This window comes from Chanodichthys erythropterus, chromosome 13, assembly GCF_024489055.1.
Source record: "Chanodichthys erythropterus isolate Z2021 chromosome 13, ASM2448905v1, whole genome shotgun sequence".
In the NCBI taxonomy this organism is placed as follows: domain Eukaryota; kingdom Metazoa; phylum Chordata; class Actinopteri; order Cypriniformes; family Xenocyprididae; genus Chanodichthys; species Chanodichthys erythropterus.
This window is the reverse complement of record NC_090233.1, coordinates 26,537,842-26,592,902: the sequence shown is the minus strand read 5'-3', so window position 1 is coordinate 26,592,902 and position 55,061 is coordinate 26,537,842. Positions and strand designations below refer to the sequence as shown.

Sequence of the window (55,061 nt, the reverse complement as noted above, 5' to 3'; positions counted from 1 at the left end):
ATTGATACCGAAGGATATAAATAAATGGCCTTGAGTGACTGATAAAATTAAACTGGCTGTCAATGATCAATATTGAAATTATCAAATGAAATGGGGGAAAATATATTTTTTGGTGGTCTAACAAAATTAATCTTTTGTTATAAAAAGTTCTGTCATGCTGTCTGAACTGTGCAGCACATTGTTGCTTAGGTCAGCCATTGAAGTTTGCAAAATGATTAGGCTTATATTTTGTGACAGTATCTTTTGTTTGTTTGTTTTGTATTGTTTAAAGGGGGAGGGGAGGGGGTGGGTGGGCATCTTTTAAATGGTGTCATTCTTTCAAATTTGTTTGCACTGCTGCATTCAGCCTTTAAAACTTTAAATTAGGGATGCTTTAATCAGGACTTTTGCAGCCAGTACCGAATATCTTTTTATCACGATCTCCTGATATGTAAGCTCTCTGTTGACTGTCACTGTTAACCTTTAAAATTTGAAGAAAACATATTTGATCATGTTTGAAGGTTCTTATGTTACAACCCCAGAAAAAAAGTGATTACATTTATTGATTTATTCATGCTTGATCTGTTTTACTGAACATATGTTACATGTGTAAACATGTGTAAAATTTATAATTACATAGAAGTAACAAGTAATAAGATCCTGGTTGATGAGTGATAATCTTCCTGCGCTGTTTCAGCTGTGCGCTCAAATTTTATGGCGCATGATCAATTTTATGATTTATCAAAACCTGTCAATCTGAGCAATCAATCCAATCCAAGTGCTCTCCAGCTGTAAAACAGTATCTGATTGGTCTCGAAACGTTGTCCCATTCCCTGCCCACCATACCCGAGATCCAGTGTCCATTGGTTGAAATTTTAAATGAAAACATTGTGTCATGATCGCAACACGATCAGATCCCGGAAGTCCTTTAGCTTTAGGATTTTCTTTTTTCACATTTTTTTTTTGGGTGGGGTAGGAGATACAGCTACCCCTAATTATGGCTGTTAATGACACAAATGTGGATGCTGTCCAATTTGGCACGGGTACCCCTGAACACCTCCCTAGTCTCAGTGGAAGTGATAAGCAAAACCTTCAACTTCCTGTTTTCCGTTCCTTTTATGTGAAAGACATGGCTGTGGTTTGTAAAAGAAAATTAGGTTTTCTGGGACAAACACTAGTTTGTGCCAAGATTGATGATTCATCGAAACCATCTTAAGCTGTTTTTCACAAGGCAAAAAGTGGACACACAGACTAGAGTCTCTAACACACAAGCGCTCAGATTTGAGAATCACAGTACAGAACATTCTGGCTGAACAGCCATTGGAGGTGTCATAGTGTATGTTGGATCACAAGTAAATGCCCATAGCAGAGTGAAATGGAACAGATATGATTGCGGTAGCGAATGAAGATATGGTGGAGAATGTGGGCAACATTTAGCAGGTGGTACATTTAGGAAAACACAAAAGAAACCTGCTATTTTATAGTGCACCAGGTGGAAGTTGTTCTGCGTGACCAACCATTTCAAAAAGTTATTGCACACATCTCTTCGGTAAACTGCACAATTTGTGGCATGGTTTCTGCCCGTAACTCTGTCGCATGAATTATGTGCTGATATTGTGTTCAAATCCCATATTCTACACATTGTGAATGGGCAATTTGTGACTAGCTGTTAGTTGACTTAAGTTGGGCTTGTTAAGGGCTTATGAGAGATTTGTCAAGGTTTACCTGAAACAGAAAGTCGCATGGTCTGAATAGATCAGTCAGCAGTTCTTCGCTGTCACTGTCATCCTCTGTTCTTTATTTTATCTCATGTCTCCAGAACCCCAGGGTTTTGTCTGATCCAGCCTTTGTGGTTCAACAAGCTAGTCCAGTTTCTTTTCTCTTACAGTGCACTTATGCTGTCTCTAGCTTTCTTTACAAATCTTGTTTTGACTTGTTTTGCTCAGTGGGAAGCTAGGTTTGCTTATAGCCAGTGTTGACACTGATTGGACACATTTTGACTCCCTGTGTGGTGTTCTTAAATACCTATAGTTGGTCATAGAATCCTTGTGTGCCTAACGTGTTTGTGCATATTATATATGTTGACCTCTGTAATATAATATTATATATTTATAATATTGTGATAAAACATTTGATCTAAATTACAGTTGATTTAATTGAGTCATTTTGCTTATTTAATTGATAATACACATGTTATGTTAAGTTAATTTTGTTTTTAAGGAGTACCTTGTTTGGTTTTCTGACAGACCAGAAGTAAATGATCACACTTACATTCCCTTGTAGTGATGGCGAGATTCTGGTCCTCTTTGTTTAGAAGTCACACCTAGCTTCTTTGTGGTCAAAAGTGACCAAAGCATTGAAATGTAACTCTTTTTTCCCCCCTTTTTTTCAGGAAAAATAATGTAATATGTTTTTGCTCATTAATATTTTTGATTATTATTTAAAATTTTGAGAGGATTTTATGATACTATGCAATATTTATAAAAATTTTATTAGCTATTTTTCAATTTTTTGAAGGTAGGTTAGTGCCATCTGGTGGGAGTAAAAAAAAAAGAAAAACTTGGGTAATGCCATAGTGTAACCACTAGATTCCTTTATAGTTGTCTATAAAGTGACTTATAAATTCTCTTATGGTTTTTAGACATAAATACTTTTTTATTATTAAGTTGTGGATTTGGATTTATACTACTACTGGATATTTATTTATACTACTTTTTGTTGTTGTTGTTGTTGTTGTTTTTTGTTGATTTGAAGTGTCAGTTTTTGCATTAATTTTACTATAGTCAAACCTGCACACAAAGGAGGACTTTTTGTTACACATTAACAATTGTCCATTTTGCACTCTTGACATTTTAGAGTGTCACCCCTTCATTGCTGTGCACCTTTTTTCTGCACAGTGGCTGAATTGTAGTTTGTACCACCAAGATTCTCTGAGTTTTCTTTTCTTTTTCTTTTTTCTCTTATTTCCCATCCGTTTCCTATGTTGATAATTTTTGACCACGAAGGAGCCGTGTGTGACTTTTTTTTTTTTTTTCACATGGATAAAGTGTCATCCCATTCCAATGAAGCAAAAAATAAATAAATTTCAAAACAAAATCTTTTGGTAATTTTTGACCGAAGAGGACCAGAGGGTTAAACTTGCACATAAAAATACTTACAGAGCTAATGGCTAAAATAGTTTACCAATGTTTTCCACTTAAATAAAGGTTCTAATTACTTCTAGGTGCCAAGAGTTTTTATTTATTTTTTTTTTATTTTTTTATACATTGTCTACACCCCTGTTCTGGAATATTTTAGATCTGATGGTTGAAATGGAATTACTTTGACCTGATTTTACTGATATCAAATTTCCTCTCTTCTCTTATACAGGGTCATGATGTTTGAAGACAAAGCTAACGGGACCAGCGGTAAACCTGATGGACCCCCACCCAAACGTGACATCACCAGCCTACCATAGAGCAGTGTGGAGATGGATTTGATTGGCGTCCCTGCATTCGCAAATCCCTCCCATTTACCATTAGGTGCTAGGTTTCTATAGCCTTACCTAGAATCTTTTTGCCAAGATCCAGGGAAATCTTAGTTCATAGATGGACAAAAAAAAGTGAAAGATGTCTATATATTTGCTGTGAAGAAGTCGAAGCGCAAAGTAGCTTTTTATAAGTAAACAAATGTATATATTTATATGAAAAGGGTGTTTTTGAATAGTGTTTACAAGCACAAATCCTGTGGGTGAAGTACTAGTGAAGTTTAGTGTGTAACACTGAAAGTGTACGAAGTAATAGTGTGTATGGGATGACAATTTTAGCTTGCAAGATAGATTTTAAGAATTAAGATTGAGAATTAAGATTCTTTTGTCTTCCCCCAAAATGTGTGCTTGTTTTTTTGTTTTTTTCCATTTCAATATGTTCATGTTTTGCCAGTTCAGTCGTACCTGCATTTTGGTAACTCTGCTCAACTTGTCCTATAGTGTGACACTGTAGATGTGTGTGAGGCTCTTTTAAGATTCAGATAGTGCTCGGCCATGTAACTGCTTTCCAAGGCACAGGGAGTGAGAACGCTGGAATTTGAGTGAGGGAGAAAGCAAAAAGGGAAGACCGTTCATTCCTTAAACTTTGTTTGCTCATTCTACTCATCCCTTTTTCGCTCTCCACAGTCTTCAAACTCTGTTTCTTGTCATCCTGTTTGTGCGCGTCCAATGACTGTAATCTGTAACATTGTACCGTATAAGCACATTATCAGTTAAGTACACACATATTGTGCAGACATGCTTTGAATCACACTTTTAGGCAAGCTTTTATAAATTCTCCTGCTTAAATTGAGAATGAGGTTGTGGTGTGAGGAAGGATGTGTCACTGATCGCAGCTTTTTAGATCTGTAGGAGGGTTGGTTTTAGTCACTATAGCCGGTTAGTTTGAAACCACTCTTTCCAAGTGCCTCACTCAGTTTGATGTAGCAGAGGTTTTGAGTGAAGATTGAGTGAAGCATCTTTGAAATGGATTTTGTTTGTGTGTTTGCGTGTGCGTGTGCTTGGAATTTATATTCTGATGAGTAGTTTTTTTTTTTTTTTTTTTTTTTTTTTTTTTGAGACATTCCAAGAATGTCGTTGTGTGGTGTAGTCCTTGGAAATGTTGTCATGTTTTTAACCCAAGCAAAATGTGTTGTGCAGCTCTGATGCAAATATTCCAGTAGTGCTTTTGTCCTTTATTTTATTTTCCACTGGCCTCAAGTTTTCTTTGTATAAAATGTGCTATGTAAGGCAAGCAAAATGATTTCAAGAGTTTTTTTGTTTTTGTTTTCTTTTAATTAAGATGAAGACATAAGAGATCAGTCAACAATAGCAGGTGTGGCTTTCACTTCCATTTCAGATTTTATCTGCAAACAAAGCAACTCTTTATTTGTCTCTGTCACATCATATTTTATAGGGTTTTTTCTGTGCCTCTGTTATAAATTTATCTCAATGACGTTTTCATTTTCCTCAAATCAGTGAAGTGTGAATTGATGGCTGCACTGTATTGCTATTTATTAGAAATGCTTTTTTTATGAGATATTAATAGTTTTCTGTCAGCATATTAATTAGCAGGGGCATTTGTAAACTTTTTTTTTTTTTTGCAAACCAAAGGAAGTAAATATCCTACTGTTACACCTGAACTAATAGTGGAGCTCTTTTCTGTGTGTGTGTGTGTGTGTGTGTGTGTGTGTGTGTGTGTGTGTGTGTGTGTGTGTGTGTGTGTGTGTGTGTGTGTGTGTGTGTGTGTGTGTGTGTGTGTGTGTGTGTGTGTGTGTGTGTGTGTGTGTGTGTGTGTGTGTGTGTGTGTGTGTGTGTGTGTGTGTGTGTGTGTGTGTGCTTTTGTTTATATTACATTGTGGGGACCAAATGTCCCCATGATGTAATATAAACCTGAGTTCACCTACATCGTGGGGACCAGCCAGCGGTCCCCACAATGTAAATGGGTTTATAAATCATATAGAATGAGTTTTTGTGAAAAAGTAAAAGTTTGCACAGTTTCCTGTGAGGGTTAGGTTTAGGGGTAGGGGCAGGGTAGGGGGATAGAATGTACAGTTTGTTCAGTGTAAAATGCATTGAAGTCTATGGAAAGTCCCCACAATTCACAAAAACAAACATGTGTGTGTGTGTGTGTGTGTGTGTGTGTGTGTGTGTGTGTGTGTGTGTGTGTGTGTGTGTGTGTGTGTGTGTGCGTGCATGCGTGTGTAAAAATTGTTCCCCAAAGTTGTAAAAAATATGACAAAATCTCCTTTTGTAGTCATTAAGGGATGTCTTAAATTGTGGAAAAGAAGGTTTGCTCTTAACTTTCATAATAGTAAAGTTGCAGGTTTTTTTGCAAATTGCAATTTGCAAGTCTCTTTTGAATGTGTGTGTGCACTCAAACCAGCAACAGATAAAGGAATAAGTGATCATCTCAATCAGACTTTACTGTTTAATGATAATGGAAATGAAACGACGTATCAAACTTATGTGTCAGAGGATTTAAAGCGTTTAAGGTTTCTTCTCGTCTTGTAAGCATATGTTACCACTTCAAAAAATAAAATAAAATAGTGGGAAACAAATAAAATATGTAGATATGAATCTATTATATACCAAATATAATGCTGAAAATAATGCTGTAAGAACCATTTGTTAAATATGGTCTGAAAAGTCTAAAGAGGTTTGTAAATTTGAGTCTGGAAAAGTTGTGGACAAGTTTTGAAAGGGAAAATGTGTAGAAACCCTGATAAAGTAATTTACAAAAAAATAAATAAATAAAATACTGACCCGAAGCTGTAGTTCATGTTGCTATTTAGATAAGTAAACTAAGCAAAGTGAAAGTGTTTACAGTTTGCTTTTCCTCTATTATATGTATCAGTAATAACTAAGTCCAGCACAAACGCTAGTCATAACAATATGGTTTCAGTAGTCTCTTGGTCATGTACGGAGGTTTCTTGCAGCTATTTTGTAGCAAAGGCCTGTCCAAACCTGCTCCTGGAGGGCCACTGTCCTGCAGTTTGGCTCACCCTGACTTAGATGTATGAACAGACCATGAAACCATGATTGATAACCCACATATATTCACACAAACACAAGTCATGCACATATAAATAACTTGGCCTGTGAAACAAGCGTGTGATTTCAACTGTTCAAAGATATGCTGTCTTTGTGGGTATGGTAATGGTCATAGGGAGATATATTAGTTCTAGTGGGTGTGGGTGTGTGTGTGTAGGGGGGTGTTAAGTCATGTTTGTAAACAAATTAAGTGTGAAAATGGAAAACCGTTGAAATTTCAGAACTATAATAAGGGAAATGAAACACACAATTTTTCTCTGGGGGAGAAACTAAACTACTTCACTTAAATGTTTTTATTAACATTTTGAAAAACAGAAGTTATTTTAAGGCTTTTCCAGAATAATGATAAGAGGACCTTTTGAGATGAGTAAACTCAGTGTTCCAGCTCACTTCCTCATTAGACTTCTGTTTTACAGATCTGCACAGAAGTGACCTTGTTGTTAACCACAATCCAGTTCTTTATACAGCTTATCTGTACATGTGAAACAAAGTTTAAAAACGAAGTCATTTACACCTCCTCCACACAGTTGAACAGCATGTCCATATGAACGAGTATCGGACTGTGTTGCCCCATACTGGAATAAAATGGTAATGCACAGCTAAAAAGATATTTTTAAGATCTAAAATGCTGCTGTGACTGCAATAAAAAAAATATTATAATAGTAATTAGTATTATTATGTTACACTTATTGTATTCCGATTAGTGACAATGTAGACATCAGGTACATGATGAAGCGAATCCAAGCGAGATTCATTGATCTCCTTAAGATCGCATGTACTAATTGTCGCAATCACCTTTCTGTATTAGTCTTATTTCTCGTACATACACATAAAGAATAAAGTCATACCTAACCTTTTCTATATTTTCAAAACTGTTACTGTAACTTTAATGTGTATTGACCGGGTTGACCCCGGAACAGCTTACCGTTCATTCATGTTTCTAACGGACTTATTTACAGATGCACCAACACGTGTGCGTCCAATAACTGTCACCGACTGGAATTAATCTGTAAAGAGATTTTGACAACTAACGTTACCAGGGTTCTACATGCTGTCAGTGGAAAACATAAAAGACACAATTTTGTTCTTTAACTTTTTTTTTTTTTTTTATCATTTTATCGTGTCGTCAGTGAGGTCCGACCCATCCGTCCAAGCGCTAGAATGACTTACATATCCAGTCGGTTCTCAACGTGACTTTGATAAAGCACAACAGTAATGTTTCATACTGTACAACCGAAGCTTTAATTCTTCAATCAAACATTCCTCCTCAAAATGCATTTAAGTGTAACATTACCCATCCTCCGAGGGGTAAGTTTGTGCTGTTGTTTCTGTATTGAACGCATTAGATGTTAAGGCATTTGTCATTGACAGTAATGTATCACGATAAAAATACTTTCCACTAAAATACCATGGTTATTGTTTTTTTTTTTTTAAGAAAAGAAACCTTTAAGGACATCTCATATATTTATATTATTGTTTTACAATGTTAACAGCAACTATGGTTGCCTATGTGTTGTATAACATGAATAGAATTCACTGAACGTGGCTTCATTCATTCCCTTCAGAGCATCAGACACCTGATGAAAAGATCCTCACAGACATGCAGATGGAGAGTGAAAATGAATAGAAATTATAGCTTTTTTCAAGGTAAAGGACAGTAATGAGTAATTACAGAGTTCTGCATATTTTGTAGATTTAGACTAGTGTCTCACAACTTATTTTTCTTTCTGCAGATGAGGTGAAATCACTTAGAGCTGTGGTCAGCCCTGACATCTCAAAGTAAGATAGCCTTTATAAAGCACTACTGTTTAATTGTTCTTGTGGTATTTGTAGTAAGACACTTGTAATCACAGAAATAGCATTGGTTATTGACTTATTACCATGCTATTAGCATTTGTTATGAAAAAATTGTTGTCTAGACACATTGTAGACTGACTCGCTAATAATAGCTTATATGGTGTGAATCTACATTTCTGCCAAAATACCACAGATACTACAGTTATTGTTAAACTATGGTAACTTTTTTTAAAGCGTGAGCATGTTTTTACAATTCCCTCTTAAGCATAATGGTCTGTTCACACCAAATGTTTATATTTTGTTCTTTATCAGAATTCGTAACATAGGCATCATGGCCCATATAGATGCAGGGAAGACCACCACGACAGAGAGGATGCTGTACTACTCTGGCTACACTCGGGCTCTCGGAGGTGAGGTGACGTTTAAAAAGAAAACAGCTGAAGAATATGTTCAATGCTGTTATCGTTAATTTAAATAACAGTTACATAAAATTACATATAAATATTAGATGAAAAACACTTCAATGGAAATCTTTGTAAATGGTCATATGTTGTGTTTAGATGTTGACGATGGAGACACTGTAACTGATTACATGGCCCAAGAGAGGGAGAGGGGAATCACCATCCAGTCAGCTGCTGTTACCTTTGACTGGAAAGATCATAGAATTAACCTCATAGACACGCCAGGTACACATGAGCCACTCATTCACACCTACAGCATTGTATACTATGTAGGGAAATTGACACACTCACACCCCTCCAGAGCTGAAATCAAATCTGAGCCCATTATTTTATATAATGTGCATTTAACATGTAACACAGTCTAATTTATGTATTGCCACACACTTTTGATACTCATACACTACCATTCAAAATTTTAGGCTAGGTTTTATGTTTTTTTTTTTTTTTTAAGTCTTTTATGCTCACCGAGGTTGCATTTGTCAAAAATACAATTCAATATACAATACTTCTGAAAGTTCAAAAAGCATTTATTTAAAATATATTTTCTGTAACAATGTAAATGTCTTTACCATCAAAATAATGTAGTGTATACACAATCATGATGGATTATCTTTCTTTTCTCAGGTCATGTTGATTTTACTTTGGAGGTTGAGAGAGCTTTACGAGTTTTGGATGGAGCAGTCGCTGTGTTTGATGCTTCTGCCGGAGTAGAGGTTGGCTGAAATCATTAATTATATTATATTAATTGATTAGAAATTAAATTGGTAATAAAAATGTTTGTTTTCTGTTGAAAATATCATTTATTTATAAGGTGTTTTGACATGAATTTCAGGCTCAAACCATGACTGTGTGGCGACAGGCAGAAAAACATAAAATTCCTTGTGTGTGCTTCCTGAACAAGATGGACAAGCCTGCAGCTAGGTTATACACATAAACATTTTACTGCTCATTTCTCCTTAAATTTAAATCTCACACTTAAATTTAAAGCATCTATTAACACATTGTCTAAAAAGTAGCATGTGTTATTGATCTGAATGTTTGAAGGTTTAATCTCATTCTCATTTCTCCTAGCCTGAAGTACTCTATAGACAGCATAAAGACTAAACTAAAGGCCAACCCTGTTCTCCTTCAGGTAATTTTTTTTTTTATGCATGGTAACCATCTACAGTTACAAATGAAAAGGTTCTGTCTTGATATTTAGCATTATTTGCAGATTCCCATTGGCTCAGGAAAGAGCTTTACCGGATTGGTGGATTTGATCACTAGGCAGAAAATGACTTGGCAGGGGAGCTCACTGACACATGATGGCCGTGCTTTTGAAATCAGTGCCCTTCAGCCCTCAGATGACCCAGATGTGATCCAGGCTGTCAGTGAGGCCAGGGACGCTTTGATAGAACAGGTGAAATGCAAAAAATGTGTCTGAAAACCAAAGAACAGAAGAAATGCTAATACATTTTGTGTTCTTTTGAATACGCTAAATTCTTAAAGGGATAGTTCACCAAAAAAGTACAGTTCTGCAATCATTGACTCTTTTATGTGTGTCTTACTGTCTTCTGCAGAACACAAAAGATATTCTAAATATCCAAACAACAGTGGACCCCTCTGACATTCATAGTTTGGAGAAAGAAAAAAAAAACACTTAAGACATTTTTCAAAGTGTCTTCTTTTGTGTTTCACAGAAGAGAAAAAGTTAACGACATGTCTATCACTTTAAATGTATTTACTTGTGCATGTTGATATTTGGTTATCTATACAAAAAAATTCATATATTTATAAGCTTTACTAAAGTTTATATTGCTTTAAGTACATTGATTGATATATAGGTGCTTTGTTTGAACTGTGTGACAGATAGCGGATCTAGATGATGAGTTTGCGGATCTGCTGCTGGGAGAGTACGGTGAAGACTTTGATGCAGTGCCTGCAGGGAAGGTAAGAACATACTAGTTTGTCTGTACATGTGCTCCATGTTTCTCTCTCAATTGGTTCCTATACATTGGGCTATTGAAAAAAACGCCATCGTAATTGAATATCCAGTTGCAGGAGGCAGTGAGGAGAGTGACATTAGCTCGCAAGGGGGTGCCGGTATTGTGTGGAAGCTCTCTGAAAAATAAAGGGGTTCAACCTCTGCTGGATGCCATCACTGCTTACCTCCCTGCCCCCAACGAGAGGAACCATGAGCTGGTGTAAGTATACAGTCCTTCAACTCATTCTGCTCAAGAACAATAAATCATGTTGTGATTAAGCATTATATTGGCATTTGAAAAATGTATATGTGCTCCTGTCTTTCCAGGCGCTGGTATAAGGATGATCTGTGTGCTTTGGCGTTCAAAGTGGTCCATGACAAACAGAGGGGTCCACTTGTGTTTGTTAGAATCTATTCAGGAAACATGAAGGCTCAGTCAGCAGTGTACAACATCAACAGGAACGGGACGTAGGTTCAGTGAACATTATATTTTCAGGACATGATTTTTGATGTCAGACTTATGTGCAATTATCAGTGAATGAGACCCAATGAGTCCAATGCCAAATTGCTATCATTCTTCTGTAAATTTTCATTCTTTTTGCAAAAATGTGTAATTTTTCCAGCACAAAACGTAAAATGTTTATTTATTTTAATAAATATTTTATCTGTGCAGCATTTTATGTTTTATGCTGGAAAAATTACACATTTTTGCTTAAAAAAAGACTGGTGTTAACAAAAAGATTTTAACAATTGATTCCTGGATTTCTTCACTTCTTGACCATTGATTTCTTGATCGTTACATTTTACGGTATTTTCAAGGTCTAGTTTATTTAAGCTCTACCTTCAAGAATAATATTTTTTCGTGTTTTTGTCGCTCCAGGGAGAGAATGAGCCGTCTTCTCTTGCCTTTTGCTGATCAGCACATAGAAATCCCCTCTTTACCTGCAGGAAACATTGCACTCACAGTAGGACTCAAACAGGTAAACTCAACTTTCATGGGACAAAGAAAACAAACTTACAAGTTTACTCATATTGTTTGAACAGCTTTTGAGAGGACAGGAATAATATAACACCTTGAAATAAGTAATATCAGTTTTACCCTGTTGAAGTGACTTGAATTTGAGGGGTTGTGTGAACAAACAAAATAGCAGCCACCATTAGGTCTACAACACATATGTAGAATTTTTTTTTTTTCTGGCAGCTGAAAGGATTCATTCCTTTCAGTCTTCATCTCATGCATTATAGACCTTAAGAAAATAGTATTTTTTAACATTTTGTGTGTTTTGAGTCAGACTGTGACGGGTGACACCATCGTCTCCTCCAAAGCCTCTGCGGCAGCTGCGGTTCGACGGGCTCAGAAGGAAGCTGAGAGCAAGAGGAGTTCGCACAGGGACAGCAGCAGTCTGGTTCTCGCGGGGGTGGAGGTCCCTGAGCCTGTGTTCTTCTGCTCCATTGAACCTCCTACTATGGCCAAACAAGCAGGTAAGAACATTGTGAATAGGCCTTCAGAGATTAACTTTCCAATAAGGCTGCAGCGTGTTCCAGGATTTAGATCTCAGTGTGATTTGTGAAACAGATCTGGAGCATGCGCTGAACTGCCTGCAGAGGGAAGACCCCAGTCTGAAAGTCAGAACAGACCCTGATTCTGGACAGGTAAAAAAAAAAAGTCATTTACACAGTATTTCAAAGTGTTTTGTCTATTAGATTACACAGTTTACATTCTGTTTGTTAGTACTTGCAAAGCCATGTACATATTTACATGTTAAAGTTCCCTTGTTATTGTTTTACATTGTAGCATACTGTATATTGCGTATACAAATACATTGCAGCAAGTGTCGGCTCGATAAAGAATCCAGTCTCTCTAAACTCATCCTTTCTGTGTAACTACAAAGCAAAATCCCCAGAGTTAAATCAACTCTGCTCAGATTGCATATGGTCCCTCTCCATACAGGTAGAGAGGTTAAAGTAACACTGAAGCAAAGTTAAAGTTGAGATAATTAAGTAATTAAGTTAAGATTGAGCATTAGTGATGAACACCTGCTGTTAACAAGAATCACTGAAGAGAAACACAATAACTACAAATGACTTCCAGCCAAAGTCTTAGATAAAATCAACACAAGATAAAAGACATTAAATCTCTCAAGATCTGATTAAATAACTCCACAAACAGCATATTATATCATTTACTTTAACTCTGCTTCAGTGTTATTTTAACTTTATGTAGAGCGGGACCGTATGTTCTCTGAGCAGAGTTGATTTAACTCTGGGGGTTTTGCTGTGTACTCTGTTCTGATTGATCAGATGGTTCAGTCTGTTGTGATTGGTCTACCACTTACAGCGTGTCGAAACGGCCATTACCATACCTGTATTTCAGCTCCGGAGGCTTCTTCTGCACTTTAATGCACAGTGATACGAACAGTAACATTGGTGTTGGTTTTACTGCATCAATTTGAGTGCGAGTCCTCAACATGTTGACAACACAAACCAAGCTCTGACCCGCCCTCAAACTCTGTAATTTTAGCAGAGCCCTGGTAAAAGAAGACAGAGTTCATGGGCAGCCAATGAAGACCATAGGCTGGCATTAAGCACATTTTTTAACAAACCTATGTAGGTTAGTGTAGGAAGTGAGACTAATTTCTGACAGCTCATTTCAGGCAGTTCAGAATTGGTTCTTCCCATTTATTGTGCACTTTGACTTTGTAAAATCAGCTGTATTACACCTGACATGAAAGGTAGTACCTAAAAAAGCATAATAGGGACAATTTAAGTAGATATTTACTGCTGTTCCATCTTAAGTTTAGTGATTTGAACGAAGCCCTAATCCTAAGTATAAAATTTTGACACATAACTCATCCTGCGTCATTTGTGCTATGGACCTTAATTACATTGAATCATGTGGATTTTTAGAAGAGCGCTGTTAATTGTGATCCAACATAGATTTGAATCTGGTGAATAAAAAAATGTGTAAAAACATTCACTTGCATATTTACTTAGATTGAAAGAAGGACCCAAGCCATACTATACTGTATATAGAGAGAATATCTCAGAATATCATAGATATAATATTATTGTAATATTCTCATTCTCCTGCTCTATAACTTATTTATTCACTTATTTATCCACATACACACAGACGGTACTGTGTGGCATGGGAGAACTGCACATTGAGATCATCCATGAACGTATAAAGAGAGAGTACAACATTGAAACACATCTAGGACCCTTGCAGGTGGCCTACAGAGAGACCATCATCCATTCAGCAACTGCCACAGGTAAGGCCAATGCGAACTGTCTCCTCCTCATCATTACATGCTAGTCTACTTCTGTTATCGCTTTGTTTGTGGTGAATGATTAAAACTATTTCGCAATGACAGTTCATCTGTTTTGTTTGTCTGCTTCACTGTTTTATGATTCAGTACAAATAATGGTTACAATAGACTTTGTCCATGATAAAGACTAGGCATAAAACAATAAAATGAAAAACAAAACAATGTTGTGATCGGTCACTTGCCCTGTTTCAGCGTACACAACCGTTTGGGGCCAGTAAGGTGTTTTTTAAAAGAAGTCTCTCATATTCATTAAGACTGTGTTCATTTGATCAAAAGTTCAGAAAAAAAAAAAAAAACTGTATTCCTGAGTTTTCAGCATTCATGATGATCCTTCATAAATCATTCTAATATGCTGATTTGCACCTTGAGAAACATTTCTTATTATTATCAGTGTTGAAATCAGTTAAACTGTGTAACTTTTTTTTAAACAAAAAAATCTTACCGACCCAAACAATTGATATCAGCAGTTCTTATCAATCCTTTCTTTTTTGTCACTGCTTTATTATTGCGATCTACACTTCTAGATATTTTTTTGGGGTAGCACTTTATTTCAGTAGTTCACTATAGACATTCTACTAACTATAAGTAACTTTGCTACTACATGTCAACTACCAGTCATTAGAGTATTAATAAACCGTCTGCTTTATATCTCCCCACACTTTAATTTGATGGTCCCCAACATACATTCTACTGACTATAAGTAACTTTGCAAGTACATGTCAACGTATTCTACTAACCCTAACCTAACAGTCTAATAATACTCTAAAGCCTGGTTTCACTGACATGGTTTAGATTAAACCATATATAATGCCTTAGTTAAATTAGGGCTATTAAAGAGTTAGTTCACCCAAAAATGAAAATTCTGTCATTTATTACTTACCCTCATGCTGTTCCACACCGTAACAGCTTTGTTAATCTTCAGAACACAAAATAAGAAATTTTAGTTGAAATCCGATGGCTCCATGAGGCCTCTATAGGGAGCAATGGACACTTCTTCTCTCAAGATCCATAAAGGTACTAAAAACATATTTAAATCAGTTCATGTGAGTACAGTGGTTCAATATTAATATTATAAAGTGACGAATATTTTTGGTGTGCCCAAAAAATAAATAAATAAATAATGACTTATTTAGTGATGGCCGATTTCAAAACACTGCTTCAGGAAGATTCGGAGCACAAATGAATCAGTGTGTCGAATCATGATTCAGATTCATTAATATTGAACCACTGTACTCACATGAACTGATTTAAATGTGTTTTTAGTACCTTTATGGATCTTGAGAGAGGAAATGTCATTGCTCCCTATGGAGGCCTCACGGAGCTATCGGATTTCAACTAAAATATCTTAATTTGTGTTCTGAAGATTAAGGTCTTACAAGTGTGGAACGACATGAGGGTGAGTAATAAATAAAAGAATTTTTGGGTGAACTAACCCTTTAAGCAGCTTTTATAAATGTGCCTGAGAAAAAAAATATTACTGGTGTGCATCTTGAGATGAAACAATAGCACTTTTAAGATATATATATATATATTACACAGACAAGGCTTAAGCTAGTCCCAGACTAAAATGCATGTTTGAGCTGTCTTAATTGAAAGCAACTTGCACTGAGATTTTATATATATATATATAATATATAAAATCTCAGTGCAAGTTGCTTTCAATTAAGACAGCTCAAACATGCATTTTAGTCTGAGACTAGCTTAAGCCTTGTCTGTGAAGCCAGGTATTTGTAAAGTAAAAGTAAACTCCAGTATGATTTGTATGATCATTTCAGACTCGTTAGATCGTACTCTGGGAGACAGGAGGCATGTTGTTACTGTGGAGCTTGCTGTCCATGCTGTGATGCAGGAGTCTAGCACTTCCTGTGACTTGACTTATGAGCAGGAAGTAAAAGCTCAACTTCCTGCTGATGTCAAAGAGGCTGTGGAAAATGGAGTCCAGAGCGCCTACCTCCAAGGTAACCAAAATAGTTACTTTAAAGCTTTTGTTCCTAGATCATTCATTACTTTCATATACACTACCATTCAAAAGTTTGGGGTCAGATTAAAATTAAAAAAAAAGAAGAAGAAGAAGAAGAAGAAGAAGAAGAAATTAATACTTTTATTCAGCAAGAACTCATTAAAGGGTTAGTTCACCCAAAAATTAAAATAATGTAATTTATTACTCACCCTCATGATGTTTCACACCCGTAAGACCTTCATTAATCTTCGGAACACAAATTAAGATATTTTAGTTGAAATCCGATGGCTCCGTGAGGCCTGCATAGGGAGCAATGACATTTTCTCTCTCAAGATCCATAAAGGTACTAAAAACATATTTAAATCGGTTCATACACTGATTAATTTGTGCTCCAATGCTTCCTAAAGCAGTGTTTTGAAATCGGCCATCACTAAATAAGTCGTTATTTTGTTTGTTTTGGCGCACCAAAAATATTCTCGTCACTTTTTAATATTAATATTGAACCACTGTACTCGCATGAAACGATTTAAATATGTTTTTAGTACCTTTATGGATCTTGAGAGAGGAAGTGTCACGGGCCTATGAAGGCCTCACAGAGCCATCGGAGCCATCGGATTTCAACTAAAATATCTTAATTTGTGTTCCGAAGATGAACGAAAGTCTTACGAGTGTGAAACGGCATGAGGGTGAGTAATAAATGACATTTATTTTCATTTTTGGGTGAACTAACCCTTTAAATTTGTTCTGAAGTGACTGTAAAGACATTTATGTTACTAAAGATTTCAATTTCAAATAAATCCCATGTATCATAGTTTACACAAATTTGTTTTCAACAATTAAGAAATGTTTCTTGAGCACCAGATCAGTATGATTTCTGAAGTATCATGTGACATTGAAAACTGGGGTCATAGCTGCTAAAAATTAGCTTTGGTATCACAGGAATAAATTACAGTTTTAAATATACTAAAATAGAAAATGGATATTTTAAAATATTTCACAATATTACTGTTTTTACTGTATTTTTGATCAAATAAATACAGCCTTGGTGAGCATAAGAGACTTCTTTCAAAAACAGACCCCAAACATTTTAAACAGTAGTGTATAACTGGTACTTGGGCTCTTCAGCTAGTTTTGCAGTACACTTGGGTCGGCCTATAAGTCTAATGTCCCTCTCAGTCATATGCTGTTGTTAACCCATCTCCCTTTTTTCTTTTTCTGTGCAGGTCCTGTGCTGGGTTTTCCTCTACAGGGAGTACAGACAGTTATCCGGCATGTAGGTTTGGAACCAGGCACTTCTGCAGCCATGGTGTCGGCCTGCGTGTCCCGCTGCATGCTCAAGGTACTCAATCACTATCCTATGTCAGTCTTTTTCGAATAATGCCACATCTGAGTTTATGTCTTTCTCTGCTTGTATTCATGCAGGCTCTGAAGCTGGCTGGAGGGCAGGTTTTGGAGCCTGTGATGGCTCTGGAAGTGACGGTAGGGGAGGAGCATCTGAGTCCAGTGCTTGCAGATCTCGCCCAGCGACGTGGTACTATATGCGACATCCAAAGTCGACAGGAAAACAAGGTTTTGATGGCTACAGTTCCTTTGGCTGAGATAATGGTAAGTGTGCAGTGCTGTCTGTCACTAAAAATATTGGCATAATGTCAGTAATAGCAGAATTTAACTGCAGTTACACTGACATATAATCAATATGTATAGTAAGGCTATTAAAATTTAACTCACCACATGATTATATACTCCATAACTATATGGGAATACAAATTTTATATTAATTTTCTTTTTTGCCTCAAGGGCTACTCAACTGTTCTACGCACTTTGACCTCTGGGAACGCCACCTTTTCTCTGGAGCTGTCTAGCTATGAGCCCATGAACACTCAGGACCAGAACACACTGCTCAACAAGATGGCTGGACTGGCTTGAACCAGTAACTGTCACCAGCTGAACTGACCATATACAGATACAAATTTTGATGCCTCTGTGATTGGCTGCTTACATACGGTCCAGAAGCTAAATCTTAAGAGACTAGCCTACATATGGACATGGACATACCCTGCTCAGCCCACATCCAGAGACCTACTATTTTTTTCTTTAATGGAGAGAATATGGTGTAAAGTAAAAAGTGCATAAAGTGTGAGTAAATATGTTTGTGTATGTATAATAATTTAACAACAATGCATCCATGTTTTTTTTAAAATATTTATTTCATTTATAAAACACTTATAACATACCAAGCCTTGGAAAATAATTAAAATGGAGACCTGATTTCAAAGACTTCAAATTCCATAAAATTTATTCACAAGAATATTCATTACCATTTGATAAAATTTAAGCCTACAGAGGCAATCCAGATGTACAGAACTGTTCCTTTAATAATTACAAAAATCATGTTCTGAATAACTGGCTCAGTGCATACAACAGCAAATCATGGTACTGGAATGGCTAACATGGTTTGATGGTTTAAAAAGTGTTGTCCTTATTCCCTTTAATTGCTTAGTGTGAACTACATCCTGAAGGTCACAGGCCCTTGTACTCATGACGGCAGTGGCCAACAAATAGAGGTTCTGCAGGAATGCCTCTCCTGATTAGGAAAAAAGGGAAAAATCACTTTCACTAAAAATATGCCTGTACAAAACTTTGTATTGTTAAATGTTGGTGTAAATGGCTAGTAAATAAGACATTAACCAAACCTGCACTCAAGTAATACGTAATGAAAAGCTTTTTACATTTTTTAATTCTCCCCAATCAACCCCGAACAGACTGCCTTAGAAGAAATTAGTTATAATCACTAAAATAATTACCAATCTAAAAAATAAAAACCAAATCTAAAGTCAAACAAAGGCCTGCTGAGACTCATTAATCTTACACAAGCATAATACAAGAATAAAATTAATTAATGGAGTCATATGTTGTTGTATTATTGGTTAATTACATATTAAGGTGAGGCTGCATTAATGAATTTACCACTTGTCATAGTTTAACTCACTTGACCATGCGGCAGCGATGCTGGACCAGACGATTATAGGCATTACTGATGTCTGTCACACTTTTATCACTCCATAACCTCTCAGCAACAGCACTGGCTCTTGGCCTGCAATGGCACAAAAAACACCACCACTTAATTGCATAATTCTTAATATACAAATAAATAATAGGTTTAGTTTCAGTTTTGGCACAAACTCCATAATGTAGCTTTCACTTTTATGTTTTACACATTGCAACATTAATTAAGTGCTCGTTTGTCACATTATTACACCGGTTTGTGTTGTTGGTACAGTTGTTATATTTTTTTTCTTGGTTAAAGTTAGTCGTACCAGAGTCGAGGAGTGAGGTTGGTGGCATCCACATACTCTCCCCAGAGACAAGCCTCTCCTCCAATCACCAGCTTCTTCTGTGCATCGGTACCTGTTGTCAAAATACCAATAAAAATATATATATATATATATATATTCATAATTAAGAGGATATAGATTTAGTTTTATTGTAAGACTGTGATTAGTGCAAGACAATTCAATAAATTCACTACACTGAACATTTTACAACACTGAAAGGACAAAAAGTTGTCCATCTAAGAAGCCAAGAGTTAGTCTTGTTTGAGTCTGAATCAGTAACTAAGCAGAAAAACTCTAATGTCTGTTGTATCCTTATGTCAAACACCCCGTTTAAACATCTAAATACCCGTAGACAAAGCAAACCATTTAAACTGGGGATTGTGTTTGAATGACTGAATAGACAAATATCTGTCAGTCTGTACAAAGTGCCATGGTCACATGACAAGCACGTTTTGCATATCTAGGAAACCAGGTCAATGATAATGCATTGCTATGAGAAAGCTTTGGACTGAAAGAACTGATATTGTGGTGTAAATGAATCTCTACAATCACATGCCACCTGTTGCTATTCAAACCTGTTGCTTTTGATTCAGCGTGACTGGCCTAAAACCATTCGTACCAACCTCAGTTACGTTAAACAAGAATATTCACCAGATTCTTCCATTGACAGACTTCTCAACTCTTTTTAAACCATAATCGTAATTTTTAACTCCAAACCTTGAGATGTTGTGTGATTTTACATAGTAGAAACAGAATAGGTCGAACAGAAACAGAGGCCCAAATAAATCCACAATCTTTATCTGTGAATGACACACACCAGTGAAATTTTGGGGGTCGGCTTTGTAAATGTTCACCCAATCCTGGCCGTAGCTGATGCGGTTGAGGTACCAGGGTGTGGAGAGAAGAGCACTGAAACCAGCCGCCGTTACCTGCGCCATCTCATTCTGGTACTGCGGCCGTTCTTTCCAAACATGGATCTGTGTGTCGGCTTTCAGCTACATGCGTACACATACACACGTTTGTATAACACACATCAACACAGAATATTTCTTATGGACTACATTTAAGGTCTTCACAAGGCTTTTCATTCTTCATATCAGATTTACTTTGTCAAAGATACAGAGATACCAAAGTTACCAAGCTGAGACTGCACAGTAATGAAGAAGTTGTCACTAGTAGTTCTGAAAGAACTAAACATAGCTGCTTTTTAAAATATTATATATATTATACGATATGTGGCATTAAATCAATTATCAATTGTAACAAAAATAATTACTCTATCAAAATTGGTACTACATCAGAAATTGTAAAGCATTAGATCTTGAATGTAGTCCAGAGAAATACACCCATTGTGTTTTATATTGTCCTGGAAGGTCAGATGTTCAGACTCTGAATCAACATGCATGCTTTCTCATTAGATCAGTAGATAATGGCCTTTGAGCCTGACAACAGTTGAAGAGGATAGTTTACCCAAAAATTAAAATTGTTGGTAACACTTTGTTTTAGGGTCTTTTAACCAGTTGCTTATTAGCAGGCACATTACTACAATATTGGCTGTTTATTATTGATTATTAAGCACATATTAATGCCTTACTCTGTCTGACCTTATTTTACATTCTTAACTACCTTACTAACTATTAATAAGCAGCAAATTAGGAGTTTATTGAGGGAAAAGTCGTAGTGAATAGTGAGAAGTGTTACCAATTGTCATAATTTACTCACTAGTTGTTCCAAACCTGTATAAATTTCTTTCTTCTGCTGAACACAAAAGAAGACATTTTGAAGAATGTCGGATACAAACAGTTGATGGGCCTCATTGACTTCCATACGATTTCCCCCCATACTATAAAAGTCAGTTGTTCCATAAACTATTTGGTTAGCCATATTCTTCAAAATATCTTTTGTGTTCAGTAGAAGAAAGAAATTCATACTGGTTTGGAACAACTTTAGGATGAGTAAATGATGACAATTTTCATTTTTGGAACTATCCCTTTAAAATGTAGACATGTTTTTAGCAGTGATATTAGAGTACTGATTTTAACAAGGCAGGAGCAAGGTGGAGGAGGAACTCTGGCAAAGCATGCCATTCAAAGGTTTGGGGTCAGTAAGGTTTAGGAACTTTCTATTAACTATTTGGAACTGATTAGTTACATTTTCAAATATATACAAATAGAAAATGGTTATTTTAAATTGTCATAATATTTCATAATACATACTACTGCTTTTATTTTTTATCAAATAAAGGCAGGATTGGTGAGCATAAGTGACTTCTTTCAAATACATTTAAAAAAAAAATATTACCAACCCCAAATTTTATTATATCTAGAGTGCCACTTGCTGGAACGCATTCTTTCTGAAGCGTACAGGAAAACATTTTTACAATGTCCTCAACAACTGAACTTAAGATGTGGCAGGAGCTCAGAGTTGATCAGGTGGTCAAACACACTAAATACATAAACAAAACTAAACATGACAACCTACTAGTGACAAGCAAAACCAAGAGCTATAGAGAGACTGACAGAATCACAATTAAATACTACAATAATTATGCCGAAATTACAGGAAGTTCTGTATGGTCGATGAAGAGTGCATGTCCTCCATTAAAATGCTGGTGTTTCTCAATGGACCATTTCTACCCAGATCACTTCCTCAACCCCCAAGCTTGTGTGTGATTCAACACAGGGCCAGCTCACATGGATGTTTTTAGTGCAAAAACCAGGTTAGTAAAAAGTATAGTGCTTGAAAAGGTTTAAAAATCTAAAACTGAATCTGGACCATCTTTCTTAACCCTCATTTGAAAACAAGAAATATTCACGAAACATGTGTAAACACACTGAACTGAATAACTAAAGTTTCTAAATGACAGCGTTAAAAAAAAAAAAAAAAAAAAAAAAAAAAAATCACTAGATTAGTAAACTAGTGGTGCTAAAATAAACAAAATGAGACTTTGGCTAAAGAAACTGACCAGGGAAATTGAGTGGCTCAACTTTGTAGTAGCGTTGCCAGTCCTGTCCATAGCTAATGTAGTCCAGGTACCAAGGGGCAGAAAGAATGGTTGTAAATCCTGCCCCAGTCACATTCTGCAACTCCTCCTCCATCTTGTTCCCCATCCACACCTCCACAACCGTGTCATCCTTCAGCTGGAACATGCATAAAGCGCATCATGTGCCCTAATGAATGTTTTTTTTGTTTTGTTTTTTTTGGGCTGTTAACTTGTTATAGGCAAGCACAATCAAAAACACCAATTTAGTGGCATGTTAGCAGAGGCTTGTAAGAAAGTAAGCACGCAAGTCAAGCTTTTGTGATTAAGAAGGTCAAGGAAAAGTAGATTAGGCTTTGAATTGAAGTCATTTAAATTTACAAAGGATTGTAGACCTACTAGAATTGGTCTTTTGTTATTTTTAGCTTAGTCTAACTACTTTTTAAAAAACAAGTAAGTTCCCAATAAGACTGTAATATGACTTTTATGGATCTACATTACTTTGCAAGAGCACAAGCACATCCATGCAGATGAGAATAAATGAGCCTTACCTTCACCCCATTATCGAACACTTCCTGCCACACCATGTAACCTTTCTTGGTAGCAGCCACAATATCAAGTAGCCTGTTTGTCATTGGTGAATATGTAATAACTTTGTCAGATTGTGTTCTGATTTAACACAATTTAAAACAATTGCCAAAGACAAATGGAGACAATAAAGATTAAACTATCATAACCATCTTATTTATACAACTAAATGGACTTCCTGACTGTACAGAAGCTCTGACCTTTGAATGTAGAAGGACTCCAGTTTGCTGTAGTCTGTGCCAAAGCCCTGCTGCTTCATAAACTTCTGAACATCAGGATTGGACTTCCTACAGGAAAAATTAGTAGAATATAAGCATTGCCTTTAACAATAAACACACAGTTTATTGTGTCATATACAATATGATTATTGGCACTGAGTTCATATTCTGGGAATTTATTTGGGTAAGAAGCTCCTCTCTGTTTCGCACCAACAATTGAAGTCAACCTCGTCTCCCCCCAGGTGAATGTAGGCATCAGGGAAGACCATGCTGATCTCTTTGAAAAACTGGGTCATGAACTCATAAGAGGAGTTTAAGATGGGGTTCACCGGCCCAAATGTTCCAGAAGGAGTAGAGCCACTGAAACAGGGTGTTAGCAGATCCTTTATGCCTATGGGAAGGAACAACAAAAAGAGAGAAAACTCTAAATTGTATAATTGTTGTAATATTAATCGGTAACTAAAACATGACTAAACAACACTATCTGTATAAAGCTGTCATTTATTATGTCCACCAACTGACCATTGCCCCATGACTGTGTGTGTCCTGGAGTGTCAAACTCAGGGATGACCCGGATCCCCCTCATGCGGGCAAATTCAATGACCATCTTCACGTCAGATGGAGTGTACACGTGTGTAAATGGGTGATAGGCTCCCTGCCAGTCACAAAACAAATAGGGAAAACATGATCAATACACACACACAAAAAAAAAAAAAAACACACATCCCCAGTCAGTTTTTACAGCAGCAATTGGATTCTATAGCCAAAGCATGTGAACTGAAGCTAATGCTTTTGACTTAAAGGATTAGTTCACTTCAGAATTAAAATTTCCTGATAATTTACTCACACCCATGTCATCCAAGGTATTTATGTCTTTTTTTCTTCATTTGAAAAGAAATTAAAGTTTCTGAGGAAAACATTCCAGGATTTTTCTCAATATAGTGGACTTCACCAGGGTACAATGGGTTGAAGGTCCAAATTGCAGTTTCAGATCCCAGTCGAGGAATAAGGGTCTTGTCTCGCAAAACAATCGGTCATTTTCTAAAAAATACAACAAAACACAAAATACAATTTATATACTTTTTAACCACAAATGCTCATCTTGCACTGCTCTACGATCCGCCACACATTACGTAATTACGTAGGAAAGGTCACAAGTGACGTAGGCGAAGGTACCGTGGTCTCATTTTCTACTCCAACATCAAAATTGTTTGAAATCGTTGTTTTAACTTTTTTTTTTTTTTTTTTTTTTGTAAAGGCCATTTGACTTAGTCTTTGCATGTTTGCTTTGCAGACACTGGATCGGTACTTCCGCCTATGTCACGCGTGACCTTTCCAACGTGACTACGTAATGCGTGGCACGTCGCAGAGTAGTGCAAGATGAGCATTTGTGGTCAAAAAATATATCTTTTTTTTATGACAGATTGTTTCACTAGACGACCCTTATTACTCATCTGGGATCACGTAGAGAGGGAAGGTGTACGACATACAGCGCAAGCATTTTGAAGAATACGGAAGGCGGTCTGGCGTAAGCACTTGCAAGGCGAGCTTTTGTGTTTATATAGCAGATACAAATGACCGATCGTGTCGCTAGATGAGACCCTTATTCCTCGTCTGGTATCGTTTAAAGCCCTTTGAAGCTGCACTGAAACTGTAATTTTGACCTTCAACCGTTTGGGTTCCATTGAAGTCCACTATAAAGAGAATAATCCTGGAATGTTTTCATCAAAAACCTTAATTTATTTTCGACTGAAGAAAGAAAGACATAAACATCTTGGATGACATGGGGGTGAGTAAATTATCAGGAAATTTTCATTTGAAAGTGAACTAATCCTTTAAGGTGAAATTTCTACTCTAAAAGGAAAATGACATGTCCTACGGCAGTATCATCATTTTTTTGTACATTTTTATCCCTTACCTTTTGCTTCCAATGCAGCAAAATACAAAAAAGTATATGAGAACTATTTCAAACTTATTTATTTAAAGTATGGCTTATTAACTCTCTTTTAACTCTTTAAATAAACCTGCAATTTGTTGCAGTGTAATTATTGTTTGATATAACAACTTGTGTTCACCCATTTACATTGTGACAATAGGATTCTAGTGTGGTAATCCACAACAAACTGTATGAAATCTACAATATATTTTGTGTCCTAAGGAAGTCAAGCTTGAATCCAAACCAGGAAATGTCTGTGAACATCACATACTCACCTTCTGACTTAACTCAGGGAAGGTACGGCTCATATAAGGAAATGACTGATCGTCCACAATATGCCAGTGGAATACGTTAAACTTGTTCATCGCCATAGCTTCCTGTGAAAATTAGACCCCTCATTAATGAACACAGTGCAATAAGAAGCAATTCAAAAACCTGGGAAGGTCATTGCACATATGTCCATTGACAAGAACATTTAATTCTAGATTACAAAGCTACAGACAAACTAATTCTCACCACTGTGCACTGGCCACAATTTTTGTGATCATCTAGTCTTGTGATAACTGTCATGTGTAAATGTAAAGAACTTGACTTTCCAGTTTTACAAAAAACAAAACATCCTTGTGGTATTTAGCTGTCACGTGTCTTCTAATGAGGAAACAAAAAAATAAGTCACCGGTTTTGCCGGTAAAAAAAGAAAATGCCCCTCTAGACCCATGTATGTGTTTATGTTAAGCGTAAACCTGTCATTATAGAGAAAATAATTTCAGCTCACCAAATTGGCCAAAATGACTTTGAGTGGCAGGAAGTGGCGGGATGAGTCCAGGAGGATCCCTCGATGAGCAAACCGTGGGAAATCTGAGATGTTTGTCTTATTGATGTTATTCTATTGAGAAGACAAAAAAAGATGCTTTGATTTGAGAAGAGCTTAGATAGATGAACAGATGAGAATAATTCATACATAAAGCCTTAATTAAGTACAACAATTTAAGGTTTTGCTTTGAACTTACAACTCCATAGTAATCCTCATAGACCAACTGGCTGAATGTTTCCAGTCCTTACAACAATAAACATATGAGGAAGTTACACATTGATAAAATCATACATAATGATAAAACATCTTATATGGACAGGATAAAGATTGCAGTCTCTCCTTCTCGTAATCTATAATGTAAGGATTGCATAGACACGGAATTGAGCTGCTATCTTAAAGTATATTGGGTTGGTAAATATGATAAGCTGTGACCTACAGTGCTCAGCGTAAAGGAGTACACCCCCTCTGAAAAGTAACATTTTAAACAATATCTCAAAAACAATTTCCAAAATGCTGACAAGACTAAGTTTAATATAACATCTGTTTAACTTATAACATGAAAGTAAGGTTAATAATATAACTTAGAAAACAAAATTTTCAGTTTTACTCAAATTAGGGTGATGCAAAAATGAGTAGACCCCACTGAAAGTCTCTGGAGCAAAGCTAGATTTTAGACTACAAATGTCAAATTTGAACCACAAGTTCAAGAATTCAACCACAGGTGAGTCTAATTATTCATTACACAGGTGTCCAGCAGACAGCTGACTATAAAAGGGTGTTAAAACCCCTTCACATTTCATGCCGTCAGCAATGGCACCACATGGAAGAGAAATGTCACAAGACCTGAGAAAGAAAATCATTTCTTTACACCAGAAAGGTGAAGGCTACAAGAAGATCAGCAAAGCTTTACTTATTAGTCAGAATACTGTAGCAAAAGTGGTACAAAAATTTAAAAAAGATGGAACTGCAACCATCTCACAGAGACATCCAGGTCGTCCAAGGACGTTAACACTTCGAAAGGAGCGTCTTCTGATAAGAAGGGGTGAAGAAAATCAGCATGCAAGTTCACTGCAGTTATCTAAAGAAGTAGAAAGCCAAACTGGGGTGACCATTTCCCATGACACAATACGGCATAAAAACGGGTGAAAGGGATTCAGTGGCTCCTGATCTAAACCCAATCAAACACCTATGGGGAATTCTGAAGACACAAGTCATTCTTGAAGAATGGAAAAATATAGATGTTGCAAAATGTCGCCAACTTGTTCATTCCATGCCTAGAAGACTTGGTGCTGTCATTAAAAATCATGGAGGCCATACGAAGTACTAGATGTAGTAGTTTTTGTTGTGGGACATACTCATTTTTGCATCACCCTAATTTGAGTAAAACTGAAAAATGTGTAATCTAAGTTATATTATTAACCTTATTTTCATGTTATAAGTTAAACAGATGTCATACTAAGCTTGGTCTTGTCAGCATTTTGGAAATTGTTTTTGTGTCCATTGAGATATTGTTTAAAATGTTACTTTTCAAAGGGGGTGTACTCATTTTCGCTGAGCACTGTATATTAAAAAGTCAAAAGAATAGCATTTACAACACTATTGTGGACTTTCGCTTACCCCGCAAAGCTCCCCATACATTTGCAGCTTTCAGAACAGCAGAGGGTTCATCAATTGACAGCTGATCTACACAAAGAGAGCAAAACTTTATAGATACACAGACAGCCAAAACATTCACTGGCTCACACTGGTTGATCACAACACATCTGATTGAAAAAATAATAATAAGTGATTGATTTTGATTATGTAGTTTCTATTGTGCAACACATTAAAAAGACAAAAATGTTACAAAATACTTTGCATAGGTCAAATGTTACTACATCTAAAAAGAGCTCGTCAAGGTAATACATTAATCCGATTACAACTCCGACAAGCAGATGTCTATTATAGGATTTGCCTGTCTTCTATTGGATTGGAGAGCATTGAGGTTACGGTGTTGTGAATCACAGAGGCGGAAGGGAGAAGAGCTCACATGACTCGTCGGTTTGCAGACTTGGGTAACCGTCGCACTCCGGATCAGATGATGTGATCCAAACCTTCAGCTCCTCAAGATCGGAATCAAACACTTTCTTTCGGCTCTTCTCGTGCTTCTTCAGATCGCCAAACATGTATTCAAAATACCTGCAAGGCAAACGGTCAGTTCATGATGACTCAAGTCGATTCTGCTTACTGTATAATATCACGCGTGCTACTGTACTTCCTGTTAAAACTAAACATTGGCACCTTTCATAACACAATGTCAGCACAAATATAAATGAGCTATTTTTTAGTACCTGCGAAATGCATTCTCAAGTAGACTGCAGCTCGGTCCGGCGGAGGACTCTTTCGCGTGGACGATCTGGAAGCTCGCGGGGCTGAGTTTAAAAGCGACGGCGGACGACTGGAATTTCTGCGGTAGTGGCCAGAGAGAGATTTCACCATTCAGCTCTTTCTGTTTTCCAACAAAGTCGCCGAAGAGCCACCCGTGGCAGACGGATACCGCCAAAAACAGAGGCGCAAATTTGAGCAGAGAGTACATGGCTGGTTGAGCTCCTCTGTACGGTCAGCTGACTTCTGCTTCAGTCTGAGCTAACAGAGTGGATATTGAAAGCGCTGCGCTCATGGGAGGCGTTTACCTCAACTAATCATGGGACCTAACGTACTAATCCGCCACACACCTCCCTCAGTCTTTAAAGAACTGCACATGTAATTTATACCAAACCTCGCTTCGTTTGTCTTTTGTACAGAGCAAAATGAGGTCAATAATTATTTGCAAGCTACAGCAAAAGTGAAAAGTGAAACATTAATGAAAGTATGAACACGTGACCGAGACAAAGGAAATGATATGAGCAAATCTTGGAGTCAGACCGCATGCATACTTAATAAATTACATTACAATTGGAAGGCTATTAGCTAAAGCTATATTCCACGAATATGTAATTATAATATATAAGGTGTTATATATTATAATTACAGTAGAGTATAATTATTATAGTAGCCTACTATGAACAGAGTCCCATTGTCTTTTTGTAAACTATTAGAAACATTTTTGTGATCACCGTGATTTTGCCAAGCAAGACATGTTCCTGGATCAACATATTTTGTTGATCCTGGAACAACATTCCAGTCTGAAAATTTAGTCTTAAAGGGATAGTTCACCCAAAAATGAAAATTTGATGTTTATCTGCTTACCCCCAGTGCATCCAAGATGTAGGTGACTTTTTTTCTTCAGTCGAACGCAAATTATGATTTTTAGCTGCAACCGCTGCCGTCTGTCAGTCAAATAATAGCAGTGGATGGGAACTTCAACTATAACAGTAAATAAAACTTGCTTAGACAAATCAAAATTAAAACCTGTGGCTCGTGACGACACATTAATGTCCTAAGACACGAAACGATCGGTTTGTGCGAGAAACCGAACAGTATTTATATAATTTTTTACCTCTAATACACCACTATGTCCAACTTCGTTCAGCTTCCTGTTAGTGAGGTCATAAAAACGCGTTGTGTTGACGGAAGTGATGTCTCGCCCATATACGCGAGACATCACTTCCGTTGTCAGAGCGCGATCAGACCTCACTAGCCGGAAGCTGAACGAAGTTGGACATAGTGGTGTATTAGAGGTAAAAAATTATATAAATACTGTTCGGTTTCTCGCACAAACCGATCGTTTCATGTCTTAGGACATCAATGTGCCGTCATGAGCCGCAGGGTTTAATTTGGATTTGTTTATGGAAGTTTTTTCGACTCTTATTGTTCAAGTTCCCATCCACTGCTATTATTTGACTGACAGACGGCAGCGGTTGCAGTTAAAAATCATAATTTGCGTTCGACTGAAGAAAAAAAGTCCTCTACATCTTGGATGCCCTGGGGGTAAGCAGATAAACATCACATTTTCATTTTTGGGTGAGCTATCCCTTTAACCCCTAAACCTAACCCTACTACCCATAACGTATCCCTAAAATCAGAGGGGAAAGAATAACATTGATGTAGAAGCACCTAACCCTGGTTGCAAACTTGACATAAACGGTAAACTTGTCCCTCAAATCTGATTGATTGATTGGAATGTTGTTCCAGGATCAACAAAGATGTTTTACTTGGCAAAATCATGGTGACCGTGAAGAACTAGATATGTTCGATACACTGTAATCTGACATAAGAAAGAAAATAGCTTAACACACCATGTCTGTTTCAGGAATTTCTCTCAACAGAGATAGTGAATATACCAGCTAACAAAAATATGTTCTAAGAATGTTTTGCCAATGTTACAATTAAGTTATGAAAATGTCTTTTTTTTTTCTTTTTTTTTTTTCTTTCTGAAAGTTCAAAACATACAGTTTCCAAAACAGAAAGAAAGGCATAAGGCTTTAGAACAACATCAGGGTGATCAAATATTGACTGAATTTTCATTCAGCACTGGACTGGACTGTTTTTTCCAAAAGCATTGTAAGCCTAAGTAGATAATTGGTGTCAGTTGTTTCTACGGCTTAGGACGCTTTTGGAAAACAGCCAAGGGCAGTTACAAAGGGTACTGACGAGTGGGAGAGATGGACATAAATACATGAAAGTGTATTTAAAATAAAAAATACCTCAGTTGAAATGCATTAACCCACTACTGCACACATGTTGATGGCACATAAAAAAATATTCCACATCATTTTTTGGTTCATTTGGGAACATTTTATTGATTGTGCAATCAATATTATGCAACAATGGTACAGAATCATAGAAAAAAAATTATCATCAAAATCAAATTAAAAAAAAAAAATGTCAAGAAATCATTAAGTAAAAAAGGGAAAACACTTGAAAGACATTGATATATTGAATTTGATACATGCATAGGTTTGTGTCATGTAGTGTGTCATAATGTACTTCATGTACTAAGATTTCCCTCTGTACGAAACAAAAAGCAGTTCTTCTCTGCTGTGAAATAGAGGTGTATGTTATCATTTTTGCACATCACTTTGGGTGTTCCTGCACACCCAGGAACCCTGCATCTTCCCTTCTTATAACACATTATGGCCAGTGTGAGTTATTGTCCAAAACATACTCGAAAAGTACCCCTTATCGCAGACCGTTGCCCTGAGGCAACGGAAAGAAAAACTGAATTTCTGAACATAATAAAAAAAACTTCATAAAACCTGACAAAAGGCTTCTCTACACCTTCATATAGTTCATGTCATTTTAAATAAGATTACTAAAGCAAATAATCTTGCCTTCTTCTCACACCATGTGCTCCTGTGACCATGTGTCAGAACAGGATGTCCCACCTTTAAATGGTGCATGATAGTGACTCCCACACCTTACTAGACTGTTCTTTTGTACTTTGTCAACCTTTCTAATTGGTTGTCATCATTTAAAGAAAAATTTACTAAACATAGAGCTTAAGAAAACCATTTCCTGAGGGTAACGCTGTGCTGTAGAGGGTTAAAATAAAATACTAAATACTGTGTAGAACAAAAAATGTATTTAAATACAATACAGTATTTTGAAAATACATGTAATATTGGCCATTCAGTGAAGTATCTCTTTCAGGCTGAAATCTGGAACCAATTCTGAATGCAAAGAATATTTTGTTGTATACAACTGCTTAGAAACTTTTGTTTTCATTTCACCTACATCTTACCTTCCCCTGTGCAGAAAGAAATAAAAAAAAGCAAATACTACTTTTCCCCTATCACCATTATTACTTCTCACTCAATTACTTAGTAACTAAAAAAATATTATTTATTGAATGACTGATGACATGGTGGTGTGTGCATGTGCATTTCAGACGTCTATCGATTCAATACCTTTTAGAAGCACTCAAATATCAAAAGGCTAGTTTAAGGCATTGTGTGTGCTTAAAATATCAAATAGCGGCCATTTCCATACTTCTGACCAGGTTATACTGCAGCCTATTTCTTGTGGTGAACATTACTAAATAAATCACATAAAATAAATCACAGACCAAAATCTTATTTCATAATATCAGTAATTTTCACAGTAGCAAGTCTTTTCTTTTTTCTTTTTTTCTGGTATTGGTAATAAGGTTATTACGATAACAAATTGTAGATACCAGTGAAATTTCACTATTCTCTAATACCAGTTTCAATACAACAGCAGAAACTAATACTAGGCTAACTAATGTAAGTAAAAAGTTCTCATTATTGATGACAAGTAAACTGTAATAAAATGGAAGCAATAGGACAAAAACATAGATTCAAATTAGATAAAACAAAGGTAAAGTAAAATAAAGAGTGCTACAATTTTCAGGTAGGTCTACCTAACAGAAGAAATATCGCAGAAATTTAATAAAGTCATAAAATATGATGTAATGAAAACACTGTCTTTACAATGATACTTATTAAAGCTACAAAAGATTTAGTTAAGAGCAATGAGTGTTTCTCTCTTTTTCTTTTGCTGTTTCATTAACATTAAAGACACAGACAACAGCAAGAATATTATGCTGCTGTCACTTTAAGAGCTAATGGACCTGATATACTGATACACATTCGATTCTCCCAACTGCTTACCTTCACTCAAGACATAAACCATAAGTCGCACAGATATATTTGTAGCAATAGCCAACAATATATTGTATGGGTCAAAATTATTGATTTTTCTTTTATGCCAAAAATTATTAGGATATTAAGTAAAGATCATGTTCCATGAAGATATTTTGTAAATGTCCTACCATAAATATATCAAAAATGCATTTTTGTGAGTGGATATGCATTGCTAAGGACTTCATTTGGACAACTTTAAAGGTGATTTTATCAATATTTTGATTTTTTTTTTTTTTTTGCACCCTCAGAATCCAGATTTGCAAATAGTTGTATCTCAGCCAAATATTGTCCTATCTGACATGATGTATAAATCTCAATTTTTAAAAAAAAAATGACCCTTATGACTGGTTTTGTGGTCCAGGGTCACATATTTCTGTGTATATTTGGCCTTTTACCTGCACACAGAAGGCTGCTTGTCAGTGAGCAAATACTGAATATGAGTTTTTTGTGGCATGCATGCTGCACTTTTAATAACATAGTAATAACCCTCTTTATTATTCATTGGTCCATGTTTATTTATCACTCTAATGTTTCAATAACTCCTGCCAATTAAAAGCTGCATGAATATATTTGCATTCAGAGATATATTAAGAATATAGAAAAACTTAAAACAATTCACAATTTTATATAATCGCCATGATATAGGCCTATATATCGTCATATCACCAAGTCCTAGCAAGCAGTATCGCTTAAATACATTTGACTCGCTAGTTGAAAAAAACCAAGCCTGACTGGCTAATGCTATTTTTCCCATTGCTACTGCTCCTTTATTCCTTCATGTTAACTGAAGGCAAATCTGAATGATGTTCCAATTTCAACTTAATCAACAAGTACCAATCAACCATTACATCCTCAACTTATCTTATTCCAATTATTAATGCAGAAAATTCACTCACCCAATGCCATACTTTTCAAAGGCTTTACAATTCAAAATAGTATTTTGTATTTCAAATAAATAACGTTACATGTATCTGAAATACTACCCATCCCTGCCGCTAGGTGACGCGTTGTTGTGTTCCTTACTAATGCAATGAACCGTAATACCACTTCACTGTCAGTTTACGTATTTCCAAACATTCCTTTTGCCATGAATTGTAATAACCTAATCCAGTGCGATTTTTATAGGCTACAAAAGGAGTAAAGTACCACACTACTTCCCAAAACCCAAGACCAATCTTGAAAATTTTAATTCAGAATGTAGAAATTTAAATCACCTAACATGATATGTCAATGGTATTTACAGGTCTGATGCAGACAACGCAAATTAACCTTTTGTTCAGTAGGGGGCGACATTGTTCTGTACATTAAATTCTATAATAGCTCTGAACCTTCTAACCAACTTGTGCAGTGCATCTCAAACTATTGAGGAACAAAGTTTGGGCTGAACTCTAGTGCAGTTTATATGATTGAACAATAGCGCCTTTTCCACCTAAGTTCCACTTAACTTTCACCTAAATTATGCAGCACTTGCATAAATGAGGTGTTATGACTTTTTATCACGAAAAGTATCATTAATTAATGCAATGACTTTGAATACTTTCATACAGACAAACTCCCTGGTGACATGCAGCCTAATAAAATTCCTTAATTATTCTATTAATGACCCCCAACCAACAATCTCCTTATCTCTGCCAGTTTAGCAGTCTATCTCCTCCCACATTCTCGTAAAGAGCAGCAGCGCTCCGCCTCTCTTTCTTCCTCCTCTAAAAGCTCACACCCGTCAGCTGTTCACTATTGAGAGACCTGCACGCGAGAGCTGCTGTGTGACGATACGAGCAAATGTATTTGTGCACCGCAGTCACAATAATAGAGGAAAATAGTTTTCCATGTAACTCAGCAACAATATACCAAACTATATTTGTAGGCTAGTTTCCTACGTTAAAAGCATCTGGATTCAATTACTCTTCATTTGTTTATTTTGTGGTTTATCCACGCGACATCGGACGCTGTTACCAGAGCGTGCAGCGTGCAGTATTGTGACTCTGTCCGCGTCGCGTTGTGGCATGTTCGAGGGCCAAGGCAGACGAAACTGAAGTCTTCATTGCTCCTGAACAGGTAATATATACAGTCAGTATGTTTATAAATGTAAATGCACGTGCATTCTTTAGTCACCACTCGCTGTAGGTTGGCTGAACATTTCTTGCATTATACTTTAAAGCTATGTTTTGGTGGGGGTTTATGTTCGCATGTGATTTATTATTATTATATTATTATTATTAATAATAATAAAAATAATAACAAATAATTATATTTCAAACAAGTAATTATTATTTAAGGTATTATTCTTATTCACAATAATAATAGCAGTAGAAATAATAATAGTTTAAGTGATATAATTGTATAATGATAAATGACAAAATAGTGATGTCAGAGCACCTATGACATTGTCATAAGAATGTAGATCTGTCTTCATTTAAAATTAGGTTTCTGTAACATCTGTTGGCATGGACATAAATGGTGCTTGAAAATCATTTATTTATTATTATTTTTATTTTTTTTATAGAGACTACTTGTTATAACACTCTTTATTTCATTGTAAGTTAGTAGTTCATTCGCATTACATTGCTATTTTTCAGTGCTGTGTTACAAAATAATTAATGGCCAATGTCAGCACAGGGTTTCTGGCTCTTGTACTTCACAGCTGTGGCCAATTTAAATGGATTATTGGACTGTATCAGGTGTGATACATCACCATTGCTTTGTGTCCTTAATGTATTTAGGCCAGTTCGGAACTACATTTTGCCTCTGCACAACATTAGCGGAAACACAATTAAATTCTCCCCGGAGGGATGTTGACAGCCGGCAGGGACCAGGGGGCGTGTATCAGTTACATGGAAATTCAGACTGATTGGATTTGAATGTGCACCATATAGGTGACCAGATGGTAGTCGGTGACATTGACACACTTAGTGTTGACTCTGTGCCTGGTGCTCAACTCTTTGTTCGCTTTTCCACAGTAAATTTTAGGCAGCGGGGTTAGTTCTGAAAGTTTTCCCTCCCTCTTCAGTTTCCCCTCCTTATCCGTCCGCCTTTGAACACCTGGTAATGATTAGACTCCCTTGCATTTGTTCGCATTCCAGTCGGCTAGACATCAGAGAGGCTTCCAGTTGGTTTTTATGTTGTGTTTGCAGAATTACATCATCTTTCTCTGCCTTCATATTGAGGTTTGGCATGGACTTTGTGTATATTGCTGATATCGTTCAAAACGATGTCAGTCAACTTCTGAAACAGACAACGGAGGCTGTTTAAAGCCCAGCAGTATACCACAGTTTTGTCAACAGAATAATTTCCCCCTTTTTTTTTTTCAGGATTCAATGAAAATGTCTGTCTGTGTCCACGAGAACCGCAAGTCTCGTGCCAGCACGGGCTCAATGAACATCTACCTGTTCCACAAGTCCTCATACGCAGACAGCGTGCTAATGCACCTGAATGCTCTTCGTCAGCAGAGACTCTTCACAGATGTTCTGCTCCACGCAGGAAACCGCTCTTTCCCATGCCACAGGGCTGTGCTGGCCGCCTGCAGCCGCTACTTTGAAGCGATGTTCAGCGGAGGGCTGAGAGAGAGTCAGGACAGTGAAGTGGACTTCAGGGACTCCATTCATCCAGAGGTATTGTTGTAGTGTTTCAATTTGTATTCTAGTCCAAGTGTGTTGAAGTGAAACAGTAGTTTAAATAATTCATATTGCAGTTTGTCTGCAAAAATGAGAGGTTCTCACTTAGGTTAACTTTAGTTTTTACTCCGCATTTGTCTAGGTATTGGAGCTCCTTCTGGACTATGCCTACTCTTCAAGAGTAATAATAAATGAAGAGAATGCAGAGTCTCTTCTTGAGGCTGGTGACATGCTGGAGTTTCAGGACATTCGAGATGCCTGTGCCGAGTTCCTGGAGAAGAACCTCCACCCATCCAACTGCCTGGGCATGCTGATGCTCTCGGACGCTCATCAGTGCACCCAGCTGTTCCAGCTGTCCTGGAGCATGTGTCTCAGTAACTTCCCTGCTATCTGCAAGACTGAGGAGTTTCTCCAGCTCCCCAAGGACATGCTGGTCCAACTGCTGGCACACGAAGAGCTCGAAACCGAGGACGAGCGTCTGGTCTACGAGTCTGCTCTCAACTGGGTGAACTATGACCTTGAGAGGAGGCACTGTCACCTTCCAGAGCTGCTCCGTACCGTGCGTCTGGCTCTCCTGCCTGCCATCTTCCTTATGGAGAACGTCTCTACGGAGGAGCTCATCATCGCACAGGCTAAAAGCAAAGAGCTGGTAGACGAGGCCATACGCTGCAAACTGCGCATCTTGCAAAACGACGGTGTCGTCAACAGTCCTTGCGCCCGGCCCCGCAAGACCAGTCATGCCCTTTTCTTGTTGGGCGGCCCTACGTTTATGTGCGACAAGCTCTACCTGGTGGACCAAAAGGCCAAAGAGATCATTCCAAAGGCAGACATCCCCAGCCCAAGAAAGGAGTTCAGCGCCTGTGCCATTGGCTGCAAAGTGTACGTGACTGGTGGCCGGGGCTCAGAGAACGGCGTGTCTAAAGACGTTTGGGTGTACGATACATTACACGAGGAATGGTCCAAAGCGGCTCCGATGCTGATAGCACGTTTCGGTCACGGTTCTGCTGAGTTACGCCACTGCCTGTATGTCGTCGGAGGTCACACAGCTGCCACTGGCTGTCTGCCTGCATCACCATCGGTGTCCTTGAAGCAGGTAGAGCAGTTTGACCCAGTTGCTAACAAGTGGAGCATGGTGGCTCCACTGCGAGAAGGAGTTAGTAATGCAGCTGTCGTCAGCGTAAAGCTTAAGTTGTTCGCCTTCGGAGGGACGAGTGTGGCCCACGACAAGCTGCCCAAAGTTCAGTGCTACGATCCCTCAGAAAATCGCTGGACGGTCCCGGCGTCCTGCCCACAGCCGTGGCGCTACACTGCAGCTGCTGTTCTCGGCAACCAGATCTTTGTAATGGGGGGCGACACAGAGTTCTCTGCTTGCTCTGCCTACAAATTCAGCAGTGAGACTTATCAGTGGACTAAAGTTGGAGATGTTACAGCGAAACGAATGAGCTGCCAGGCGGTGGCCTCTGGAAACAAACTTTATGTGGTGGGTGGCTACTTTGGTACACAGCGCTGTAAAACCCTAGACTGCTATGACCCCACGCTCGATGCCTGGAACAGCATCACTACCGTACCTTATTCCTTAATCCCCACCGCCTTCGTCAGCACCTGGAAACACCTCCCAGCCTGAAGCATGCCTGTACTCCCTTGTGTGCCCCTACTGTTCCTATGAGGTATGTTGTGCAATCTAAATACAGAATTACCAGACTTGTTTTTTTGTTGTTGTTTTTTTTTGTTTTTTCATCCAATTATACAAAGGGATGCAATATGTAGCAGTACAGTGTCAGTAAAATGACAATGTTCATGTTTTTTTTGTTTTTTTTTAACCTGTATTAATAATTAATCTTTTAAAACTAAGAATTTAATAACAGTGAAAGGGTTAGTTCTGTCATTTACTCACTCTTATGTTTCTTTTTTCTGTTGAACACAAAGGTATTTTGAAGAATGTTGGTAACCAACCATTGACTTCCATAGTAGGAAAAAAAATACTAAGTCAATGGGTCCAATAAACTGTTTGGTTACCAGTGTTCTTCAAGATATCATCTTTTGTGTTCAACAGAAGAAAGACACTAATCCAGGTTTTAAACAACATAAGGGTGAGTAAAGGGTGACTAAAATGAATTTACTCGGGTCATTAAAAATAAATACTATATCTATTTATTTATTAGTTTTATTAGTTAATTAGGACTGAAATACATTTGAGAGAATTTTCCTTGCAACTCAAGGGAATAAGTGTTAATGTCCTTAATTAACAAGGGCTGGATGCATCTCATTAAACATGTTAAAATAATATTTGCTAATTTTCCCAAAATTACTTTTCAGAAAGTCCTAGTGTTGTGGTTGGCACGTACAGTACCCTCAAGCATACTGACACATTGGAAAAAGTCCTGTGTACAAAGTTACATGGCTCTTTGTTTCTTCGTATGCACACTGCACTTGGCTATAGCAATTTAATTTATTCCTCATGATCTGCATTGTGCATACTTTGACAGAGAATCTTATTAAAATCAGTGGCAAATTGAGTATTGACAGAGCAATTAGGTTGTCTTAGGAGTCAGAGAGGAAAGTAATGGCAAGGCAGCATGCTATGTATATCAACCAGGTCAACTCTGCTCAAATGTGCAATCAGATATATTTCTATCACTTCCCCAGTGCTTTCTCATTTCTTGTCTTTTTCCAGTTCTCCTTCTTTGTTTCTGTGAGGATATTCTTATATAGGTGTACTAATCTCAGTGTTTCACTTCAATCGTTAACTTTCAAAGCTGGTACATAAATGGATGTTTTATAATAGGTTGCTACAGATGTCACGTCTCCTGAGTCCATAAAAATACTGGCTGTTAAGCATTGAGCCTTGCTCAGTCTCCAGGAAAACAAGCTTTGGTCACAGCAGGACTGCATCGGAAAAGGGCATCAGGCTTTCCAGTATCTACCTCTCAGCAGTGATATGCCCACTGATGCAGTGTGTGTGTGTGTGCTCTGTCTGGTCTGGCTGATATGGAGGCTGTTTCTGATCAGTCTCCAGACTGTGAACGAGGGAAAAAAATAGAGATCCTTGCTCGAGAGAATTCAGAGCCTTGGTCTTTGAGCTGGAGATGCAAGCCTCAAGCACCTACCATAGAATGATGCTAGGCTACACCTGAATTTTAATGTGAATGTGGGCACATGCAAATCTTCACATGTAAAATTTAGATCCCAAGTAAAACTGTGTGTTTGTGTGCCTCTGTTGTGAGGAGGCGGTTTGCGGTAGGGCTGAATGAGTTATGAGCGTGCAGTGAGGGGCGTTGCACCGAGGGTAATTGAAGCAGAATAGAAGACTTTTATTGTTCCTGAGGGGGGAATTTGTCTAAGGGTGGAGGAAGGAGGGAAGAGAGGTAGGGCAAATGGAGGAGGAGGAGGAGGAGGGAAGGCTCTGAGAAAAGGCAGAGAAAGTAATGGTGAGGTGTTGTGTATTTTGATGAGCAGTGAATTGACAACATGGATCTTGCTTGCATGAAGTCTGAACAGTTCGTTACCTATGCACTTCATTTACAATGGACTGTTGTGTTGTTGAGCTAGAGTCTTTCTTTGTCCGTCTGAGTGTACATTTCCACAATGCGTAATCAAATATTTGAATGATTAAATGCACATTGTGCATCACTGCTGTCTTTCTGATTAATGTGTTGTCACATTTACCATTGTTTGGTGAATTTCTGCAGGGAATCCAGTAATTTCAATAGGAATCCACACGATCGGGAATTTTGCATGAGGGCGATTTGACGCATTGACCAACAGAAAAATACTTTTATATATTATAGATTTTATCTATCTAATTTCGCTTCTGTGATCACACCTTTAACGTGTGTGGAAGAAGTAGGGCTATAGTAGCATTATCTTGGTGTGTTAGTTTAACGACACACAGTGGAACAATTTAAGTCGAACTAAAATGTAAAATGAAGAAAAGTCAAATTTTTGCTGTAATCTGACAGATGTGTCTGTGCCTGGTTAATCGGGTTTGATGAAATGGATATGGTCGATGTACACCGATAAAACAGTGTGGCAAAACAAAACTGAATGCATAGATTCATAACTGTAGTGGAATGTCAGAGATCAACGTAAACCCACGCTATTGTTGATACAAATAATTTTCATTCGGAAATCTTTTTGGCTTTATTTATGCATGTTTTAAGCAAAACAGTAAGTGAGATGAGGTCATTCAGATGAGTCATAGCCGTTGTTTTCCATAAATGGTTTCGGTAATGTTAATCATCATGTTTTACAGTGTGCTGAAATCCTTGAAATTCATACTGTGATGTGAGTTTAGGTGCAAATCAGAAATCACACTGGATGCATTTATATGTTGTATTTCTTTGGAAAGAAAAGTGAATGTATAGACAATATTTTTGTTCTTATTTAACGAACATTTTCAAAGAGCCAAAGACATTGTGGGGGGAAAAAAAAACAAAGCAAGGGAAGTCACCATTTAAAGAGAAACACATAGAGGGTGATTATTTAGCACTGTCTTCTTTACTCTCTGAATGAAAGCACCAAATAATATAAAGATTTATCTCTGCCTGTTATAATGAAATTAATATTTTATACATTAATTTCTTCTCTGCCTTCATGGAAGGTGCAGTGAGAACAGAATAACCCCTAAATACTGATAGTCAACCAAACTCCAGGACTGTAGACTAAACAAAATACACACCAACTTAACTTCCTCCTCAATGAAAAACCACACTCATTCCATTCCTGACCCTTATGCACTGGTCATTTAGCTTTGCTTTTAAAGTCTCTGTGACTGTGTGCCTGTGAAATGCTGCCCACCTCGACAGGGCAGTTAATTTCAAAGTGGTGGTCCTTCCTTTGTTCACTGAGCCATTCCTATGCATTTAAAAGACCATGAAGTGTTCTAAGCAAGCTTCCTCCCCACTAACAATGAGGAGCCTCACTGCTGGCCAGAGGAGTGGGAGGAGAGAGAAGACAGAGATGAGGGGAGAGGGGGAGGACTGGATAAGGGAGGGTAAACAAAGATTTTCAGTCTTGCTCTTTCTTTCTCTCCAACTGGCTGTGTTTTCTCACACTCAAACTCCTGCTATCTCTCTCCCATGGGAATGCATCTGGTTACAGAAATCCTCCCTTTCCTACGTACGTAGACACACTGCTCTCTTTATCTCTTATCTTTTCCCTCTCTCTGTGAGACCATTTTTTGGACAAATGTGCTGTTGAACTCTGCAACGTTTCAATGATGTTCTTTGCAGACGCACTGCATTATTTCAGAACAGATGGAATAACGCATTACATGTCTTCCCCCCCCCCCCCCCCCCCCAAACATGGCCAACAGCAACAACAAAAAAATGGCCTCAATCTTCAGCACTTTGGATAGAAGGTCCATGATATGGAATTATATTAAAGTTAAAGTCATAATTTAAAAAAAAATAAGAACATTGCTTTGAAAAAAAAGGCTTAAAGGATGATAGACTGAAGTATGAGCCAATATTTGAGTATTTTGATATTGCATAGAAACCAGTGCTCCTGAATTTGTGCTCTTACAGCTTAAATATCTTTTTTTTTTTTTTTTTTTTAGTTAGTTAGTTTGATGCATAAATGATGCAAAAATAAAAATATGCATGTAAACTGCTGTTTCAAAGTTTGGGCTAGTAATTTTTAAAATGCTTTTGAAAAGTCTCACCAAGACTTCAAACAATATTTGGAATAAATAAATTTTATCTATTACATTAAATAACATTACATTACATTATAATATTTTATATATATAAATAAATAAATAAATATATAAATAAATTCATATATATATATATATATATATATATATATATATATATATATATATATATATATATATATATATATATATATATATATATATATATATATATATATGAAAAGTTAGATGAACAGCATTTATTTGAAATGTCTTTACACATTTGGTCAATTTACTGTGTCCTTGCTGAACAAAAGTGTCAGTTTCTTTCAAATATGTATATATGGCTTTTTTTTTTTTTTTTTCCAATCACAGCAAAGGTTTGAAAGGACAGGAACAGGTGACAGGTTAGAGACAGAAAATATCATTAGCTCCATATAAAATAAACCTGAATTAATTGAAAATATCCGCCATGGTAAAAACCGGCTTTTATGTTCCTGCGCTTATGCACGAGCGCGATCTGCACGTACACGTGCGTGTTTATGCCAGGCTTGTGTTTGGCGGGTGTGGGAGTGGAGGGAGGTCATTAGTCTAAGCTGTGTTCATTCACCGTCAGCTTCATGCTGCTTAGATGAAGTGCCATGGTTCACTGAACATTTTGTCTTCAAAAACAGCTCTGTAGAATCTACACCCAACCGGCCCCGGGATCGATGGTGGGATGGATTTGGATTTGGCTTTGCCCCCTTCCAGTCTCTTTGGGCTTCTGTTTGAGTGGGTTTTAATTGGCAAGTGATTCTTCTGTAACTGCAGGGCTCTGTTGCCCTTTACTGTCATTTATATGAGCTATAAGCACAACTTAAAAGAAGAAAGTGGGAGTTGGGGGGGAATGGAAATAGAAGAGAGAATGTGTGCTAAGGACTTGATTTGGATGCTCTGGGGGACTTCTGCTTTCTAATGATCACCTCCACTTCATTTTTCTCCTTTATTTCAAGCTAGAGACCCTGAGAGAGAGAGAAAGAGAATACATGACTTCAGAATGTATATTGGCCTTTGCAGAAGCTTAAGGCTGTAAAACGATACTAGAGTCAAAGCCAAAGAGGAAAAATACACTGTATCGCATTGGGTGCAACAATGGACAAAAGAGGAAGCTTTTGTTGCACTACATCTAGTTGTGCTCTAGGTTCCTAAAACACTTCTTTGTTAACTTAATAGCAGCAATGATCTGACTGAATGCAGACCTTTTTTAAAAGAGTACAGCGCTCTGTTTGTGATGTCTTTTGGCTTGTATCTGCTGCTGAACAGGTGTGAGGGTCTGACCTGTCCTCTCCTTTTGTTTTTCTTGAGGGGGGGAAAAGAAAAGATCAGAAACAAATGGTCAGGGTCATTGTATGAATCATGTTTGTGAGATGTTATTCTTTCCTGAAATGTGAACATGAAGTTCTGGGTGTTATTATTTAGTCTAGCTTTCAAAAGTAGCATGATAAGGGGGAAAAAACAATTGGAATTTAATTTCCTAATGTATTTTTGTTTTCTTATCTTTCCACAGAGTTCCTTGTGTCGTTATTGTCTACTGGATTCCAACTGTGAAGAAACGCTATAACCCTCCAGTGCAATTTTACAAAGACTTTCTCCCATAAGAGCTAAGTATCGTGTACGAAGTCCAGTCGCAAAGCTTTTTTTCTGCTGCAAGTCGCCAAAATCCTGCTTGGAGTACATTGTGATGTCATATCCTACATTTTGTGAAGTATCAGAACGTGGGCTTCATAGTGAAAACCAAAAGAACTGTGATGCATCCTGAAAGCCCAGTCTGCTTCCAACATAACCAGCATAATCATCACTTTTGTCCCAAACCCCCCCCCACACACACACACACATTTGTGTACTCTGACCATTTTTTTGTACAATGCTGATGCCATGCAAGCTAAAATAGACCCATATGCCTGTCTTAAGTTCTATACTGCATGAAGGATGAATGGAAGCTTTTGATTGGGAGACAACAGGAGTCTCAACGCATGATTGAAGATCTTAAGATACTTAAGGAAAAGTACCTCACATCCTGATATGTATCTATCTACCCTTTCTTCTCCCACGGTGATGTTAAAAAATAGACCTTGCTCAAAAGGAGAGAGGCTGAGGTGGGCTCTTAATGGACTGATAAACGTCTTATTTTGCTGGTTTAAAGAATAAAAAGGACCGAAGGAAACATGAGAGCTTTTTTTTTACGCATTTGTCCTTCACACGTCTGTACAAGGAGGACAGACTGTTGCTAAACCATTCCTTTTGAACAAACCTTAGCAGCTCGGTGTGAAAATGGACACGGACACAGTGTGTCCCAAGGTACATGCGCCAGCTGTGCGTATGTGACTTAGTGAGTGCGGATGAGGCATGTCCCAGCATGTTAGTCTGAACGAGAGTCCATCTGACCCCACTCAACACCCGATCATACTCCCACCCCCGCCAAAATAAACACCCGACAAACAGCGTGAGCATGCCCTCTGAGAAACCGCCGACAGACACTATCCTTCCAGCTTCTGATCACCGACCAACTTGAGTTTCAAGATTCTCCTGCACAAAACTAGAATTGTGCAAGACACTTCTGCTTTGCCATTTTTGCCTGTACTATTATAAGCACATACAGTCACAGTAAACGTGAACAACAGAAGGAGAGAGAAAAGAGGTGAGAGCCATTTCGTCACCCTGTGAGGGAATGCAGTCTCTATGGCAACAACTAAACTGTAAATGTAAAAAAAAAAAAAAAAAAAAAAAAGGAAGAAAAGTGCAAGAAACTGGCTGTCTGGCTTAAAATATTTCAGTGTCTATTAAGTCTTAATTTATGATTTTTTTTTTTTTTTTTTTTTTTTTTTAAAGCTTTTTGTTTTCCATTGTATTTTTTTATTATTACTTTTTTTTTTTATTTATTTTTTTTTTTTATTGTTTTTATTTTTCTTTTTTTTTTGCTTGCATACATGTTTGGATATATAGAAGTTAACAGGTTTTTGTACCAAGCATGGCCCAAAACGCTCTGTGTTCCTGCTGCTTTTTTGCACATTTACGTAGGGTAATTTTGACTGAGCAGGTGGAATTTGTAGTGGTCAGCGAACGCTTGAGCCTTTTGCTCATCTGATCAAAAACAGGGAGGCTTGGGGGTCAAAGGTCTTTGACAGGATAAGAATGAGCCGAATGATGTCACAGCCTCAGATTACCCTGGGTGCAAGTGGGTAGGTCAGCAGATGGGGGAGTTGGGAATTGGTTTTGAGAGATTAGAGGACGGCAAAGAAAATTCTTCAGACTTGCAGGGCAGTTCACCCAAAAATTAAAATTCTGTCATCTACTCGCCCTCTAGAGTCAGAACTGTCGTTTTTGGGTGAACTATCTCTTTAAACATTACCCAATTGATCCAGATTCTTTAAATGATTTAATAGAAGTTAAACATCTGGGCCTGGTTTCACAAACATGGCTTAGATTAAGCCAGGATTAGGCCTTAGTTCAATTAGGACATTTAAGTAACTTTTATAAAGATGCCTTAGGAAAAAAAAAACATTACTGGTGTGCATTTTGATGTCCGTACCAATTCCTTTAGTTAAAACCGCTCAAACGTGCATTTTAGTCTGGAACTAGGCTTAAACCTTGTCTGTGAAACCAGGGGCTGATGTCCTTAAACAACAGATCAATCCACCTGGTTGTGATGGTGCACTGACCTGCATCAACTTTTGTTTTATACAGTATAATTGGACCTCAATTTATGCATTTAAAAAGCATGAAGTTTAATCAGCTAGAACATGAGCATTGTTTAGCAAGTGCTTTCGACCAGTGCCCAGTGACCCCATGCCAAACTCTGTCCAGTATGCAGACTTTGTTACCCTGCTCTGTGTCCATCACTCTGTCAGTACTAGAGCTCAGGCTGACCCAGGGTCTCTGTGGGCTGTAATGTTCATGTAGATCTATCTGAGGAATGTGACGTACGCAGCTGCTCTCAGAACAGCTGGAACTGTCACCAGCATATCGTAAGTTTGACTGTCCCTTAGAGTTCAGCTGTGCTGTTAATATTTTGATTGGATTAGGCGTATGTCACAGACACCTTGCTGGATCAGTCTTGAAAATTAAGGTGATGCTATAAAAGAACCGTTTTGGGTTCCCCAAAGAACTCTTCAATGGACTGTTTCCTAAAACATTTTACACTGGACGTGAGTGGCACAACTCAAGCAGATGGAGACCATTGTAACAAGAGATACTATCTACACTGGATGCGAAGTGACACCAATGCTCGTTCTATTTCTGACATACTCCACGCACATACACAGCTTCCAACAACAAATGGATTCAGAGCTTTAGCTTTGGCGCAATCAGTGTAGATGGTCTCAAGCTGTTGTGACACAGTGTCGCTTGTAGACAAAGAACATTTGAAGTCTAATAACCTTTTTGCACTATAAAGAACCAGTTACACTTTATTTTACAGTACGTTTACTTGCAGTGTAGTAGAAAGTACTGGTAATATAAGGTAACTACATGGGAAAGGTTTAGTAATCTGTTCAGGGTTAGTAACTAGTTATAGCCCAGTTATTGTAATTGTTATAATAAGTATACTGTATGTACATGCGGAACAGGACTGCTAAAATAAAGTGCTATCAAAGAATCTTTTGTGCAATGAAAAGGTTCAATTGGTGTTTGAATGTTCATGGAATCCTAGTTGTCAAAAAGAACCTTTATTTTTAAGAGTGGATGTTAGTTGCTACAGTCTGTGGCATAAAAAGTGATTCAATGGTGAAATGATAAAGCTAGATCCCAAAGGTCTCAAAATAACAACAAAAAAATCTGAAAATCTAAAAAAGCGATGTCTACAATAAGGGCACAGACCATAGTGCTTTCATGTCAATGTCAAACGCACTGCCTGTAAAGATGACCTGTCTGTTTGAATATTCACTGTGGAGCTACGCAGTGACTACGAAGTTTTCGGGTTGAATAGCAACACTGGCAGTTTGCTACGCTATAGCTGTTGTGACAACACTGTTCTACATGCTACAAACAAATTACATAGCTTTATATTAATAGAATATAAAATGTTATGTTGTTCAATTGCACAGCTGCAATGTTGAAGGAAAGCCCCGAGAGAGGGAAAAATGGTAGCAAGGGGTTCATGATCCTCCCAAAAAACCCTCTCATCTCCTCCAGGAAATTCTTGCTTACAAAGTTCCCTTTGGCCTAGGATCTTTACACCCCTCCCCCTTCCAGAATACCTTTTCACAGAACACTGCACTCTCGAACCTCCAGCCAATCAGAAAACCTCATTCTGCCGCCCTCACATAGCACAGTTGCCACAGCGATGGTCAACAATCATTGCTCCCCTCTCCATTTGAGCTGGTAATAGTCAAGTGTTTTGTTTTTTTCCCTCCCTTCTTCCCCCTGTCCTCCTGCTCAAGTGAAAGATTGATTCGGAGGTGACTCATAAGCCTGTGTGCATTGAGAACTCTTAAACGCTGTATGCCTTCACAAACAGACGCATTGCTAAAACATTGTCAATGTTGGGCTGTATTGTTGTTTTTGTGGATGTCATTTTTCTTTTCATTTCTGTATGTCGTGTTATATAATTGTATTGTTATTTTATCTCAACCACTGCGGTTAACATTATTTTGTACAAGTGATTTTTTCACAATGTGAAATTCATGGCTAAATAAAGATAAGAGTTTTTCCTCTTGATAGATATAAAAGCGTATTGCATTATTCTGGTTTTCATAACCGACAAAAATAACTTCAGTACATGCTTTTACAATCCTGAAGTAAGTTTCCCTGTCTTTTATGCAGAGAAATTAAGCTTTTAATTCCAGCATGGCTTATTTGGAGCTTATTAAAACATTTCTCACATATCTGGCCAGCTTTATATGGCAGGCAATACTTGTCTGTAGAAGTATTAAATGGGTGTTTGTTTATTAAGGGCCCCTATAAATGTACAGAACAGGCTGAGATCATCTTGTATGTGTGTGTCTGCAAGACAGGAAGTAACGGCCATACGTGACCCATAAGATACTTATTCAAGTGTTGCTGTGGCAACCCTGACCATTATCTGCAAACTCTGGCAGCTGATGTGAAGCATGACAATTTAAAAAGACCTCCTCCACCAGCACAGGCCTCCTTTTCCTGTCCTATTGCCATTTTTCTTGGAAGTTCCTCCTACGTTCTTTATCATCCTGTTACCTTGATCCTTTTATTCCTTTATGAATATAAAATAACCAAAGTCTATTTTTAACCATTCAAAACATTCTGCATCCTGCCTAGTGTAACTAGCAGGTTTAGCATGAGTAAACTGACACATGGTGACACACAATGTTACAAACCTGCTCTTCCTGAGAATAGGAGTGTTTACATTCCAGTGATAAAGCAAGTCCCTTTCAGAAGGTTAAAGAAAGACGAGTTTTACAGGCTCTTGACACATACCCAGGCACACTATGGCAAGATGATGAAGATGTGCTTAATCACACCCTTTAGAAAGCTATGAAGTTCTCACAGGCTCATATAACCCAAGTGATTACAGTATATCTCTATAATAATAACATGACAACTTAGGATAGTAAATATTAATGCTTATATTGGAGATATTATATGGATTGTATAATGGCAGGGAAATTTCCTCCAATCAACATAGTTTAAAACCCAATTACATATCTTCATAGATATATATACACACAGTCAACACAGTCATGTGATATGATGTCCCTCAAGTTCCTGTTGCCAGGCAACATGTCTGTCAGTTCCAGTAAGCTGGCACATGCTCTGTGTTTTCTGCCAAAGTAAGAGCCTCCTTGAGATGTCACGCCGTCTCTTGGCCAATAATAGGTCGCTGAATGTGAAATGGGATCCAATCATCAATCAGGTGCTGAGCACCCTGTTTTCAGGCAAAGTAAAAAATAGCAAAATAATGGCAAAACAAGTGTCTATTTCTTTCATGGCATTCTCTAATTACCAACACTTATGGCCCGTCTTACACTCTTTATCATTCTGTGTGGTTTCTGTAGTTTTATGAGCTGAACATTATACAACCCATGAGCCTACAAAAGCTGCATACATTCTAAACAAATGAAATCATATATTTATTTACATATTCTGCCATAACTTCAGTATAATAACCCTCGTAACCCCGTTATTTTTTATAACCCAAAAAGCACCCCCAAACTTGTTGTTTCTCAACCAAAAAGTGCCTTAATCATGCCTATAGTCAGGGTTACCAGGTTTTCACAACAAAACCCGCCCAATTGTTCGTCAAAACTAGCCCAAAACTAGCCCCAAGGAATTTCAGGGGGGTCCCACGCATTTTTGGCGGGGCTCCCCTGGTAAAATGTGTATTTCAGGGACTAAATATCATGTTATTTTGGGTTGATTCAACCCGCGGACATGAAAAACAACCCGCGGCAACAGTGCAAAAACTAGCCCAATTCCCCAGGAAAACCGCAGACTTGGCAACATCCTAGTCACAATGAAATCAAAATGAACACTTTTTTGGTGATATGAAGTATTGCAGCATTTATTGTAAATGATTTATTATTGTCATTAGCATATTATTATTTAATTCACTTGCCCCCATATACTTTAATCAAAATAACTTCCTCTCCCATTTGCAATTTTCTCTGATGACGTCTCTACTGGTGCGAGGGCAGGACAACTTGTTACTCACATAGAGACAGAGCGCATTTATGTTAATCTGAAAACCACGCCCAACGGGGGGGGAAATAATAATAATAAAATAATTCTTTGACATGGTAAAAAATAATGAATGGTTTGTTTTTGTTGGTTTGTTTAGCATATGTTGTCGTCGATTACGACCCCCTCCAGTGTATTTCTTAAAGTAATTATGACCCTTTCCGCTCTGTCTCACTGCCTGTATCCACTTTTGTGTCCTTAAACATTTGTTTTTTGGGGTCGACATCTTATAAAAACTTATTAGTTTGTTAGCTGTACACCTTGTCACACAGCAGCTTTTAGACATTGTTCTATTTTTTGTAATAAGTCAGAAAAGACATGGAGACGGTTGGATTGTTTTCCCCCGTGGGCGTGGTTTTCAGATTATGACGCGTGTCGCTCTGTCTCTATGAGATCACAGCAGTGATCCAACGATCCAATCAATTCCCGATGAACAAAACCAAGTCCCACCCTACATTTTTTCTTGTTCGAAAAGCCATTTCACTTGGATATAGGCTACATTGCAATAAGGAAAAAAACAATCGCATGCAGCTTTAATAATAAAACCATCTCTGATTTAATTTTTTTCTATTTAAAAGTCGTCGTGTAGCCCCGCCCACACTGAAACCTAACTGGACAGAAACACCGCTTCATAAGTAAATACGTAATTAAACATCGGGGATAAAGATTGTCTGTGGATTCGGGAAGGGATGAGTAATCTCAAGTTACAAAACATTGTGCAGTGAAGAATCACGACAGGCATGAAGATACAGGTAGGCCTGTGTTTTGGTTTTATGCTTCTGCATTGCGGCGTGACAGAGAACTGTTTTAATTGGCTGTCTTTGGTAGTTGATTGTGTCATATCACGCTCCGTTTTCGGTGGTGACGGACGATGATTGTTGTCATATCGCGGTTGGACCGGTGTGTTTATATCCATGTGTTAGCTACAGTGCTAATATTTGACAGTTTTCCTTGAGCATAAAAATGTTAGGAAATACAAATTATGTCATCATTCACTCAGCCTCGTGAGTGAAACCCACGGGGGTAGCGCATTACAAGTAACGCGAGTTACATAGTTACTTTTTCAAGTAGCCTAACCAGTAGAGTTAAGTTACTTTAAAATGTACAACAATGTAGGCTAGTTACTTTTTTAAATAAGTAGTGCATGTTACTTTGTTTTCCCATCCTACTTAACACCTATCCTGTCCCCATGTTGAGAGTAATCCTTAGTAAAGGTCCAGAGGCATTGTGTTAAATTAAAAACAAACAAGAAAATGCAATTCAAAAGTAATGTAATGCGTCTTTACATAAAAAGTACTTTTTAGGGAGTAAAATAATGTAATGCATTACTTAAAAATAACCTTCCCCAACACTGAAAATAAATACATCATAGCCTACATGTTTCAAAAACAAGAAGATAAGTATGTGACTTTCATTACTGGGTGAACTAATCTTGCCTGGAAAATCCAGCCTCACCACTGTACCAGCGGATGAGTCTGGTCGGCCATTGAATCAATTCGATTTCTAGGGTGGAGCAAATTCGAGCAAACAGGAAGTGGAGTAATCCAATCAGAGAAGGGCGGATATGACGTTAGCGAAGCGTCAAGAGAGTCAACAGTGAAAAGTAAATAATTAATGTGTTTTTGGTCATTTAAAACTGAATTCACGGCTAGAACAAACTCTCGGCCGGGTCTCCCGTGCGCAATCTTTGTTGATATTGAAAGGACTTTCGCCGCATGTGACGCTGATTGCGTCGCTGAAATAAACAAATCCGATTACACGGTACGGTTTGGAGTTGACTCGAATCGCGGCAGAGGGCGGACTGACCAGACTGATATATCTTGTAGAAGATATATCAGTATGGCCGTGCCAGGCAAGAACTAATCAGGTTCAGTAAATCACAGATTCAAAATAAAAAGTTCCTATGATGTGACATCTTGCATTAGTCCATCATGTTTTTGGTTTCACTGGGGTTAAAAGCAAAATATATTCCCAAATGACCAATATAACCTGAGACCACACACAAAAATATACACACACATAATAGCCCCTATAGTGACCTCAAGGAAGGTTAGCTGCCCTCAGTAGTGCCTGTTTGTGATCAGGCCCACCTGTGGTTCATTAAATAAGAAGAGGAAGAGAGGGAAGAGAAAGTGACCATGTAAACAGAGCGATGGATGGAGAGAGAAGGCAGCAGAGGAGGGGTGGGTCTCAAGGGGCTTGTGATTGAGACCACACACAAAAAACCGGAATCGTCCAAGCCTATTCCCTCTCTCCTCTTCTCCTCCAGATCCTGGCTGCACTCTTTCACTAAAGAGCTTTTTGGATCAGTATTACGAGGCCTAGAAGAGTAGAATAACCTCTCAATAGCGCCCCTCCCTCTCTCTCTCTTTTGCATATCTCCATCATTTGGTAAAGATTACCTACCAGCTGCTGTCATTATTATTCTGCAACTCTAGCACAATTTTTACTGTTGGGATGTATTTTGAAATATGAATTTTTAAATAATTTAATTCAAATTACAATTTATAGTACCCTTGAATAGCTTCTTTTTACACCCTGTTGTTATTGCCATTTCATTTTAACATCTATCATGAACTAGAAACAGCTCATTACATATCAAAACACACTGTCACTCTCTCCATTAACTCCAGCACCTGCATGATAAAGGTAGGCTGTGATTCTCTGATTGCGATAAACAGCAGTAAATGTTGTTTAAATGTCATTGTTTTATACTTGGGTACAGTTTGCTATTCATCAGCTTTGAAAACACAGCCAGGCCCAAAACCACAGTGACACACACAAATTTGATGGTGATTTTCAGTGCCAAAGAAGCTGTTAATCTCTCCTTTTTGTGTGGGGGGTGTGGGTGGGTGGGGAGTTAGTGCAGTCTCTCTAAACCCGTCTTCTCTCATTAATCCCAGAGCTGTTGAAAATGCTGAAGAACCTCTGAGACAGACGGGCTGTCATAACAGGAAACCTCATTTAAAACAACAGACTTGAGGAGTTTGCTTCACTGCTCAGTCTGAATCAATGACGGACACCCTCCAGCAGCATGGACTAGTGAATCTCCACTCAGGCTCAAACTGAAATAAAGAAAAGAGAAATACATCAGGTTTATTGACCTTTAATTAAAGGACAGAATGCTCATGCTTCAGCTGCTGCGAGTGGCTTCACTCTTATCGGTCTCTGCCATTCTCGTTAAAGACGCTCGTTTTTAACGAACTGGAAAAGTAATTACTGAGGGAGGGATGTTGTCAATATCAGCCTGCCCTGACCCAGACATATATTGACTGTTTGCTCCATTGCTTTGATGAATTTAACATTAAATACGTGCTTAATGCTTAGTTAAGAAAGGGCTGTGTACTTTACATGACATAATCTGGTAAAACTGTTAATTTATGACTTCTGTGTGCCAAAGTCATTGATTTTTATCTCCTTATCACATTTTTTAATCAAAACCTTTCATTTTCGCTCTGATAAGTTTTTGCTGCAAATAATTTATGAAGAGATATAGCAAAACTGAACAAACAAAATTCTAAAAATACAGTAAAATAGTAAAAAAAAAAATACAGGATTCTTTGAATAAAAAGTTTGAAAGTCTTACTGTCACTTAAAATGTAATAAAAATCATGTTTGTATGTATATATAAATTATTATTATTATTATTATTATTATTTATATTTTATCTATTTTTTTTCATCCAAGGGTGAATTTAGAACTCAACTGCAAATTCGTTTACCATATCTTGCACTGGGATAAAATGAACCAGTGAACTCGTGAAATAGTTATTGTGTTGCACTTTATAGAACCAAGGAAATTATGTCATGTCTCTAAGAAAACACTAATTGGCAATTTTGTATTTGACAAAAAAAATAATAATGCTCTTTGCATATATAGGCATACTGTGAGGTTCAATAAAAGTTAAAATTTCCATGTCATTATGCGGCTAGAACAAGATGCAAATAAGAAACATTTGCAATACGCAACCATTAAGTGTTTGTGTGTGTGTGTGTGTATGTGAGAGAGAGAGAGAGAGAGAGATTGTGCAGTGTGTGTGTGTGCAGTATGTGTAGGATGAACAGAGAAGGAGACCAAATCAACAGTTTCTTTCAACACCCCCTATAAAAAAAAAAAAAAAACACGCTAATAAGAGACAGTCTCCTTAATCATAAGGGGACGAATCGGTCAATGGCGTATGAAGTTAGGATAGCCGCCATTAATGAGGCAGCATAACAGCACACAAATACTGAAAGGCAGCCTCTGAGGCACCAGTTTGTGTTGTTAATAGGGTGAAACACCAGAGGCATTGGATTCTTCACTGGAATTGCGGTCTGACGTTTAGGGGCCGCCTTCCCTTTCATCAGTTAAATGAGCTGCTCCCTAATTAGACAGCACGCGAGCAGATGGAGTGTGTGCGAGCGTGTGTTTCAGTGAGAGGAGGAACCCGGAGAGTTTGTAATTAGTAAAGTATCATAGGAAATCCAATAGCTATTTGAAATTGTGACATTTTTTGAACAATTCCTCTCTGTGACACTTCACCTTGTAGCCTTTCTGTATAGCACACTTTCTGTTGTCCTCCACAGTGCGCAAGAAACTCTACTGGCGATCTTTTTTTATTATGTTTTGTCCTCTTGATTGTTGTGTATGCGAGTATGTATGTATGTGTGAGTGAGTGCATGAGTCCTGTATCTCCCACAGTGGCTTATTAACTGTAGGCTGTAGACAGTCTGCCAAGAGTCTACAATGAATGTTTCTTTGGATGTCTCCCTCTTCCCTTCTCTCTTTCAGTTTGTTTCTCTATTTTCCCCCATCTCTTTAAAGGTATCAGTGTTTCTTTCTTCTTTATTCTCCCTTCATTTTTCCAGCCTGGTCTCTCTGTGTGTGGCTAAATAAGATCCATCTTTTCATCTTTTCTTTTTTTTTTTTACAATGAGCAAGCCTGCAAGTTGTAAAACAGGAATTTAGCCAATTTAGAGGTGTAAGCCGGGAATACAAACACATTCTGAGTGAAAAACTATGTTCTGAACAAATTGGCTTGATTTTTTATTTATTTTTTTTGTTAGAGACCACACACATATGGCAAAAGTCATATGGCAAACATACAACATAATTGGCATGCTCTTAAACAGCCATGTCTGCATTAGTTTCCTGTGCACATGCATGCGTAAACACACCTGATGGACACGTTTCCACATATATGGACTGAGAGTTAAAGTTATTGTTCACCCAAAAATAAAATTTCAGTCATTTACTCACCCTCATGTCGTTAAATGTGTATGACATATTTTTTTTCTGTGTAATACAAAATATATTTCTAAGTACTTAAGTGCTCCATATAACATTGAGTTTCTGTGAATGGACAAAAACAGTTGAAACGTTCTTCAAAACATATGTTCCTCAGAAGAAAATTCATATTTACAATTAGGCCTAGCTTTTTCTTTGTTTTCTATTTCATTTAATTCAGTTTAATTTTAGTTTACTTTTAATTGTACTTTCAACTTTTTTATTAGTTTTTTTTTTTTTTTAATTTTCTAAATAGTTTTGATTTTATTTTTCAGTTTTAGTTTTATTTCAGCTTTAATTAGTTTTAATTCTTATTTCAGTTATAGCTGCCAAGGCATTTAGTTTTTCATATTCGTAT

General features: G+C 37.5%; 4 protein-coding genes across 8 annotated transcripts in view; 3 read left to right on the top strand and 1 right to left on the bottom strand.

Annotated features, from left to right (window-relative positions):
• aif1l (allograft inflammatory factor 1-like) overlaps nt 1-4,564 on the top strand; it is a 19,041-nt gene extending 14,477 nt beyond the window's left edge. For all 3 annotated transcript variants that reach the window (XM_067407962.1, XM_067407964.1, XM_067407963.1), the window contains one exon: nt 3,349-4,564. In XM_067407962.1, coding sequence (XP_067264063.1) covers nt 3,349-3,436 — 88 coding nt within the window. In that variant the 3' untranslated portion in view covers nt 3,437-4,564. The remainder of the gene's footprint in view (nt 1-3,348) is intronic.
• A 2,705-nt stretch (nt 4,565-7,269) lies between these two features.
• Nucleotides 7,270-18,069, top strand: gfm2 (GTP dependent ribosome recycling factor mitochondrial 2). Its single transcript, XM_067406147.1, has 20 exons — nt 7,270-7,846; nt 8,104-8,185; nt 8,272-8,317; nt 8,648-8,745; nt 8,896-9,021; nt 9,421-9,509; nt 9,629-9,717; nt 9,868-9,928; nt 10,010-10,195; nt 10,645-10,725; nt 10,831-10,979; nt 11,087-11,227; nt 11,640-11,739; nt 12,052-12,241; nt 12,336-12,412; nt 13,893-14,031; nt 15,864-16,046; nt 17,272-17,387; nt 17,471-17,653; nt 17,846-18,069. The coding sequence occupies exons 1-20, from the start codon at nt 7,811-7,813 to the stop codon at nt 17,972-17,974; spliced, it is 2,301 nt and encodes a 766-aa protein (XP_067262248.1). The 5' UTR covers nt 7,270-7,810; the 3' UTR covers nt 17,975-18,069.
• Nucleotides 18,070-18,269: 200 nt separating this feature from the next.
• On the bottom strand, nt 18,270-28,599 carry hexb (hexosaminidase B (beta polypeptide)). Of its 2 annotated transcripts, none has more exons than XM_067406148.1 (14): nt 28,250-28,599; nt 27,949-28,097; nt 27,537-27,602; nt 26,116-26,162; nt 25,881-25,991; nt 25,381-25,482; nt 23,692-23,824; nt 23,380-23,560; nt 23,152-23,238; nt 22,915-22,987; nt 20,201-20,378; nt 19,366-19,456; nt 19,038-19,142; nt 18,270-18,632 (listed from the first exon to the last, which is right to left on the bottom strand). In XM_067406148.1, exons 1-14 carry the CDS (start codon nt 28,492-28,494, stop codon nt 18,569-18,571), a joined length of 1,632 nt encoding a protein of 543 aa, XP_067262249.1. In that variant the 5' UTR covers nt 28,495-28,599; the 3' UTR covers nt 18,270-18,568. The 2 variants fall into 2 exon arrangements, with proteins under 2 accessions (XP_067262249.1, XP_067262250.1); XM_067406149.1 differs by lacking the exon at nt 20,201-20,378 and adding an exon at nt 22,349-22,523 and having other exon boundaries at nt 18,274-18,632; nt 28,250-28,595.
• Nucleotides 28,600-33,079: 4,480 nt separating this feature from the next.
• enc1 (ectodermal-neural cortex 1) lies at nt 33,080-47,406 on the top strand. Of its 2 annotated transcripts, none has more exons than XM_067407712.1 (4): nt 33,080-34,558; nt 35,812-36,111; nt 36,257-37,781; nt 43,296-47,406. In XM_067407712.1, the coding sequence occupies exons 2-3, from the start codon at nt 35,818-35,820 to the stop codon at nt 37,736-37,738; spliced, it is 1,776 nt and encodes a 591-aa protein (XP_067263813.1). In that variant the 5' UTR covers nt 33,080-34,558; nt 35,812-35,817; the 3' UTR covers nt 37,739-37,781; nt 43,296-47,406. The 2 variants fall into 2 exon arrangements, with proteins under 2 accessions (XP_067263813.1, XP_067263814.1); XM_067407713.1 differs by lacking the exon at nt 43,296-47,406 and adding an exon at nt 42,424-42,450.
• The last annotated feature ends 7,655 nt before the right edge of the window (nt 47,407-55,061 follow it).

Excerpts from the sequence above, each read along its gene's own strand:
- enc1 (XM_067407712.1), top strand. The coding sequence starts at position 35,818 with ATGAAAATGTCTGTCTGTGTCCACGAGAACCGCAAGTCTCGTGCCAGC. Across the intron at positions 36,112-36,256 it reads GGGACTCCATTCATCCAGAG|GTATTGGAGCTCCTTCTGGA; the intron begins GTATTGTTGTAG and ends GCATTTGTCTAG.
- gfm2 (XM_067406147.1), top strand. The coding sequence starts at position 7,811 with ATGCATTTAAGTGTAACATTACCCATCCTCCGAGGG. Across the intron at positions 10,980-11,086 it reads GAGAGGAACCATGAGCTGGT|GCGCTGGTATAAGGATGATC; the intron begins GTAAGTATACAG and ends CTGTCTTTCCAG. Across the intron at positions 11,740-12,051 it reads TCACAGTAGGACTCAAACAG|ACTGTGACGGGTGACACCAT; the intron begins GTAAACTCAACT and ends GTTTTGAGTCAG.
- hexb (XM_067406148.1), bottom strand. The coding sequence starts at position 28,494 with ATGTACTCTCTGCTCAAATTTGCGCCTCTGTTTTTGGCGGTATCCGTC. Across the intron at positions 23,239-23,379 it reads GAGGTTGACTTCAATTGTTG|GAAGTCCAATCCTGATGTTC; the intron begins GTGCGAAACAGA and ends TTTTTCCTGTAG. Across the intron at positions 22,988-23,151 it reads GAGTCCTTCTACATTCAAAG|GCTACTTGATATTGTGGCTG; the intron begins GTCAGAGCTTCT and ends AATGACAAACAG.